This window comes from Gymnoscopelus microlampas (assembly GCF_963454915.1).
Source record: "Gymnoscopelus microlampas genome assembly, chromosome: 12".
Classification (NCBI taxonomy): domain Eukaryota; kingdom Metazoa; phylum Chordata; class Actinopteri; order Myctophiformes; family Myctophidae; genus Gymnoscopelus; species Gymnoscopelus microlampas.
The window spans coordinates 31,272,906-31,343,833 of record NC_139949.1 but is presented as its reverse complement, the minus strand read 5'-3'; the positions used below and the strand labels follow the sequence as shown (position 1 = coordinate 31,343,833).

At 41.5% G+C, this 70,928-nt stretch overlaps 6 protein-coding genes across 10 annotated transcripts in view; 3 read left to right on the top strand and 3 right to left on the bottom strand.

Annotated features, from left to right (window-relative positions):
• ppme1 (protein phosphatase methylesterase 1) overlaps positions 1-4,027 on the bottom strand; it is an 11,287-nt gene extending 7,260 nt beyond the window's left edge. Inside the window, exons 1-4 of the mRNA XM_084073153.1 lie at positions 3,649-4,027; positions 1,947-2,040; positions 732-824; positions 546-603 (exon numbers count right to left, since the gene is read on the bottom strand). Of these exons, the coding sequence (XP_083929279.1) occupies positions 546-603; positions 732-824; positions 1,947-2,040; positions 3,649-3,734 (331 nt within the window). The 5' untranslated portion in view covers positions 3,735-4,027. The remainder of the gene's footprint in view (positions 1-545; positions 604-731; positions 825-1,946; positions 2,041-3,648) is intronic.
• Positions 4,028-13,503: 9,476 nt separating this feature from the next.
• LOC311056498 (dicarboxylate carrier UCP2-like) lies at positions 13,504-17,073 on the top strand. Of its 3 annotated transcripts, none has more exons than XM_084073158.1 (8): positions 13,504-13,632; positions 13,996-14,111; positions 14,302-14,501; positions 14,727-14,928; positions 15,016-15,210; positions 15,336-15,437; positions 15,541-15,742; positions 15,991-17,073. In XM_084073158.1, the coding sequence occupies exons 3-8, from the start codon at positions 14,376-14,378 to the stop codon at positions 16,103-16,105; spliced, it is 942 nt and encodes a 313-aa protein (XP_083929284.1). In that variant the 5' UTR covers positions 13,504-13,632; positions 13,996-14,111; positions 14,302-14,375; the 3' UTR covers positions 16,106-17,073. The 3 variants fall into 3 exon arrangements, with proteins under 3 accessions (XP_083929284.1, XP_083929283.1, XP_083929285.1); XM_084073157.1 differs by having other exon boundaries at positions 13,509-13,632; positions 13,964-14,111; XM_084073159.1 differs by having other exon boundaries at positions 13,517-13,632; positions 14,001-14,111.
• Positions 17,074-21,158: 4,085 nt separating this feature from the next.
• On the top strand, positions 21,159-26,278 carry ucp2 (uncoupling protein 2). 2 transcript variants are annotated; one of them, XM_084073160.1, is made up of 8 exons: positions 21,159-21,320; positions 21,505-21,648; positions 22,606-22,815; positions 23,232-23,448; positions 24,320-24,517; positions 24,618-24,719; positions 25,081-25,261; positions 25,517-26,277. In XM_084073160.1, the coding sequence occupies exons 3-8, from the start codon at positions 22,690-22,692 to the stop codon at positions 25,629-25,631; spliced, it is 939 nt and encodes a 312-aa protein (XP_083929286.1). In that variant the 5' UTR covers positions 21,159-21,320; positions 21,505-21,648; positions 22,606-22,689; the 3' UTR covers positions 25,632-26,277. The 2 variants fall into 2 exon arrangements, with proteins under 2 accessions (XP_083929286.1, XP_083929287.1); XM_084073161.1 differs by lacking the exon at positions 24,618-24,719 and having other exon boundaries at positions 25,517-26,278.
• A 21-nt stretch (positions 26,279-26,299) lies between these two features.
• dnajb13 (DnaJ heat shock protein family (Hsp40) member B13) lies at positions 26,300-30,028 on the bottom strand. Its single transcript, XM_084073154.1, has 8 exons — positions 29,957-30,028; positions 29,743-29,846; positions 28,876-29,037; positions 28,622-28,782; positions 28,223-28,336; positions 27,357-27,470; positions 26,667-26,743; positions 26,300-26,457 (listed from the first exon to the last, which is right to left on the bottom strand). Exons 1-8 carry the CDS (start codon positions 30,022-30,024, stop codon positions 26,304-26,306), a joined length of 954 nt encoding a protein of 317 aa, XP_083929280.1. The 5' UTR covers positions 30,025-30,028; the 3' UTR covers positions 26,300-26,303.
• Positions 30,029-30,759: 731 nt separating this feature from the next.
• Positions 30,760-41,059, bottom strand: LOC311056507 (ras-related protein Rab-6A). Of its 2 annotated transcripts, none has more exons than XM_084073169.1 (8): positions 40,706-41,059; positions 38,759-38,817; positions 38,601-38,654; positions 37,434-37,539; positions 36,208-36,319; positions 34,910-35,003; positions 32,675-32,741; positions 30,760-32,317 (listed from the first exon to the last, which is right to left on the bottom strand). In XM_084073169.1, exons 1-8 carry the CDS (start codon positions 40,773-40,775, stop codon positions 32,253-32,255), a joined length of 627 nt encoding a protein of 208 aa, XP_083929295.1. In that variant the 5' UTR covers positions 40,776-41,059; the 3' UTR covers positions 30,760-32,252. The 2 variants fall into 2 exon arrangements, with proteins under 2 accessions (XP_083929295.1, XP_083929296.1); XM_084073170.1 differs by lacking the exon at positions 34,910-35,003 and adding an exon at positions 34,381-34,474.
• A 9,366-nt stretch (positions 41,060-50,425) lies between these two features.
• On the top strand, positions 50,426-66,554 carry LOC311056501 (gap junction delta-2 protein-like; the record flags this gene model as incomplete). The annotated part of the gene is made up of 2 exons (XM_084073163.1): positions 50,426-50,496; positions 65,532-66,554. The coding sequence occupies 2 exons, from the start codon at positions 50,426-50,428 to the stop codon at positions 66,373-66,375; spliced, it is 915 nt and encodes a 304-aa protein (XP_083929289.1). The 3' UTR covers positions 66,376-66,554.
• Positions 66,555-70,928: the final 4,374 nt, after the last annotated feature.

Sequence of the window (70,928 nt, the reverse complement as noted above, 5' to 3'; positions counted from 1 at the left end):
GTTAGGACGACACATTCTTCATGGGAGGGGGGGGGGGGGGGGGTTAGCTGATGAAGAGGCAAAATACTGCATGACGAATAGGGGATGACGACGGAATGCGGACCATGTAGACTCAACATTGAAAACAAGGCAATCTTGGCATTAAAACCATGGAAAACAAGGCAGACATGCAGCAAAGGTGCACTCAGTGTAAGCCGAACAAGTGCTCGTGCAGAGCAGAGCGATGGCCGTACTGCCAGCTCAGTGCCATCCGAGTGGGATACCGATAGGGTGGGAATCAATTATAATCATTCCGTCATCGACATTGTCAACATACAGTATGCAACAGGGCATGCTCAACCTCAGCATGGGACACCAAAGGTACATGACCATGCAGCGAAATATAGCGAGTAAGGCATGAGCATGCGTTGGTTAGGAATATCCTTTTGTGCTCAAACTCTTGCAAAAGGAAAGAGTAAATTCCTAGATATTATTCTACTTTGTTGACATAACCTTACATATGCTGGATTTCTAAACTTTCAGGCAGGCAACCTTCTACCACTTACCATGAGATCGCAGATCCATAGCCACCACCCTGCAATTAATCCTGCTGAATATCACAGACTGCAAATAAACAAAGAAATTGAAATGGTTAACGCTGATCAAGCCAGACAAAACAGCTTTGAAATGTAATGCAGCACTGCAGATTTGGAGGTACCGTATGTCTTTTATTTTACAGTAACGTGGCTCACAGTGAACACAGCCCAGGAGAGAGCAGAGTGACCTCCTCCGTGGAGCAGGAGCAGTACAGGACCATGAGAACCGCTGGAGTAAATTCTGAACAGGTGCACGGAAGTCAAGGAAATAGATGAAAGTCTTATGAAGAAAAGGAAATACATTACGTTAATTCCTACACGATAATTAATTAAGAGCATAATATGCTCTCAGTGCCACAAAACGAGTTATCCCGAGTTTTTTCTGAATGCCCTCAGTGCCAAGAACGAAAAATCCCGAGTAAAAAAAAAAAAAAAAAAAAAAAATGTTTTGGAAAAGAATGTTCAGAACCCAAGATATCGTGATCCGAAGATTTGCTGCTCCATTCACTTCTTGTTTAACTTATTACTGAAAAAGGCTGTATCTCGGCTCCTGAGCACTTTCTTTTTACTTTAAAAAAACACTGAGAGAGTTAAGAGCAAATTATCATTAAGAGTTTCTGGTTCACATTCATATACCTGTACCTAACAGTAGGGGCTTCCTTGCAGAACAATAGTGTTCCACTATTGACCAATGAGCAGCTCCATAACAGCATTTGGAGCTGACATGTTTAACCACTTTCAACCTGGCATCCCGATTTTGAGCATGTCAAAGTGAGAATTTAAGAAAAAGAAATCCAAAATGTTCACATTTTGGCACAATGTGCCGCATAATGACACATTGTGAGTTTGTTGTTAAGGACTTCTTGGTGGAGTGGGTATTGCTACTGTACTCTTGACTTTCACTATGCCAGACTTCCAACCACCTGGTCTGGAGAACCAAACCAGAAACCAGACAGGCTCCTCTAAACTTAAGGTCAATGGTTCTCAAAGTGGAGTCCGGGGACCCCCAGGGGTCCTTGGAGGGGTTCCAGGGGGTCCCCAGCTAAATGTATCAACCACTTTATCCATATGTTCTACCGTGGCTATTTAAAAATAGCAGATATAAAAGCTTGTACATCTGCTATTTTTGAAAATATTTGAAAACATATCGAATATATGTTTGGACATTTTTGAATAATTATTTTACATAAATCTTCTCTTCTGGGGGTCCCTGGCACTAATCATTATTTTTCAGATGCGGGGGTCCACATCAAATATAATATCAATTTGGGGGTCCTTGACATGAAAAGGTTTGAGTACCAGTGCTTTAGGTTACTCCACCCCACACCTCTAAAATTGGTAAGAGTGGACATGAATAAGCATGAAGGATATATCTTTTCCATTGTCATTTTCCACTTCGACGTCTTCCATTGTTTCAAAATACTGACTCCAGGACAGCGGAGTGAAATCTTTTTTCCGTCCAGGTCTATAAGAAATAGGGAACAACAAGAGAGGTTTTAATCATCATACCCTGAAGAGGGCCCGTTTTTAACAACTTCTATTATGAACTAGCCATATCAATAAAGGATTTTTAACTTTTTTCACCAGACGAGTGCCTTGTTTTTTTCCATTTGTTGCAAGTTTTCAGAATCAGTCCCCCACCAAAGAGCACCTTCGCTACACTTTTTTGAACTTCCGAGCACCCAGACCCTTTCTTTTTTCTGAAGAGGTTTTAACGTGTATTAAACTGCATGTCAGCTGCATGTTAAATCCTTGCAGGTTTTATGGCTATAGAGTTTCACTGCAGTAACACAATGTAAACAAATGAATATAGCAGTATACAAACAAACTATAAAAAATTGCAATGGAGAAATGTTTTTATTGTCGAGGTGACCACCTTCTGACTCTCTAGGATAACTAACACTATAGACAACATTATTATTAAATCATGTTTCCTGTATATTCAACGTACAGTGTACTTTGTAGAAAGCATTATATTTTCCGTCTACAAATCACAACTCTGTCAGTGTTTTAGGAGTAGTATTTACAGGTAGATGCAACGTTGCATCATACTTGGTCACATCCTCTTATATAGGAGGATGCTTTTCTGTGAAGCGGTTTGAGCATGATGAAACAGTCTCCTGCTTTTGGGTCCTTACTCTGAGTCACTCACAGTCACGACACACAGGTTAGAATGCTCTATCATCAATGGAAAAAACTGCCCACGCACCTTTCAAGGTGGAGCGACAGAATCGAGTGATATAAAGCGTCATAGCTTGACTGCTTGAGCTTCCCCGTTTGAAACCTCACCTCACTCTCCACGATCGCAGTGAGGTTCCAAACGGGGATACATAGCTAGCATTTATTTTTAACCCACAACAGTGACACAACACACTTGTATTTCAATATATACTACACTCCTATAGCACCATATGCTCGCTGGGGAACATGAATTTAGCTGTACATGTACTGTTTTTTTGTAACTTAGACCTGTGGGCTGGTCGCTTTCTAGAGCATTGGTTCTCAAAGTGGGGTCCGCCGGCGGTCCGGGGACCCCCGGTCCTTGAGAGGGTTCCAGGGGGCCCCAGCATAAGTTAATGCACCATCACAATCATTTTAACCACTTTATCCAATTATATATGTTGGCTATTTAAAAATAGCCAACATTACAAGCTCACAGCGCGCCACTTCCGCGCTGTCAAGCTTGTAGGCTACATCTGCTATTTTTTAAACAAATTGAAAAATCTTCAGATGGGGGTCCGTGGCCAAATATATATATATCAATATGGGGGTCCTTGGCACGAAAAAGTTTGAAAACTACTATTCTAGAGACCTCACAATGAAACGGCAGTCACTGTGTCACACTGTGTGGAGTGGACAACCAGCAGGTTCAAAATAAGCAGCCGACAGCCAGCGCTTACCAAAGTCTGCTAAGCTAACATATTATAGTAAAATCAGCTAAGCAGACTGTCTGCTACCTCTCTGTGGCCTCGGAGAGCCAGTGCAGATGGCTCTGCTCAGCGGGAATCTAACGATAGGTAAATATAGCTAACAAAGTTGATAGCATGCTAACACAACATAGTGGCTAACTCACCCCATTCTGATCTTGGACCCCGACTGCAAACCGCCTCCCATTGGAGGTCTGGAGGATAATAAATTCAAATGTAACTGTTTCTCCATGTCGTCGACAGTGTGTGGAGTTTGTTGTTCTGTCAAGAACAATGCGATAGGAGCGCCCCTCTTTTTTGCAGCATATAATTCCTCTTCAAACCCACACCGAGGCACCACTCTCTCCAGATAAAGCACTTGGAAAATCTCGGCTATTTCAGGCTATTCGAGTGCTTTGACGTTTTTCAACCAGAACCAGTCCACCTCAGCTCAACCCTGATCATTCTTCTTCTTTCAGTTATTCTGCCGTGGATTCTTCTTCTTCTTGGTCGGAAATATGACAGATTATGTACATGCAGGGTTATTGGTGCCCTCCGCAGGACAAATAGAAGTATATCAGCAGAGGCGGTCAGTGTGGTCAACGCGGTATTGTTGTCTCCGCCAGACTGAAAGGCATGGCCGAGACTGTTTTGCACCCTGTCGGTCCGTCCGTCCGCGTGTGTGTGTGTGTGTGTGTGTGTGTGTGTGTGGGGGGGGGGGTGTTCTGTGTCCATCTGTGAACAGCTAATCTCCAGCACCGTTGGCTTGATTGCAGCGAAACAGCTGCACACACCCTGCCCTGGATGCCAAAGGAGAACTTCTGCCCCATATTTTTCACATGGGCCTCACCAGGAGGCCGATATTTAATATTACCCCTTCAGATTTTATCCAAATATCATGCAAATCGGTACACAGCTCGTCATGTAATCAAGATGGATCTAGCCTCGTTCCCAGCCTCACTCATCTGAGACGGACTCTGATTGATTTTTCATATTCCATCGTGATTGATTCGATTGACATCTGTTTGCAGGAGTGGCCCGTTTTGAACAAAATGCCTGAAATCATGAACACAGCATCCGATTGCGCTGAAACTTTGCACGCACATTCGCACTAAGTTGAGGAACAAATGCCACCCTTTTAACATTGCTTTATTACAGTGCCATCAGGAGGCTGACTTTTGAAAAACTTTTTTAAATATCCTACAAATGTATTCCAAACATCACGCAAATCGCTACACATTATCTCAATAGTCATTTTGCACATTGTAACTTGAAGTATTGATTATTTGCAGCTTATTGGTATTGTTAGGTGAGGATTAAAAACCTAACATGTATTCAAGTTGCTGCTGTCTTCCAGTGTAATTGGGCTGGACCAAGTCAGGATGTCAGAGGGGGGGTTGTAATGTGTATTTAGAATGGCTAAGGATATTGTTGTAGTGTTATGTTGTATGAGAATCATTAGTGTTGTTGTTCATGAAGTTTTAATAGATTTTATGAGAGTTAATGTTATATGAGTTTATGTATTTGTATTCATTAAGCTACCCCTTGACATGGTGGAGTCCATACTAATTGCCTCCAGCTGAGTATAAAAAGCTGCCAGTTACAACCAGATTGAGTAGGTGGTATGAGGAGAGCTAGGCACCACCATGTCACCTGTGTTGGAATGCCTGTGTTTTTAGCCGCGAGCTGAAAGCGCTGCGGCTCTACAGACAGCCTCAGACATCGTCACTCGCGACACGACATGTTTTCGACATGTTTTCGGGACACCTATTTGTCTATTGGCTGTCCTGGCTGTCCTTCACTACTTTACAGCCAATGGGGAGACACTACTTTAAAGCCCATGGACGGCCCATGGACGGCCAATGGACGGCCGTCATTCACAGCACCCGCCTCCCCTCGCAGCACCCCCCCCCCCTCCGTCTCCATCTGTCCCTCTCCCAAGTCCCTCTCTCTCTCTCTCTCTCTCTCTCACACACACACACACACACACACACACGCGCGCGCACGCTCTCTTCTCTCTCTCTCTCTCTCTCTCTCTCTCTCTCTCTCTCTCTCTCTCTCTCTCTCTCTCACACACACACACACCAGCTCCAGCGAAAAGTTTGTGGTTGCTTTGTTGATGTGTTAGCAACATGCTATGCTAACCGTAATAGTGAGAGGACAGAGTGAGAGGCTGAGAGTCATAAAGTCATTAAGTCATAAAAAGTCGGCCAGCGGAGAATCTTCTAATCATCTGTGACTTACAACAGCCGCAGGGCTTCAGTGTTGATTTAACTCTGAGGAGCAGTGGAAGTACTCAAATGTTTTACTTGAGTAAAAGTATTAATACTGCAATGTAGAAGTACTCTGGTACAAGTAAAAGTCCGCAATTCAAAATTTACATGAGTAAAAGTACAAAAGTGTTGGTATGCAAATGTATTTAAAGTACCAAAAGTAAAAGTACACAAATGTTTGAAAATAGCAGATCTACAAGCTCACAACGTGTCGCGATGCGACACTTTGTGAGCTTGTAGATCAGCTATTTTCAAATAGCCTTGGTATAAAATAGGGCTAAAGTGGTTAATGTATGTTTTATAATGTAATAATTTATATCTGCAAAGTAACTAGTAACTCAAGTTTTCAAATAATTGTAGTGGAGCAAAAGTACAATATTTGCCTCTGAGATGTAGTGGAGTAGAAGTACAAGTACTGAAAACTGGAAATACCACAGTAAAGTGAAAAATACCTCAAAATTGTACTTAAATACAGTACTTGAGTACATGTAGTTACTTTACACCACTGATGACATGCCTGTCTAAGACAAGTCCCAGAGTATTCCTAAAACTGTATATATCTGTAGGCTATTTTTATTTAGTTATTATTGTCCATTTTATTTTCTTGCTTAATATTTCTTTTCTTCATTATATCAATTATATGTAGAACCATCTGTGGTACAAGTTCCAACAACATTTCGCTGCTTGTATCTTTATGAGTCAGTAACAAATAAAGCTTCTTGAATTCTGCACAATCCTAATGTTGTAATTCACTGCAGAAGGACTTGTTTTGTACCACAATAGGTAGCCTAGTCCTATACCGGTTACTTATTTTTATTTTAATGTTAAGACATTTATGCTTGAATGACAGTGATTAGGCCATAACATGTTACAGCACTATACAAAAACAAGACATGACAAAGTCATAATATAGCCGCAAAATGTCATTTTGAGGTATGCCATTTTTTGGCAGAGTTCTTCTACATTGCAGTATTGATACTTTAACTTGAGTAGTTGGGGGGGGACACACACAATACAGCTGCTAATAATATGAATGTCAAATCATATTCAAAAGGACATATATTTTTTTTTTAAAGTTTTTTTTTTTTTTATGTTTTTTCAAAAAGTTCTTTTTTTTCATCTTTTTTTTAAATTTCAATTTCTCAACGGCAGATTGGGGCAAAAAAAGCCTGCCGCTCGCGGCTAAATTATGACTTTAGTCATTTCTTGTTGTATCTTTGTATGTCTCAACGCTTTGTAACGTAACATATGAGCTTGTAGATCTGCTCTTTTCATTAGCGTAACTCAAGCACAGATTTGACTGAGCAACTTTCACTTGTTGTAGTTGAGTAATATTTGACCAGAAGTATCTATACTATGAAATGTGTTAATTCTCGCCAAAGGCTGGATTGGTCAGCAGCACTAAATGTCTTGTGCACACTGCCTGGAGGCTAAGGAAGTACCGGATCACACATTGTTTCCACATTTAGAGTTTTTGAAATATTAACTTTATATTTTATCATGGAAGTCAGTGAAAAAACAGATGTCGTCTGCCAGAAGGCGCCAGCGCATCCTGCGGTTGCCTGCTAGAATGGCTAGCAGAGGGTGACGAGAACACGTTTACCCACAATCTGACAACCCTGGGGTTTTACATCAGCCACAAGCGTCGCCGGCAGCAAACTGCTAAGAGTGTAGGGCGCAACCCCAGTAGCTATATGGTTATCCATCACTTTTTCCTCCCAATGTGCCTGATGCCTGCTGGCAATGTCCCCACGGGCTGCTGAGCCACTGCTCCCTGCCGTCAAGCATGACTGGCAGTATCTCTGTTGAATACCTCTGTTGAAGGTAACCGTCAGGAACGCTCAGCACAAGCGGGCCGCTTTGTGAGAACAGTTTGTGCGACTGCTCAACCACAATTACGATTCTGTCTCTATTGGGACGTAACTCGAACAGCGCTGAGTCGGCTGAAGAGGACTTTGCAACGTTCGGTGCCTCTCGTGGCTCAAGTCCGCTTCAGACCGTTGTTTTAACTGTTTTTGTCAAACTAGTTCCTAACATAATATACGGGGCTGTAGTATGTTCTCACCAACGTAATATAAGGGGCTGTCGTCTATTCTCACCAAGCAAGTTCTCGGGCCCGACTGTTCTCACCAAGTGGGCCGAGTGTTCCGCTTTGCTGGTACCGACTGTTCTCAAGGGTCTGACTAGGTAGCTGTACCGAGTGTTCTAGTTACAGTCTGACCGGGTCCGACCGTTCCGAGGTCACCAGATTTGTGGGTACGACCATTCAGAGGTCGCCGGATTTGGTGCACAGTTCCACATCGATTGGGACAACGGTGCTGGAGATTAGCTGTTCACAAGCAGACAAACGGATGGACAGGGTGCAAAACACCTTCGGCCTAGCAGACAATATAAATATAAATAAACTAGACCATACCCGGTCGGCGCAGCGCATCCGTGGGGGGATATGCGCACATGATCTGGCAACCCGGGAGGCAGTTCGTCCCATAGCTGGGCAGCCCCGTAACCATGGCGACAGTGTTTGACACAAAAACGCTAATAAGAAGCTGAGATTTGATGAAATTGAAAAACAGGCTTCACAGTTAAGTTCAGATGGTAATGGTCAATGGCTGTGTGCAAAATCAGAGCAATTGGTCCAGCCAGTGAGGAGAACCGGGTGTCTTCACCACTACAAACGCACAGAGGTTACTAGAATTATAGTAGGATATCATAAAATAAATGAAAAAAGTAATTGAAAAAACACGCCCCCCTCACAGTCACCGGAATCAAGGACGGATGTTTTCGATTAATCTATAATTAGAGTTGGAAATGGGTTTGCGTAGGAAGGGGGTGTGTCTAATAAAATGAAAATCAATAAATAAAAAAATATAATAAAAATCTAAATACTGAATCAAGCAACTTATAAACTGTCTGGGGTGCTCACAAAAGCCAGAGTAGACGTTAAAATGACCCCAAACATATTTGAAAGTGAAATATTACTTTAAGTTTTAAGAAAAGAAGCAAGACAGAAAGAGAACCAGGGAAGGGAAACTGAATGCCCAATGAATATCCCAATACATATTGTATTGTGGAAATTAACAAATAGGATAATCAAATTACATTAATGTTAATTTTCTTTTGTTATACCAACATTCAACTACAGATTTGGATTGTCTTTTTTACTTAAGAGGTCATATACAGTATGCAATTTATTGACATAACTGGCAGGAAAGGCTGGTGATGGAAGCTACTGTAATGATTCTGCTAATATTATCCAAAGTTACATTTCAGAAATTAAGAAATTTAACAGACCATTTTGAATGTTACTTGCATTGTCATATAAGGAAGAAAGAAATGAATGTTGAACTGAAATAGAAACGGCTAAATGTGTCCTACAGTATGCTTGTTACTGTGAAATGGAATACATTCAAGTTCCATTCCACTGATTGAACAAAAGAGGGCAGTAGTTCACATGTAACCAAAGTATGTTTACTGAGTTTGAAGAACACAATTTCCATATGACACTTAACACGCAAATTAATGTTAATAAAGAAGAGAACAGTACAACAACATATCTCAATACAGGTATGACCATTTGGAAAATACTATTATGCGAAAAAGCCATCATTTATTATAATTATAATTATATTATTATTAATATGCATTATTCTATTATGTATTCTATTATATATAGTAACATTTGTTTTTAAAATAGCTATGTAAAGACTATTATTACTAATAATAATATTATTATTACCACACACACACACACACACACACACACACACACACACACACACACACACCTTACTACTGTTGCTATTCTTTATAATTCTTTGTCTTTGTTTATTATTGCTGCTATTCTTCATTATTTATTTGTCATTGTATTTGCACATAACATGCAACAAATACAAATCTTGAGTCTTGGAACATGCTTGACCTCTACACTCTAGACACTAGAAGGTGCTGTTGAGAAATGACTTGATGACTGAAAATACTGATAGCCAAAATGTGCATTGTTTATCCCTCTGGTACCAAGGACTATTTGACGAAGTATAAATCAGGCTTAAAGGACAACTTAGTGTATTTACAACAAGGGTTATTTTATTAGTTTGTAATGATAATAATGAAAAGATGAGTGTTAATTTTTTTTTTTTTTTAAATGTATACTGTAACAGGCAGATTCACGTTTTGGCCTATAATTAGGCCAAAACGTGAATCTGCCTGTCACAGCGCCACCATGAGGCTGATTTGAAAAATGTAGGTAGGGTGGCATTTCTTCCTTGGCCTACTGGGGATGTGCGTACAAAGTTTCACGGAAATCAGAGGCTGCGTTCATGACTATTTACCAATAGATCGCATGCCCCGGCCCCGTTTAAAAATCACTAAATCATTAAAAAACGATAGAAAGCAATACATGATTTTTTTAACCCTCATATTTAAATTACTATCATTACAAACTAATAAAATAACCCTTTGTTGTAAAAAAAACAAAGATGTCCTTTAAGTTTACATGTGCAGAAGAGGACTGTTGAGCTGTGAGGAGGTGAAGGGGTCAAATTAAATTACTCATGGTTATCCTATCTGCATAAATACTTCAGGACCTGTACAAAAATAACAGTGCAAAATGTGCTCACACATGAAAGATAATGTCCTGTGCTTTTTTTGGGCAGGTTTAGTGGCCATGTTTTCATCTGCACACACACACACACACACACACACACACACACACACACACACACACACACACACACACACACACACACACACACACACACACACACACACACACACACACACACACACACACACACACACACACACACACACACACACACACACACACACACAGCATCAGCATTGGTGGGGCGGACTGGCCATTTGGCAAACATATTATATATATATATATATTTTGTTGCGCCTGTTTTAGGATTTCCGGGTTGCGCGGCCCAATTTTTAGTTACTGTAATGTTTGGGCTGGGATGATTTTCAGTAAAAGGTGGTGGTATTAAGGAAGTGCGTTTGTATGTGCCTTGACCATAGAGGTATAATATAACTAGAGGGCGGATTGCCCCGCCCCCAGCTATCATTTCAATGAATGTGCTCAGTGGCGTTTTGAAGCACCCGGAAGACTGCCGGAAGTAGAATTATTGAGTCGATTTTGACCACACGTAGAGTTATGAGCATGCGCAGTAGTGTCATTTTTGCGTTCTACGGCAGCCCGTGTGTCAAGGATTGAACGCGAGATATTTATGAAATTCACTGGAGATGCCTATGTATATGTAAATGCATATGTATTTATGTATAATATGTTTACATATTTATATCTATATATATAAATATATATCAGTATGTTTTGCTCGCGCATGTATTTCTCCCCGCCTGCAGTTCCAGCTTTGGCCACTGGGGTGGCGGCTTCAAGATTTCTCAGCGGCTCTGGGGGCTTGGCCTTGACGGAGTGGGGCAGTAGAGTATCTGCTATCTGCATGCCGGTTGTGATGGGCCGGTCTGGGCCAAAATGGCAGGACTGAATTTTGGTCCCAGTCCGGCCCTAGTGAGTACATTAAACATGTAATTAATACAGTTCTTAACATATAGATATAAATGAGTAGATACATCATAAGAGCCTTACTTCTGTGTTACCACCTGCTTTGCTGGGGGACCCTCAGACGCATATTGCTATGGATACCATTCAATTCATTGCATTACATAGGAGGCCCCCCATGGACTGATTACTTCCTCTGCAGTGTTTGACACAGAAGCATGTCATTACTATAAATGGAAATACATGTTTACGTTCTATACTTTTTTATTTCTATGACTCTGACTATTGATAGTCTTTGTGTTCTTTGTGTTGGTGTGTTCAGCTCACAAACTGTCACAATGTGACATGTTTTTCACTGAATGTTCACATTTTCGCTGAATGCTCGCCTGTTCTGTCATGCTCAAGCCCCCAAATTAGGGACGCCATGGTTAAAGTTGTTAAGTCATCAGCTGAGCTGATGTGATTAATAGTGTAAATGAAAGCGATGATGGGGGACTGGGATAACTACTGTAGGCCGCTTGAGACACTGTCACACACCAATATTCAATTTCATCTTCAGGGCCAGAGGGTGACTTAAGGGCTGTTGGGTTCGGCCAAATGACCAAGTTGTTTACCAGTGGCGGCTAGTATGTTCTCAAAGGTTACTGGACATTATGTTCCCAGGGTAACTAGTTTTAGCTGGAGGTGAAAGGGGGTGTGAAGAGGACCCTCTCCTGTAACAACACGTCACATTGTGACGGATGGTTTTAGCCATTTCTGTATCTCATTTTAAGACATCTTCTTCACCTAGTATAATATACTATGGGCATTCAGATTGTATGTTGCAGAACTGGCCAATGACTCAGGAGGAGCACAATTTGGAAACTGTGCACAAAGTTGAGATTTGCGAAGAATTGACACACTTCAGAGATTAAAGCAACTCCCTGACACACAACAGCAGGTGGTTTTTAGGAGACACTGTTTTGCTGTTTTACTTTTTTAGTCAACGGCTGGTTATGGGTCTGACAGGGCCATGACCTACAGCTACCATGGAAAATCACACGTAGAGAGGAATGCCTGCTAAGGACGTCAGCACACAGCCACCAGCACTCCCAGCCTTCGCTGGCATCTGGACCTTACTTAATACTTACCCCTCTCTACACCCAACCTCTACACTGTCGCTCCTTTTGTTAGAACACGGTTCCTTAGCCAAACACTAATGGCTTGATTCTGACGTAATCAATCGATTGCATACAGATGCCATGCAGGTCCATTCCCCCACCCCAATGCATTGTAGAGCTGTGCCAAGCAATCTGGGAACCCATCTGCAAAAAAGCTCTGAATCTGTCTTGAAAGATTAGGGCTAAGAAGCGAGGCGTTTCCCCATGTGTGGGTGTGCAGAATGTAGATAATTAACCAGACTAATTGTGACGATCTGCAATGTAGGAATTTTCATGATGGTTCAGGTCAGTAGGCACATGATTCTTTACTTATCCAATGCATCAAGAGAATAATAAACAAGTGCAATTAACAGACTGAATTATGTTTCTCATGGCTTCATAATTGAAATCAAAAAAATCATCATCAAATCAATAAAACTAAATATATCCTCATTATTGTATGTTATACTCTGGATATTTAGCAGACTTTAAGGTTGTGTGTATATTATTTTCCAATTGGCACTGAGAAAAGGCTGCAATACAAACAACACTCACTATACCATTATGTAACCTGAAAGCATAAGCATGCTTGGAATCCAGACAGGCCTCTCTGGCTGATTGGCTATATACAACAACCAATGGGAACATGAGACAATTCAGCATGTGATGTTGAGGCAAACAGTTTCTAGGAAAGTATAGTAGTAAATAAAATATCTAATGTGAGCCTATGTGAAATTGGAAGAAAACTAATAAAGACCATTGCACAGTTCCTTAGTACGTCAATATTTAACATTTTAATTTCAATACAAACATTATAGACAATATGTTTAATAAAATACATTTTCTATTCTTCTTGTCTATACTACTTTCAAATTTCACAAAGGTGAAAAGTGAAAACGGTTGAAAATGTAATGTCCATTCAAAGGCTGCTGTTGTGACCCTGTTTGTGTTGAGTGTAGATCAACAACTGCTCAAGTAGCCGGCTGTGTCCTGTAACATGATATAATAAACATAGCGGGAGCACTCTGTGTGACCAGCTTCTCATGCTTATATATGGCATGGATCTGAGGTATCTGCAGGATAAATTGAGGAGCTCCTTCAGTGTTACAACTGTGGCCATACAACAAGGACTAAGGACAACTGGCAAGGATTTATTAAGGATATATTTGCTTTATTATACTGGATAATAATGTTACATGGAATTACTTCAATAAGGTAAAAAAAAATGCTATTTCAATCAAGTCACATTAATTTATTTATGGAATTATATTTTATGCACCTGATTTCATTTTAATAGAGAGTCTGCCATTGTATACACATTATTCATTGTTATTTATTGTGTCAGTTATAAAGAAGGAAGTTTGCTTATTTTTGTCACAGTTTAGTTGTAACTTAGTGCTGTAATAATGTATGGGGGTACTATATAGGGATATCAATACTGTATATGTTATCTTATTGTAATACATGAACCTTGCTTAATTACAAGTACGACACAGTCCTTCTTGAATTATCACAATTCAGCGATGAATTTGGTTCATTTCAACAGGGAGTAATGTATGCTGGTTTGTTTTGTTGAAGATCAGTTTATGGCCAAGACATCTCAAGAGAATATCAGACTTACTAAGAGAAAGAGAAAATCAACAAGTTTACCACAGCAAACAACTTGAATAATTCTTCTTTGGCTTCACTCACAGGTATGTACAACAATTAAATTATTTTAAGACATTCAAAAAATAATAATAATAACAATAAACTAACTATGGGTCGCACAGTTATCAACAGAGAACATTGAGCTGTTGTGCTCTCTTTGTCATGATTCCATGGAATGATTCCTGTATTTGTGAGCTGATTAGTTTGTAAGGGACATCTCATCTCTCTCCATAGATGGGCAAAGAGGGCAAAAATACACCACTAGTTAACCCAAATCCTGTGAACATCACATCGATCCCAACACAGCAATGGTTGGCATACAAGCCACAGACGTGGCACCTTCTACTGCCATCAAGTTCTTTGGTGCAGGCACTGCAGGCTGCTTTGCTGATCTTGTCACCTTTCCCCTGGATACTGCTAAAGTCAGACTACAGGTTCGATGCACTATGAATTTATTTTTAGTCTATTAGGTTTAGTTTTCCACATAAGCAATTAAGGAAAGCATTGAATGATGGACAGTACATTTGATATAATAAATTGAGCAGTGAAACAATATCTCATTCATAGTCTATTAAAAAATAAAACCATATTATTCTCCAGACAACATTCTAATAGTTTGTTTCTCAGCATCATATGTACTGTATCATTCTATTTCTCAGATCCAAGGTGAATCTCAAACAAGGAGCAATGCTATAAAGTATCGGGGAGTTTTTGGTACCATCACGACAATAGTGCGAACAGAAGGAGCCAGAAGCCTTTACAATGGCCTGGTGGCAGGACTCCACAGGCAGATGACCTTTGCCTCTGTCCGAATCGGTCTCTACGACTCCATGAAGCTGTTCTACTCTCGAGGCTCAGAGAGTGAGTTTCCATACACACCTGACTAGCATGTGTTGACCCACGATTCACTGTGACTCATTCATCTTAAATCATTATACTCTTCTTCAGATGCTGGGATCGTTGTCCGGCTCATGGCAGGTAGTACCACAGGAGCCTTGGCTGTGTGTTTTGCGCAGCCCACAGATGTGGTGAAAGTACGTTTCCAAGCCCAGGGTCTGATTGACGGTGAAAAAAGATACAGTGGCACCATGGATGCTTACCGGACGATTGCTCGTGTTGAGGGAGTGCGGGGCCTTTGGAGAGGTACTGGTCAACTTAAATCAAGATGTCTATATTCCATGATTTGCCGATATGCCATACGTACTGACGTCATAGTTTCATTGTCTTCCTGAATGCCTGATCCTATCACCTCTCTGTTTCTGCTCTAGGTTGCTTGCCAAACATAACACGTAACGCCATTGTGAATTGTGCAGAGCTGGTAACCTATGACATCTTCAAGGAGCTCATCCTGAAGTATAACCTCATGACCGGTGAGACAGATCAGAAAAACAAGCAATGATCATTCCAGTACCCAACAAATGTAGTATAAAGTAATGCGAGGTTGTTGTTATTAAATGTGTCATTTACCCACAGATAACATGCCGTGTCACTTCACGGCTGCCTTCATAGCGGGGTTCTGTACAACAATTGTGGCTTCCCCGGTGGATGTAGTCAAAACACGTTACATGAACTCAGGCTCAGGCTCAGGCTCAGGCTCAGGACAGCAGTACAAAAGTGCCATACATTGTACTGTCACAATGCTGACAAAGGAGGGACCCACAGCTTTCTATAAGGGGTAAATACATCATCATCACTGTTGTACACATAAAGTACACGCTAAATCCTGAGTGTTCATTTAATTACTAAAGTGTACAAATGGAACCAAATGGATCCTTTGGTTCCATTTGTACTCTCTCAGAGTTACATACCGCTAAGGGTCAATTGTTTACACTAGTTTAAATAAACACATGATTTTCTGTATAGTATTGCATATTAGAATTGAAATGACACTTCTTCACTTGTCTTGTATTTTGTCTGCTTCAGGTTCATACCGTCGTTCCTGCGACTGGGGTCTTGGAACATTGTGATGTTTGTGTCATATGAACAGATTAAGCGAGCGATGACCAGAGCACAGCAGTCCTGGGAGTCTCCATTCTGACCTTATTCTTCAGTGTAATTATACATTTCTCAGACAGAGCTGTGCAGGCATGGATGCCAACTCTAAAGGCTACTCCGTCGTGCGACTGTGTTGTTCGACAAACATGACATGTTAAGCCCAAGTTTCACCACAGCACAGTCGTTATGGTGCCACCGGAGCTTCATGAATGCAAATCCTCTTACAGGCTTTCAGATGTGAATGTGTTGAATACAGGTGTGATTTCAGTCCTTTCAGAGTCAGCCTGTACACGTCACTCTGCTCCTCACTTGCAGTAGTTGAGAATATAATGCAATTAACATATAGAATGACTGCTGCACAGCTACGCCTGTTTGGCAAGGGGGGCTGGTATCAGGCAACACTATTTCAACTGTTGTGCATATGTTCAATGCAAAGTCACAGAGGCAGAGTTCATGTGAAAATCTACTATAAAGAGTTCATCTATCATATGCTACTCTCTTCATCGTGGACCGTTTAGCATTGATTTGTGAACACGAGTCTAAAGCCTATACTAAAAGGGCTGATTTTAAACTGACGCTAGCGACACAGTGGAGCGATGGACTAAATTAGAGAAGACTCTTGGATCTGCTCCACTGATAGTGAAGGTGGACAATGTGTCAAGCTGTCCATGAAGTCTGTAAGATGACGTTGTATTGTGAAAAAGTAGCATGACTTTTTTCTGAATATGTCAAAGGTTAGAACCACATTTGCTGTGTTTATGTTGCCAAATATTGATTAAGTGATTGAATATTTTAACTTTTAACTGACAGAATTGCACTGTAAGGAGTGGGGTGTATATTGATGTAATGACCATATGTTGCCTGTAAAATGTTTACATTTTTTATGGTGTAATGTAAATAAGTAGGTTTATATTCATCAATGTCACTGTTTACAGAGCTGTTTGCTCATCATTGTGAAAGTATGGCTTGTTGCTGGCAATAAGACATGTACTTACTTTATGGAAAATGTATAACCCAATAAAGCTTTAACATAAATGTGTCTATGGTCTGGGATTCATTTGTATCTCATCTTAACCTACAGTACCTCATAGAATAGTTGATTGTGGTATTATTGAATATTATGATGAATAGTAATAGCTTGTGTAACTGAAGCAGTAAATAAGATTGCTTGATGAAATATTGGAAAGCTCTTTTCAGAAACACAGGAATATTGGGAATGAATACTGTTGCGGCCAAAATTCTATACACTTAAGAAAGGCTTTTTGAGAATAATGTAAGAGAAACCAAAAAGTATCTTTTGAGAAGTTTAATTTCTTTCTTGTGCGCACAAGGATACTGAGGTGTGTGTGTGTGTGTGTGTGTGTGTGTGTGTGTGTGTGTGTGTGTGTGTGTGTGTGTGTGTGTGTGTGTGTGTGTGTGTGTGTGTGTGTGTGTGTGTGTGTGTGTGTGTGTGTGTGTGTGTGTGTGTGTGTGTGTGTGTGTGTGTGTGTGTGTGTGTGAGAGAGAGTGTGAGTGTGAGTGTGAACATGTATTTCTATGATATTCCATTTAATTGGTAAAACACTTGAAGGTTTGTATTTGGGACTGAGTTTGACCTTTGGTCAAACTAATGTATGCTAAGCCAGAGGGAGATTTCACCCAACTTTGTGTGGGCTCAGCAGCTGTAATGCAATCAGTTCAGAGTTCCTGGCCATTGTAGAGTCCAGGTAAGAGGTGAGAGGCACACCAGTCATTTTGATAAACCTTTTTGTTCCTTGGTATCAGAGGCATTGACAACCTCTGTCTTGTCTTGATTATCAGAAGAAGACTTTTGTATTCATTTAAACTAATCAGAGTAATCATTACTCCTTCCTGGGCATAGGTCACAGGCAGCAAATGTGTAGTGATGGGAGCCAGGTCAAGATGGCTAAACACTAAAATACATGGGTAAATTAAGTATTGAACGCATCAACTCTTTTCCAAGTAAGTATATTTCCAATGATGCTATTCATATGACATTTTTACCAGACATTGGTATTAACTCTAGAAATCCACACATGTAAAAAAAATACAAAAGTAAAGTCCATAAATAATTGTATGTGGTATGAAGTGGAATAGCACAGGGAAAAAGTATTGAACACACCACGAAAAAGCTGTATATATCTGCAAGGAAAGGCAAGGAACCATCTGAAATCCGTTGGTAATTAGTATTTCTACCTCCTATCTGTGCAAACCAACATCAGCTGGGTTAGTGCAAATGATGGGCTATAAAAAGGTGTTTGGTTTTGCCAAGCAGTCAAACAAGAAACATCTCATGATGGGTAAAAGCAAAGAGCTCTCTCAAGACATTCGCAACCTGATTGTTGCTCAGCATCAGAATTGAACTGGTTACAGACTTATTTCAAAGCATCTGAATATTCCTATAAGCACCGTTGGGGCCATCATCCGCAAGTGGAAGAAGCATCACTACACCATCAATAGGCCACGCACAGGAGCTCCTCGCAAGATTTCTGACCAGGGAGTCAGAAGGATGGTCAGAACAGTACTCAAAGAGCCAAGGACCACTCGGAAAGCACTCCAGAAAGACTTGGCGGCAGCAGGTACAAGTGTTACAGAGACAACTATAGGCAATGCACTCTACCGCCAAGGCCTCTATGGACGCTCAGCCCGCAAGACTCCATTCCTCATGTCGAAGCTCGTTTAAAGTTTGCCAAACAGCATTTGGACAAGCCTGTGGAATACTGGGAGAATGTTGTCTGGTCAGACGAGACCAAAATTGAACTTTTTGGCATACTACACACCATGTTTGGAGGAGAAATGGTACTGCACATCACCCAAATCACACTATACCAACAGTGAAGTTTGGAGGTGGAAACATCATGGCATGGGGTTGTTTCTCATCTTGTGGTACTGGCAGACTTCATATAATTGAAGGAGCAATGAATGGAGCCATGTATCGGGATATTCTGGAGATGAATCTGCTGCCATCCACCAGGATGATGAGGATGAGACGTGGCTGGACCTTCCAGCAGGACAACGATCCAAAGCACACAGCAAAGTTGACTCTCAAATGGTTTCAGAGAAAGAAAATCAAGGTGTTAGAATGGCCCAGTCAATCACCTGACTTAAATCCGATTGAACATTTGTGGAAAGAACTAAAGAAAAGGGTTCACCAGAGGGCACCAAAGAATCTTCGAGATTTAAAGACTATCTGTGCGGAGGAATGGGCCAAAATCACACCTGAGCAGTGTGGGCGATTAGTTAATACATACAAGAAGCGTCTGGAAGCTGTCATTACAAACAAAGGCTTCTCCACTAAGTATTGAATGCATTTCAGTTAGCGTGTTCAATACTTTTTTCCTGTGTTATTGCACTTATTTACACATAATTATTATTTATGGACTTAAATGTCATGATTTCTTTTCATGTGTGGATTACTTGAGTTAATACCAATGTCTGGTAGAAATGTCCTATGAATTGCATCTTTGGAAATAAATGTACTGAGAAAAAAGTTGATGCGTTCAATACTTATTTCTCCCATTGTATATACATACACTCAGGGAATAGTATTGCAGTGTGTAGGTGACAATTAAACTAGAAAATACCTGACAATAAATACATATATATTTATATATATATATATATATATATACATATACTGTAGTTTTTTGTTTGGGGGGGGGGGTATTGTGAACTAAAGATTTGCAGATAAAATGACATGCAGTATTGTCAATATATGAAGCCATATGAAGCCTGTACCACTGCACAAAGAAGACCAATATACTGTAGCGATGATGACCTTCTCAAGATTTTCTCATGTCTCAGGATAAGATAAGTGTTCAGTCCATATGGACAATAGATGGATGTTGTCTTTCTCCAGAACACTCTCCACAGTAAGTATGTTCACCGTTTAAATAAAAATGAATCCATAACTGCATCCTACAACAACAACAACAACAACAACAACAATCTGCAAAGGTTAAAGATGATTAGCTGCTCATATGGGACCCATCAATTACACCGACAAGCACTTTAATATACATAGAAATGTAATAACTGGCCTCATCTTTGTCAGATAATAATACATCTATTGACAACTGACAAGATGGACAGACTAAACCCATTGACTCAATAAACTATACCTATGACAGCTGTTACATAAGTAACATAATAGGCACCAAAGTTGAATGGGAACAACAGGCTATGGACAACAACAGTGGTGAGATGCTGTTTCTGAACATATGGATCTACTTTTAGGAGGTGGAGTGGGGCGTATTTTGGGGGGTGGGAACTTGGTTTCTCATCATGACTCAGCATTGTACAAACACAACAAGTACATTCTGTAATAGGCTGTCCTCCAGATCTAGCACTATAGATCTAGCATATATATACTATAGCTATAAAGATATTGTTTTAAAAAACTTGTTCCAACTCAAGTGGATGACACAGTCCACACCACAACTGAAGACAGGGGTAAACAATATACAGTAGTTATAGTTGTAGTGATAGTTATAGTAGTGTTTGGTGAAGATGGCACTTAAGACAGATAAATGACTTATTATGTGTTTTAGGAAGTGGGATTGTTCAGAATGAGTACATTTGTTTTTATTTGAATTGCATTGTCTTTCTCTATGTAGCTAATCGTATTTCCTTCAGTGGGTTTGGTTCATGAAAAATCTTATATAACGGCATATTAATTTAGCTCAAGTACTGAGAATGTCCAGAATGTTGTCAGGGCCTTTACTAGATTGTATTCTAATCATCTGCGAACTATGAATAGATGACTTGTGAGGGCCATAAAAAGTGCTGGGAGGTTTATTTTCGCCAGAGCAGGATTGAAGGTAACATGAGGTAGACATAAGTTAGAAACTTTTTAGTAACTTGATATTTTGTCCAATAGAGCCACCCATTTCTATTGGATTGAATGAATGAATGAATGAATGAATGAATGAATGAATGAATGAATGAATGAATGAATGAATGAATGGGTCTTGTATTATGTTTCAGTGCTATACATTCTATTGTTGTGCTATAAAGACTTGGGGTGTTGCTGTCAGACACATGCATAGTGTATCATATCATAGGTGTCTCATAGGTTATCCTTATCCTTAGTCTGCAATGCAAATGAGGCCTCAAAAGCAATGCAGGAGGCCTTGACCATACCACAAAGCCACACAGCTGCCTTGCTGTGATGTAATACCATGGTAATGGAGGTATAAAAGGCAGCAGCTTTCTCTTCTCCCTCAGACCAGACCAGCGTTCTACCGGCATCAGCTCAGGTTTATACACAATTGTTTTAAAGACATTGCCTCTTGATAACTAATTTTAGCCAATTGAATAACCTCCACAATTCATTCATAAATTCCATAAGATTGAAAAAAAAACTTTTGAGAGTTATGTCGGCATTGTTGCTATTAATTATGTTCAGCCAAGATTTTAAACATATTTCTCTGTGTTTTTCAGAAGTTGGAGTATGTTTTTTAGGCATATACTTTTTGAACGGTTTTCTATGGACATACAAGAAAACCAATTAATAGCTGATGGTAAATTCAGCCAGAGGGACACCTTTAGAGAAACTTGATCTCACACTGATGAAGGTCATTGAAGGTAAGAAATGTTTTTTAACAGGCGAAAATGTCTTAATGTTAATTAAAGGTATAATTAAGTGATATTTTGTTTAAAACAAAAGTTTTCTAGTCTTTTGTTAAATAGTAAAGCTTTATTTCCTCATAGTAATCACTGGTATGGAGGGTCTCCGTCTCTCCAGCTTTTTAGTAAACAGAAACTACTTTTTTTTACGCATTTTCAGGTGGGATGCCAATTTCATCCAATCAGGAGAGAGAACCCATTTATAAGCTCCAATATGTTATAGTGTTCCAATCCTGCATACTGTGCAAGTTTTCTCTCCTGATTGGATAAAATTGGTATCCTGACCTGAAAATTAATTTTCTGTGTGTGTGTGCGTATAATATATATATATATATATATATATATATATATATATATATATATATATATATATATATATATATATATATATATATATATATATATATATATATATATATATATATATATTTATTTATTTATTTATTTATTTATAATTTTATTTTTATTTTTTTTCGCTGCTCATTTGAGTAACTGTAGGATACCCGACTTTACACATGTGGCTAGACATACCTCAGGCTATTCAGCCTAGGCAACTATTTCACCTACCCGCTTTGCATAAAGATCATTTTATTAGGTCGTCAACTCCTCAAACACAGAGCAGTAGGCATATTGTACTGCAGCTAACGAAAAGGAGCTGCTGAAAAAAATAGGTTTGTCCCAAGCAAACTTATTAGTTTTGCAGTGAGGCCTAGACGTATAGCAGTGGAAGCTCTGCTGTGACTGTCCCAGGCTGGACAGTCAGATGTGGAGGAGAAAGAAGGCTTTGACTGGTTTGAAACCAAAGTAGGACAGTAAGGTAGCCTGCTAAATGGCGACTTTGTCCAGAACAATTGGGAGACGAGGACCCGCCCAGGTGTTATGTGACGGTCTCAATCCTTCTTATTTTGTTTTCAGATTTCATTGCCAGCTGATCATCATCACCACCACACACCGAACAACAGCCGTCACATTTGAAGACATCTTGTTTAGTTTGTAAAAATGGTTGGATTCAGAGCTGCAGATGTTCCTCCAACGGCAGCTGTGAAGTTTGTGGGAGCTGGAACAGCAGGCTGCATCGCTGACCTGTTGACCTTTCCTCTGGACACTGCCAAAGTGCGGCTGCAGGTAGGCTACTGAAGTTGGGCTTATATGCAATAGAACTTTGAGTTGATGGGTGCTCTAGACAGTTCTGTAGGTATATACATAATACCTACCTAAAGGTGCATTTTACTCAGGAAAAAAAGAGCATCTCTGCATTTTGAGATTAAGCAAAAATATAAAAGCATACTATATTTCATCAACATAAGTGCTTCAAAGAAAGAGGTGATTGGTGAATATAAGCAACATTTTGATAACGTTTTCTCTACATGTCTGCCTCAAACCTACAAAAGGCTGATAATCATGCACTAGAACCTAGTTTTAGGATTATGGAGATGTCAAATCCTGCACATAGCCTCTCCTATGAAATGTAAATCTATACTCTTAACCCCCATGCTTCTGTTGTAGTGTTTTAATGTTTTATGACCATTTACCCTGCACAGATTCAGGGGGAGAGTGGAAGCTCCTCGGCACCAGGAAAGGGTCCAGTGATGAAGTATCGGGGTGTGTTTGGCACGATCACCACAATGGTCCGTACAGAGGGACCCAGGAGCCTTTACAATGGCCTGGTGGCTGGACTCCAGAGACAGATGACCTTTGCCTCTGTCCGCATTGGTCTTTATGACTCTGTAAAACAGTTCTATAACAAAGGTTCCAACAGTGAGTACATATGTCATTTCATCTTTGTTGCTCCAGTTAAAGTCCAATTCATACTTTGTTGTCAGTGTCGCTCACAGAAAATAGTAGTTTTTCAGTTGTTTGTCGTGAGCAATGCCATCATGTGATGAAGAATAAACTAGAAAAAGTGCTCCTCGGAGCACAGGTCCGGCAGGTCTGGTAGCTCCGGCAGGTTGTTGTGAGCAAGCAATGTTCGGAATTCAGTCATTATAGAGATTTGTGGAATCTGCCCCGTTCATGGTTTGAGGACTTCTGTAGAAAATCAGACAGATCCGTCTTGTTTTGCAAAATTCAGCCTCCCGGTGCCGCTATAATGGGCCAATGTGAAAAGGGTGGAATTTGTACTCGGCCTTTCACACCAATCGGACACTGTGTTCATGATTTGAGGCATTTTGCTTAAAGCGAACCAGTCCTGCAACCTTTAGATACATATCTTAGCTAATCAGGATGGAATATGAAAAATCTGACAGATCTGTGTTGATCACATGACCATAGAGATAATGATTGTGTACTGATTTGCATGATATTTGGACAAAATCTGTAGGAGTAAGCAAAAATCCAGTCCAGGGCATCCAGGGAGTGTTTGTGCTCAGTTTCACGTTGATCGGGCCAACGGTGGCGGAGATTAGCTGTTCACAGACGGACGGATGGACGGACAGGGGGCAAAACATAGTCTCGGCCACGGCTTCTGCCTGGCGGAGACAATTAGACTTAAGCCATTTCAAAAATAGCAAACATAACTAATGCGTTGTGAGCCTGTTGGCTATAGTAGCTCTCCTATTTTCCCTGCTTTTGAAAATGTGTGCTATTTTTTAATGTTTTTGATTATTCTTTATCTACATTTTTGCTTCAGATGTAGGCATTGGAAGTCGGCTGCTGGCAGGGTGCACCACCGGGGCCATGGCAGTGGCTTTTGCTCAACCCACAGATGTAGTGAAAGTTCGCTTCCAGGCACAGGCCAGGTCTTCTGGGCTTGGCAGACGCTATAATGGCACTATTGATGCCTACAAGACCATTGCTAAGGAAGAAGGCATCCGTGGCTTGTGGAGAGGTAGCTTGATTAATTGCACTACTCACTGTATTTATAAGCATTTGGTGTACTGCATGCATTGTACTCAAGTTATTATTAAGATTTTTTCTGTGCTTTGCAGGTACTGGTCCAAACATTGCACGTAATGCAATTGTTAATTGCACTGAATTGGTGACATATGACTTAATTAAGGATACACTTATCAATTCCACAGCTCTGACAGGTGAGACAAAGAACTTCAGTTCAATACAATACAAATATGGTAGCCTACTTTTTTTCTGTCATTATGCAGTTCAAAGACCAATCTTTTATGATGTAATAATGATTAATGATATATAGTTAGGAATGAAATGGACCCTTACGGGTCTGTAACTTAGAGAGTGTATAAGGGTCTATTTGGTTCCATTTGTGCACTCTCAGAGTTAAATTAACACTCTCTACAACGCAGATTTGGGTCCCAGAGATACAAATCATGGGCGTCTGTGGCTTAATGCATAATATCAAACTGGGGGTCCTTGAAATTAAAAAAGGTTGAGAAACAAACTCTAGACATTTTATAACTTTTGGCATTTACTCCTCTACAGATGATCTGCCCTGTCATTTAGTATCAGCTTTTGGTGCGGGCCTGTGCACCACTGTGATCGCTTCTCCAGTTGATGTGGTCAAGACACGATTCATGAACTCTGCTCCTGGCCAGTACAGCGGTGTCCTCAACTGTGCTATATCCATGGCCACAAGAGAGGGACCTTTTGCCTTTTATAAGGGGTAAGCAGTGACCTGATATAAACTGTTAGATGTACACAAAATAAATACATGGGAGAGCTTTTAACATCTTTTAGCCTGGTGTCTCTATTTTGGGCATGTCATTATATAGGTGGAAATTTTAAACAATTTTCCCATTTTTTTCAAAAATAGCATGTATGTTCAAGCTCACGGCGTGTCGCAGATTTTCTTTCTTTCTTTTAATTCTTCAAGTTGAATGGCTCAATCTAACATCATGCCCTGGCCCCATTCATTCAGGTTCATGCCATCCTTCCTGCGCCTGGGCTCCTGGAACGTGGTAATGTTTGTCACATATGAGCAGCTGAAGCGGGCCATGATGATGGCGCAACACAAATGCACAACTACACCATAACAGCTGCTGCTAACTGGCTGAATGATGATTCCCTACCATACTGGAGATGTGTTGTTGTTGTGTTGTTTACAGTTTCACCTTCACTCTTGACTAAGCTCTGCAATAAACTGTGGCAACAAGTAGAGAAATGTAACTTTATTTTAAATCTTAAGAGTCATGTCCAGATGGCAACACACATCTATGAAGTGAAGTTGTGCTTAATTTATACTGTATTATGTGTCACATAATTGTCAATTCCAAACTGGCCCCTGTCAAAGTCTTAACATACCCCCCCCCCCCCCCCTCCTCCTCAAACTGTCTGTTGTACATATTCTTTTTAGTAGTTTAGTTTTTCATACCAGTAACCTGTAAGCTGATTGTATGACGTTCTGCATAGTCGTGTATATTTGTCTGTTTTCTTAAATGTCATCATGATTTGAGTGCGTGGGGATCTCATTTTAAATAAGCCATTGTGCTTTGATCCAGTTTAGAGGACCGTGTATTGTGAATTGTACTTCCATGTACTGTTTCCATGTCTTGTACTGTTTCCAATCAATCAATCAAACATGATAAAAATTGCATATTTACTACAAACTGCAAGCTTGTAGATCTGCTATTCTTTATATGATGCACCATATGAATCAAGCTTAGTCATAAACTACTGTATCATGGAGTACAGTAGTGGTTGCTTGTTTAGGAAGTCAGAGCCTGTTTGATCACACGTTTCCTTTCAGCAGAGAGCTTCTGGGGGAATTGGGTGTCAAAGACAATGATTAGGTTGCCTCTTCTGGATGGGTCCTGGGACAACGGCATTCCTTCTCCAGTCACCACTTTATTGTACTGGGGGCTGGGTAAGATGTGATAGACAAGAACACATTCATTCCAGGTATTAACAGAATGCATCATTTAAATGTATGTTAATTCAATTACCTTGTGATTATGCAGCTCAAACTAGAAGCTCAAACAGTACGTGTTAGTATTGTTCTGGGATAATTGCAAATAATATAACTATTTGATCTGCAATATCAGCAGTATCCACAATAGCAGAGCACTTACTGCACAATGTCATTGATAGGAATGTTGAGAAGCCTGCCATCTAGTGTCTCCACCTCCACAGAGAAGCCAGTCAGAGCCTGCAGGAAAGGGAATAAACATGTATGATAAAGCATATCGTCGCTGTCGGTGGAAACCTTGTATGTCCAAAACCGTAACTTTTCAGGAAATGGAGAAACAAACCTGTGTTCCAATGGATCCAAAGTAGTTATTATTCTAAAACCCACATATACACTTAACCATTTCTCTATCAATTTCAAAAGTTTTCCAAAATAGTGAAAATAGCAGACCTACAAGCTCAGAATGCATTGCAACGCTTTGTGAGCTTGTAGATCAGCTATTTTCACTGTTCTGCCCGACAGGGACGATAAACTGGATATATGATATACAAGGAGTCACAGAGGATAAACAGTAATAATGTAAAGGAAATAAACAGTGAACTTGAGTATTGTTTGAAAGAAAAACATAAGATTTGAGTAAGAACGACTTGTAGAATTTGTGAAAATCCAGTAGCAAATGTAATAGATTTTACAGCATTTACAAGGAATTTCACTTGATGCATTGCTCTCAGAAATATGGAAGTAAAACAAAAAGTAAACAGCGGATAAAATATAAGGGGAAGATATAAGAAAAAGATGTACACTAGTATCATTGCAGATGTAGAAATGGTTTGACCTTTCAAAGCCGACTCACCATTTCTAGAGCGATCTGTGCCGTATACACCAGGTCATTCTTTTGTCTTACAAACCAAGTATGACTCTTCTGTCGCACTATGAAGATGATGTCAGCAGGAATACTGTTTGGCCCCTGAAGGCAAAAGGTGACCAACGTAAGCCTTTGGAAATAATTGACCTATGTTATATGGGCCTATAATGGGCCTGTGTAAAAAAAGAAGGTATCACAGAGTGATTAAACTATGAAAATATCAACAAATACTATGTGTCATATCTAAAATAATAATTATAAACACATAATTGATTTCATTCAATACCTTTGTCCTGTTAGACAGGGTGAATGACCTCTAGCCGCAACCACATTATAGTATACTGTTTACCAAACTTCTTGTTCATTATGCACATAGCAACAGAATATGGAATATTGGATGTATAGTCTACATTTAACATTCAATGTGTATAGTTTTCTGAAGAGAGGAAGTTTGCATTCAGTAACCACCAAAAAAATACAGCATACCTGTTACAAATAATTTGGTATTTTCTTATCAAAACCACCAATTTTGTGAACACTTAAGTTAAACAGTTTGCAAAAGCTTCCAGAGGCATATTTGGGGAATAAACTGAAGATGAAGTATACATATTAGTGTTGATGGTTAAAGATGAAACATGGATCACACTGGTCAAAACAATAAGGGGGGAAACATCCCATTATCCACTTAAGCTCTATATACTTTGTGGTACACTGAATCGGAAAAATAGCTGACCTACAACCTCATTTGTCTTTGAAAGATTTAGTCTATGACATACCCAAAAATAGGTAGGCCATGTTGAAAGTGGCTGCATTTCCCCCCAATACAAATTCAATATATTGGATAGTTCTCTTACCTGGTCACCCTCCTTGGGGAAAGTTATCCTTGTGCCTTCATTCCATCCAGGCTTTACAACAATGGTCAATATCTTATCTCTGATGCTGGAGGTGTATCCATCTTCATTCATTACCTGGGTCAAAAAATAGGATATTATTTTATTATCGTTCCCCAAGTTGATTGTGCTTGAACAGTATCTTTAAGTGCACATGAGCTCTAGTTTGCATCATGGATCATCCAATCTACACATTTAACTAAGAGAGTCTCCATTTGTACACTATTGGAGTTACAAATGGATAAATTAACACTGTGACTACTTTAGTGTGTATTAATTCAATGTTAAAGATCAACCCAATACTGTTGCAAGATGTACCTGTATGTATTTGAGCCAGATATAATAGTTGTACATTATCCTTACCCTACGAGATATCTTAATCTTTTTTGTGCACCCATGGAAGAGGTCATCCAGGGACAAGTGAAGATCTCGCTCTATGGGAGGATCCTGTGTCTTCACCCCTCTGCCTTGCTGCAGGCCATTCAATCTGACCGCCATCTCATCCACATCTTTTGAATGGAAGTCTTACAAGAATATTACAATACTTTTATTACTCTCAAACATCATACAAAACATTTCAACAGCAAAATTGTACAATTGTGTTTAACGTTTTTTACCTGCAAATGGATTGTCACCTCCAAAAAACTGTTGGAAGGTTTTCACTGGGTTCCCATGATACACATATCCAGATGTCCAAGCACCTGTTGCTCCAAACTCTGGTGGGATGCCAACTTTTAGTCCCTCCTCTCCAAACTTGTCATAAATAGCTTTTTTGCTAGCTGAAATAAAAAAAAAGAGTATTTAATCCTGCGATAGGTTGAGTGGGCACCTAAACATTGTGGGCACCTCAATGTTAAATTGGCTATTTCTTCCAAAATGTAAAAAATAAAAAAATAAATGTATGCTGTGGAAAATGGTCGGAAATAATGTAAAGTATACATGATTTGAACATGCACAGGATCATTATCAGACCTAAATTTACCCTTCAACCTCTTATGCCCATAATGACCGGCTATCTACAGGTTTTGTAGATTGTATTTGTAAAAAATCACACCTGTGTGAAGGTAGCGGCGCCTTTGATACATTTTGTCATCAATAAGTGTTTATAATGTGTTTATAGCCACGCGTCACGTGAAGCTTGACCAATCACTTTGTTGACGTGTCTGACCAATCAGAACGTTGACGCACGTATTTGTCCCCACATTTATAAAATAAATATAAATAAAACAAAGAAATGTATTTTGAAAAGAAAAAGGTGCCCAGAGTTCTCAGATGCCCACTCTTCCGGTTACCCTGCTTCCTACCAAGACATATGGGGTAATGTTGTTAATGTGTCATACAACAAAAGGACATATAATAGACATTTGCCATCAGATTAAAGTAACTTCTTTTGTTATCCATCATTGTTTTGTCTCAATGTCTATGTTCCTATCCTGTGATTACAAATTACCCTTAAAAGATCCTTCTCAGTTTAATCTGCTTACGGTTGCTCAGGACATCATAGGCTTCAGCAAGTTGATTGAATCTCTCAAGGGCTCCAGGTGACTTGTTCTTGCTTGGATGATACTTCAGCGCCAAACGTCGATATCTAGCCAGATTGAGTGAAAAATGGTTAGAAATGATCATCATAAACAATTAAGTGGTTATCTCAACAGTTTACACCATACACAATGACACCTTAAGGACAACTAAACTTACGATTGTTTGATGATTGCATCAGTCGCAGTTCTGTTTATTTCCAATGTTACATAGTAATCCACACCCATTATGAAATTATGCTTATTCTTGACAAAGGGTAGCTATACACATAATGTCCTATCTAGAAGCAGTTTGTTTTTGTTTGGTTTGGTTGCCGTGGAGTCACCAAAGAGAGCACATTGTCAGAGTGTCAACAGCAGTGGTCTATGGGCATTGTAGTGCGGAAGTAAGCTACTACTGCAAGAGCCGGCTATGATGTAATAGCTATACATAGCTATACATAATAGTCTATTTAGAAGCAGTTTGTTTTCGTTTGGTTTGGTTGCCATGTAGTCACCAAAGAGAACACATGACTGAAATGGTCTATGGACATCATTTTGTACCGCGGAAGTAGGCTACTACTGCACAAGCGACTGACAATATGGTATTACACTTATAATTACAGGCTAATAACCTACATCACCAGTTGTAGATTATTTAAAAAAAAAAAACAATAACATACAGTATATTGTAAGAAATGTGTTTCTTCAGCAAGTTGCATGTACTGCATAATGAGGTTTTTATATGGGAATGGATTCCCTGTCATGTTCAACTCAACACTCCTACTGTCGGTTACTTTAACACTGGGCCATACCTGCAAGCCTCCTTCCTCTAGCTAGGATGAGCTCTATGGAAGCAGTGTAGAAGCCGCCATAATAAATAAAAACTAAGATCTCACTTAAACTGACAAAAAATCAAATCACAATTGCAGGTACTAAACTGGAGCTTACTCATGTCAATAAGATAATGATGAGACTTGACAGTGACATGTATATTTTCTTTTTTATTTCCACTTAAAACCAATTCAGACAAAAATGTTAAAGACTATGATGCAAAACAGCTGGAGTTTCTTCCAGAGGTACATACACACTCAAATTGCACTGTACTGACAGTCAGCTCAAATTGCATCTGATAAGTAGTAAACAGAATAGGATGATCCATGGTGTCCTAATTACTGTATATTAAGGTGGTCCAGATGAAAGAATATCTTATTAGCAATTTAGGACTCATTCAACAAGGGAAGATATTAACAGCCTTAAAAAAGAAACCTCATCCAGTAGAAATAAATATTACATGTCATTGTGGATTAAATACACGTAGAATAATAATCACTAACAAAACAGATCAAAGCCAAACAAAAAGTAAATCATTGTTCATATACTTTCATACCAAACAGAACATATCAAACTAGGTAAACCCACAGCCGAGGAAGCCCTCTACAGTTACATTTTAAAAAGGCATGTCACCACATCTAATGCTGATGCTGGGTTTTATCATGATTATGACTCTTAATATAATATGAAAAATCTCCTGCTTAAACACTAAAATTGCGAGCAATCCCCCCCCCCCCCCCCCTATAATAGTTGTTCTCTTTAGAAAAGTAAAGATCTATCCCAAGAAAAATAAAATAAAATAGAAAATGGCAGCAAAGGTAAGGAGTTTAATTCATCCCGAAGGACAGGTGTGAGAAGAAAGGACGGTAATGTGGCTAGTGGTGAACAGTAATTGGTGGTGCTGGTTCTGTGCATGTTTGTGTGGTGTTAGTTTGCAGAGTCATCAGATCATGCAAGTATGCCGTAGGAGCGGAATTGTGGCTCCACCTCATGAGACAGGCAGCTCAGGTTCAAACTCAGTTTAAAACAGGCCCTCAGCTGCCAGCTGTCACTTTAAACTTTTCCACACAACCTTGCAGCCATTTCGACATTCTATAGACCGTGATAAAAAAGACGCATTTGTTGAAAATGAAAATATTTTGTATTGGGTACATGTCATATCAATATTGTGCATATTAAACTTGAAGCCATATTTCACTATTGCAGATAGGTTTTTATCCTGCATACTCCAATTTGAATTCACACACAATCCTCCATCAATTTGGCTGCTTAGAACATCAGCAGAATTCTCACATACCTGCTTTCATTTAGAAAACCAGCCAGATGATATTATTCCTATTATTGATCATATTGAATTTGGAAAAATAAGGCTGAGGGCAAGCAGTGAGCATCTTTTCCAAGCACAGCTAAGGTCAGAGGCTGTTCATCAGTCACATCAAAGTATGCAAGTTATCCTAATATATGACAGAGAAAGAATGTTTCCACAATGCTGACAATGACATTATGTAGTGTATTTTCAGGCTGTGGCTTTCAAGGTGCTGGTAAAAGGGAGGAGGGTATAGAAAGGTACAGTACAGAGATAGAGTGGGTCTGAGAATATGCAGGTAGGAGAAACAAAGAAAGGTAATAATTAGAGGTGGGAATTAACAGGAACAGCCTCCTTCACTGACAGGTTGTTCTGGTGGCTTCTCGAGTTTTATGTCGATCACTGAAGGTAGCAGGTGTTAAGGAAAGAAAGTGACGTAGATTGTTTTGCTCCTTTTATCCAAAGCGCTTTAAAATGTGCATTACATTCACACACACATTCACACCAATGGTGGAGGAAACCATGCCAAGCAACAACCTGCTCATCAGGAGCGGTTAGGGGTTCAGTGTCTGGACACTTCGACATTAACCAAGGGGGAGCCGGGGATCGAACCTAGCGGCCACTCTACCACCTGAGCCACTGTCCCCCACAGTGTGTATAGTCATATAATATAGGCATAAAAGGTCATATCTTTCACTAGACAGGCTTATTTAGCATTTCACCAAGTCATTAAGTCACATGCTTGTACTGAAAGGATACTGTCTTCTCTGCTCTTATCCTGTGTGCTGTCCATGCCAGGGAGGGCAGCTGCCACGCGCCGGAAAAGCTGAGCAAGAGAGAAACAAATCTCATCTGTAAAACAACTAAAGAATATATCTTTTTAAACATATTTTCTAGAAGACTGATAGAGATAGGAAACTGAGGGCAGAGAGGAAAAGTAGACAGGCAAGACATGACAGGAGTCGGATTCGAACTGCCAGAGCCTCCAGGCACAACCGTATGTTGTTAAACAACTTTCTGTCTTCATTTGCTCCAAATTTAGTCATTGCCAATTCACCCCGATGAGTACTGCGATTCCTGTCAATGCTAACCTCAACGGTTGGCCTGGGGATGGTGTACACCAGTGGTTCTCAAATGTTTTCACCTTCCAGCCACTTCTTTACACCCGACAATGAGGAGTTTCACAGGGAGAGCATAACACACGTCGAGGTGCATGCTATCCTCCCTAGTTTCCCTCCCCACCGAACAGGCATCCCAACCAGTGGGAGTTGCTAGCACAGTGACAAGGACACAATCCTCTGCCAGCTTCCCACCCACGAACACTGCCAATTGTGTTTGTGCCCAGCCAAGCCAGAGGCACCGCTGCTGGCTATAGCACCAGGGCCTCAGTGGTGGTGGGCGAGTATTTAATATATTCTTATATTTGGCATAATCTGACATAAACTACACCTGCCATTGATTTCAGCTCAGCAGAATGTGTATGGGTGCTGTAAGCCAATATTTCCACTGTTATGTAACCATTTCATTTTTCCCAAAGCAGACCATTCCATTTACTGTATGAAAGGGTTCCTTTTTTTCTCTTCATTTTGAATCACTTATCCCATTTAGACCTGAGGCCGATTCTAAAAATGCCTTCTAAATCCTGACCTAAGTTTTCTGAAAAACAAATGTATGTTGCTATATACTGTACATAGCAACAAGAACCCCAAAAGGGGTTCCCGTCCTGAAAGCTATAGTTACAAATAGGGGTTCCCGCCCAAAACGGGTTAAGCAATATCATGTGGTATATTGTACCACAGCTACAGGTATTGCGGCGTGCCTTATAATGTCTGTAGCCATGTTATACAATAGAGAACAGTATATCACAGCCTCGAGTGTATCATTGCTTTTATAACACGACTGCCAGTAATTAGCAACAAGATTTAAACACGATTTGAGAACAAAAATGGAACCAAAACATCTGTCAAGAGCAGTGTAGGAGTGGTTTATCGTGAATACAACAGAAAATTTCAATGAGTACCAGTTTGAACGTGTGATTACAAATGATACATACATATATACATTCATGTGAATTTTAAGGGACAAATGATTGTGTGAAGATGCTTTGCATGCCCACACCCATTTAAAATCGTTAAAAGCAATACTTGAGACAATTTCACAGCATGCTGGTTGCACGGCAACAGAATTAGTGGTACTATGCCAATTGGATGAGATGATCAAATGAAACCTGGCGAGGATTACAGGTATTCAAATTCTCACCCACCACTGGGGATTTAAGATCAAAGGGCTGACCAGTACAAATCACCACTTGGGACAGATGGGAGAGAATTTGAAAACAAATCTATAAACGCCCAATCAGATTGGGAAAAAAGCTGACATTCAAAGCAAAATCTATGTGAACACGCGTGCATGTGAAAAACAGAAGCCATCAGATGAGAGCATGAGCACTGCAAACACGCATCTACCTGTTTGACATTGTAGCCTGTCTTTGCACTCGTTTCAATAAACAGAACATTCATCTCTTTCGCTCTCTGTTCTCCCTCCTCTGTGGTTATCTGTCTGTGATGAGCCACGAGTCACCACACACAGCGGACATACGGACATAGGAACATACCCGCACATTCCACCACAGACCACACACACCGACAAGGACACAAGGAAAGACAACAGAAAGAAAAAACAGAACGTAAATATTTTGAAGTGGATGAACAAGCCGTGCCCTTTCCACCTACTACTGCCAGTCTGCCACCTCTAGTCTAAGGGTTACCAGACAGACATGCCTTGTTCATTTCAGAGCGGCAAGGTCAACTCCATGTAGGAGTTTTTTTTTGTCAGTGTCTGTTGTGAACAGGATTATGCTCCAATGACCTTCTCCAGGCCCAAAGATTAATTGAGATAAATGAGTCTTCCCACAACGGGTGACCTTTTGGAGGTGGAGCGCAGGCGGCAGCATCCGCAGCGAGGCCAAAGAGCACGACTCACACACAGCCTTACCTGCTTCACATTGTAGCCCGCTTTAGCGCTAGTCTCAATAAACATTACATTTAGTTCTTTGGCCTTCCGCTCACCCTCCTCAATAGATACTTGCCTGTGGTAGATAAGGAGGTTACAACAAAAAGCATAGCAAATGAGAACACATAAATTACTATATGAAACGGATGGATGTCATGGGATGTCATACTACAGTATTAATCATGGATTATCATTTTAAAACAATGTGTGACAACGGTATCCATTTCAATACCATAATAAAATGTAATCGTGTAATATAATGCAAACTGACATACTGTACAAACAACATGGTTTTCCATTGACTATGGTTCCAAGACTCAGTGTGATCTTAGCTAATGTGTTTCATCCTCATTATGTTCTTAACAGTACATAATGCATAATGCATGAGGTTAATCAGTGTTTGTCTGGGAAGTGCAAAAAGTATCAACATTATAGCAACATTAGTGAGACTCTATGGAGAATGGACTTCAAAGGAAGGGTAGATAATGTTTTGGGACAGAAATGCAGTATAATTGGATGAACCAGTACAACACAGTTCTTCTTGAAGCAGTATTATCCTTTAATTTGTTAAAAAAAAAAGATATATAAAGAAAAAGAGCTCGTCTGCATGAAGAAAACATGCACCGTACATTGACATTACAGTTTCCTCTATGAAATCAATGCTAAAAATGATTTTTGGAAGTAGAAATGTCAGCCCCTTCAATGAGAATTATTTGTATTAGTTCAACAACATTTATTGAAAGGCCGTTCATTAATTTAGCACTATCACATACATTTTGTGAATGGAATTAAGACTGAAGACACATTCATGCGCAAACAACCGAGTTTGTGTCAGTGGGAAATAATATCCTTCCTGTAAGATTTGCATTACATCCATCCAGCTGTCTACAAGGTCCCAACCCCATTCTTTATTTTATTTTATTTTATTAATTGGTAACTATTGGTACTATATACCCCAGTAATTTTTGGGGACTCTCTGACAAATAAAAGAACAAGTACCGGTAATACCACCCAAAACTAATGCTAACACATCAAAACTGGCAAATGGCTTGAGCTTAAACTCAGTCACTCCAAACAATACAACAAAGAGAGGTGGGAGAAAAAGCATCTATTTATCCGTTACTTCTTTCGGTCAGTTAGTTTTCAAGCTGACTCAGGCGGATTTGAGTGACACCAAGTCACTCAAACCCTCCTGACCAACAATCAATGTCCTCATTAGTATTCTCCTTTAGACAGAGCCCTTCATGACTTGTACCAAGCCAGAAGTTAGAACAGATTACCTTTTGTCTGCAAGATCTGTCTTGTTTCCCACCAACATGATGATGACATCACTTCCTCTCTCTGTTCTGACATCATCAATCCATTTTGTGGTTTGCTGGAAGGAGTTGACATCTGATACAGGAAAGGAGAAAAGAAGGGGGGGACAGGAAACTCACAATCAATATCTGGGAGATAACGAGTTATAAAGACAGAAGAGACTAAGACACAATAAATCAATAATAGGCTAATAAGTCAATAATAAATCCAGAACATGTTTGATGTTATTCCATAGTTAGGCATTCGTAATGGCAACAGTTTAAGCGTGTTCTACTTTTTTACAAATAGCCCATGGTTGGTTCTGTATTAGGGTAGACAAGTAAGAATAATAGGTAGGAAACTGGTCAGTGGGTGGGTAGCCCAGAGGTTAGACAAGCAGACTAGTAATCCGAAGGTTCGAGTGCTTGGCCAGATGGCACAAAAACCTGGCCAAATGACAGCTGGCAATCAGAGTGAAGATCAGATGCCACCTCCTGCCATTGTGCCTGCAAGCACAAATAGTAGTATTTTTCTATTTCTATTCTAATGTATGAAGAACAATTTGAATTTGTATACATTAAATATTCCCATCTACAATATCAGCCTTCTGACAAATTCATCCATGTTTAAGTTATTTGTTGTCGACTTCCCATGGGTCAAGATATCCAAATTCCTTAATTTCCTTTTTATGATTTATGGTGCGACGACAGGTGTTTTCTTTATGATTATAGCAACATATCACAATATTCTTCTGGCAAATATTAAAAGCTCTCCTGTGTATGCTCTGAACTAACAGAACAGAACAGAACTGAACTGTTAAAAAGAAAAACTGTTTATATTTTAGTGAATCACAAACGGCAAGGATCAGTCTCCGTCTCTCCCAGTACTCTCTCTCACTTGCTGGAGAGAGAGAGACTGATAAGGTAAAGACAATTCAACTGTGGCAGCGGGCAGGTGTGTGCACAGATGAGCACGACTTGCGAGTTTCGTGGCATTGCATTCATCATTTTTTATTCAACATATCTAGCTTTTTGAATTAACTTGTGAGGGCTTTTAATTTACATGACTCAATAATAATAACACATTTTAATCTTCCCAAGACGGTCAAAGCAAACATGCAAATCCTGTAACTATTGCTGGAATACTTATAAAAGCACAATTTATAACATTGCTTGAGTGTGTGCGCGTGAACATGGGAAAGGGTACCTACTTGTGATGTCGTATACTACGACGGCAGCGGCTGAGTCACGAATGTAACTAGGTATGAGGCTGCGGAATCGCTCCTGGCCGGCAGTGTCCCACAGCTGCAACCTGATCTGTGGGGTGGAGCGGGTCAGGTGGAAGGGTGGGGTAGGAGGATAAATAAAAGAAGAGGAAAAGAAAAACACAGGAAGGATGAAAACAAAATGACAAACGAGGTCAGAAAAAAAAACAAAAAACAAAACAAAATCATGTTTAAAAAAAGGAAAGAAAGCTGAATGTAGCCATAAGAATGGGAAAAGGAGATGCAAGATGGACAGTTCAAGAGAGACAGAAGGATATACAGACAGGGGAAAACGGAAGTGTACAGAGAGCGAGTTGCGTGCAGATACTGAGTGACCAGCAGAGAGGGAGCCGTCTAGATTTGTGGAAAATAATCAACCTTCACTGAGGTTCACTCATCATCAACCCTCCTTTTTCATCAAGTAATGCTGTGTTCACACTAGCAGTGACAAAAGCCACAAAACAACCAAGCGTAGTCAGCTACACTGCCCCTGAGTCGCCATTGAACTGAAGACGACGTCATAGACGTCATCAAGCATCTGTCCGTATGTGAAAGCGACAAGTGAGCAAATTATAAAGGCTTGGGTTAAAATGAACAGGGAACTAACTGGCTGACGGCAAAAAAAAAAAAATTTCCCCCCATTACAAGCAGGAATTATGTGGAGAGAGAAGGGCATTGGAAATTGTGAAATAAAAATATGTGATTGACTGACACGTCATTGGAGTGCTGAAAAAAGTTGAAGCCAGCTCAACCTTTTTGTAGGTTTTGTAGCTCGTCACACAGCGGCAGTCGGGCATCAGTTTGCATCTTCATGTTGCTGGCTTCCATTGAAAATGGCTTGTAGCCTGTCGCTGCTAGCATTTTCTTTTTTTTTTTGCCTTTATTTGAGACACACAAAACAGGGAGAGTGACATGCAGCAAAGGCCGTCGGGCTCAGGGATCGAACCCACCGCAAATCGCTGCATTAGGGCCTGTATGTGGTATGCCCCTTAACCACTAGGCCATCGGCGCCCCTGTTGCTGCTAGTGTGAACGGTGCAGAATAACATACTTTATATGCTGGCACTTTATATGTTGGCATTTGTTATGTGTAAGACAGTATACAAAAACTTACTGTTCTGTCTTCAAGGTACATGGTTTTCGACAAGAAATCTATTCCTATTGTTGCCTGAAAATGAACATCAGGTGATGAGAAAAGTATACATACAAAATATACGTATGAATATCAATGGGATACATGTCAGTTAATAACTCTAGAGTTGTTCATCTCACCTGGTAAGTATTGTCAAAGCTGTCATACATGAACCTGGTTATCAGAGAAGTCTTCCCCACTGCAGAGAAAAAACACACACAAAACAAATGCAAACACTGTGACCATCACACTTTCATATCAGTTTATTTGTTATATTCTTAAACGGCTATTTGCTGGAGTGAAGTTAATAGATGATGAAATTCTACTTGTTCTACAAGCAGCAATCATAATCTAGGTGCACAAATGCCACCACAGCCTGACGCATTGACTGAAAATAACTCAATAAAAATTACCCCGGAACAAGACAGATATAATTACTCGCCCAGGATTGTCTGTATATTTAAGTTAAGTGGGTCAACAGAACAATTATTGTCAACAGAACAATCATTGTCATCCACAACTGGCAATGTTCCCCTGTTTCCTGCCTGCTTAGATCTGGAGGGAATACTGGCATTATTTCAGAGTGGTTAATATATAGTTACTACATGTGGCACTGGTTACCATAGAGACAACAGAATTTAGAAGCCCTTTCTTGTGTGTTTATCTGACTTGCTGGTGAAGTACAGACTTGTAATACAGTTGGTAATAGTAGATGAGGTATCACAGCTCTGGAAAGCTAGCGGCAATAAGCGACATTAAGTGCCAACTGCCAACGACACAGTGTTGTGTGGTAAGAACTACAGTCCAAGGTGGGAAGTGAATGGCTAAAGCTAAAAAGTGTTAACCACTTACTGATTGATGTTTTTTTAATTGACAAAAATGCATAACCATAACCATATTTTACACATATGTCAAAAGGGTCAAACGTATTGCCATTGTGGAGTGCAAATGTGTGCGTAAACTGAGTGTCAAGTATTTGGGAGGGAGGTAAAAAAGAACCTGTTACAACTCAACTAATTGCTGGTCCAGCAGCTAGCTATTCAGCCAGCTTTTTAAGGAGGACTTTAAAGTTAACAATGGACTGAATGGAGCTAATTGACTTAAGGCTTTCAGATAAGCCCTATTTCACAAATAGTGAAAATAGCTGATGTACAAGCTCACAACACCCGTGAGTGAGCTTTCTTCATTTTCATTATGCTCAAAATAGGGATGCCAGGTTAAAAAGGGATTAAGACCGTTCAAAAAAACATGAAGCACTACTGGATGATTCAACACTGTGTAATGCCAGTGAAGGGGTGTGTTGTGATTTCATTCTCACCACACACACACACACACACACACACACACACACACACACACACACACACACACACACACACGCCCTGACTGTGACTCATCCTCAGATTTACAGAAGTGACACAGCTGGTAGTGAAAATCTGAATGCTTTCTTTGCAAACACAAAGACATTAACAAGTCATTAGGTCGAGTAGTGCCTGAGCAGGTTTTCTTACTATAGCTTACTAGACTAGAGCTCCTGTCCTAAAAATCCCTGTCATTAACTTCAAGCCTTGGGGGCAGTGCCAGAACAGTGGAGGAATTTCATGGAGCAATGGGAGGGTTCAGTATCCTTTCATCGGTTAAAACCCCTCTTTAGGTGGGCAAAACAAATACTTGATTTGTTATACTAATTGAACTAAGCTTGATCTCTCTAGTTAATATTTTTATTTGACCACGAATAGTTGACCCCCTCCCCCCTTAAAAATGGGACCTGATAAACTTTTGACAGCTAATGTTAACTACAAGTGTATGTATGTAAGTTACCAGACTTCAATTATTCAGAGTGAAAGTATATTTATAGAGTTTAGTTACACAGAGCAAAGACAAACAGGGCAGTTAGCTAAGTTAGCTTGCTGACGTTGTCAACAGTACCATTAAGTGTAATGTTACGCAGCTCTAGCTAGCTAGCTCACTGTCTGTCTGACGTTAATCACCCAACATACAACACGGAGGCTTACAATCGTTAAACCTGCTAATACACACAATGTCTTCAACTTCTGTTAAAACAACCCACATAGAATCACACTCACCGCTCTGCTCTCCAAGGAACACCAACTTAAATTTCCTCAGAGGATTCCCGAAGTCTCCGGCCGCAGACATGATGACTGAAGCTCTCTGTTGAGATCACTAGCTAGCCAGCTAACGCTAGCTAACCAGTTGGCAATGTTCAAAGTTCTTGGCTCCGTGGACGTTGGCCAATATGTCAACAATCAACGCGGGCGCCCCTTCTTTGTCACGATAACTCGTTTTATGCACCAATTCTTTCGGAATCTCAGATTCGTCTGGGATAACCAAACTACAGCGAATTTGACGTCATATACACTTTTCTGACATGTCTGGCTGAAACTTACTTAGCCAGCCCAGCTCGAGCATTTCTTCCTCACGTGAAGCTTGAAGTTGCATTCATAGACGCATCTCAAGCTTTGTGCTTCCCTCTAGAGGCGATGAAGAGTAGCACTATTTTGTTCCATGAATTTTTTTCTTCATAATTTGTAACCACTAACCACAACGGCGCACCCATACTAGTAACTTATAATGAAATGCTGAGTGGGGTGCGGCTTTCCTTTTATTTCATTTCATTACATGTACAGCAAGGTGATGCAATACAGAAGTCTAGTGTACCAGGCAGGCATCTTTGGGAACATTTGAGTGTGTCTCCATACCCACACAAGAGGGCGTATTAACACTGTGCCAAAACGGATTACTACAAAAAATAAAGACCCAAGAGGTCTGTAAAGAAAATACCCAAACCTACAGCTGTATGACCTGTGATAGTTCACAAGGAAACTTTGGCTATTATTTTACAGGCAGGTGTTTAACTGGGCACCACTGGCTAATGGAGCAAAAAATATATTATTTGATAATTGTTGGAACATGTGATGCAAGACACATTTTCATGAAAAGAGACAAGGCATTTTTCTTATCTTATATTTTGCAACAAACCCATTGTTGTTTTGTTAATGCTAGGTGGGATCGGGGGAAGAGGAAATGTCTCAAATTCATTGCTGTTGCAGGAGGTCCCTGCTGAGCATGATGATGATTTCTATGACAGACACTTTTCTATTGGAAAGGCTTGAGCTGAGCCATTTCAAATGTGGAGTGTCCAAGGAGCCTTGAGATGGTCAATAGATGGCAGCATTTATAACATCAAAAGTCAAACTGAGATATAAAAACATTCAAAGTGCCCTTTGAATGTTAAGAATGACGGACTGAACTCTGCTACTACACAAGTAACATTTAAAAGCTAAATAAAAATGTCTTGAATTTGAAAGCCATTATTGTTCTACAAACTGGAAGAAACTAGCAAATCATTTGCTGAATACACTTAACCAATATTCCGAGGTGACCAAGCACTTCTGCAAGGTGAAAGCAACAACCAAAATCTCCATAAGGTTCCTTTAAGTTTGATCAGCGTATCTCACAGTCCAAGGCTACATTTAATTTAAAGAATGACATAGCCTGTTTCTGTCCATCAATGAACTTAACTTAAGGATTAAGATAAAAAATAATGATACATTTCACCTTTAATGGCATACCCAAAATTGGAATGCCAGGTTTAAAGTGGTTAACCTTTATTGATTATTAGGTTGCTTTGTTAGAGGGAAGAATGGCTTCTGCATACTGTTGCAAGTTTGTTGAGCAAGCTTCTGAGTCATCAGAGCAATGTGCACATTCATTACAATCATAATTCATTGTATTCACTGGTAGCCTTACTACACGAGCCAACTGGTATTACTCATCATTGCTGGCAATGATAACATTAATATCAGTACATGTCAGGCGTTTTGATTGATTTTTTGAATACTTTATTAGTCAGAAATGTAAACAGCATGTGCTACAGTAAGACATTAAGGATAAAAGGATAACAAAAAAATGTCCTGGGGACTTGTTTCCATTGTGGTCCTATGTATTCAATTCATCAACATATACAAATATATCTACAAAGGAGAAAAAGGAGAAACAGCGGCAGTGAAAGTCACATCCTTTTCGATGGGAATTTACATTTACTTCCCCTTGTGGTCTCCTGTAGATGCTTTGTCAGGCCAATTTAGAAAGAACAGTGATTCACAACCTTTAATGTATTGTCGTGCTGCTGGGTGTAGAGTGGGTAATAATGGGCACGACAAGGATTCCTCAGTTTAGCAGACTTAACTGACGTTACTGCACTCAGAGGTCAGTACACACAGTTTCCACAACACACAATGGCCCTCATTTATTCGCAGTGTAGACCAAATAATGGGCGTGCGGTGAGATCACCGCAACTTTCGGCATTTATCAATATATCCTGACTTTGATTTTAGCGTACAGCCCGCTCAGATCTCACGTCAGGTCGGAGGCAGTTGTTGACTTTTGCTGCACCCGTTTGTTCCATTGTAGACCTGCATGCAGAGCAGCATTGTCTGACCGTCTGACAGGCATCTGGACACATGTATCCACTCCAAAATGTACATCTATCACACTAATAAATAATCCCTGTGTAAAAATAACATTTTATAAACTAATTTAAACAAACAGCTTTAACAGATCTGCTGCAAAAAAATAGCAGATCTACAAGCTCACGCGTCGATGCATTGTGAGCTTGTAGATTGTAACCCTTGTAAGCTTGTAACCCTCCCAACACACACCAGCCTTCATCCATTAATGTTTATGCATTCATTCATCAGTCACTCCATAAACGTTCAGATTAGTTTATCAGTTTAGTGATTAGTGAATGCCTCTCCAATCCAGGCTATCTCTCATTAGTGGCGTGTGTGTGTGTGTGTGTGTGTGTGTGTGTGTGTGTGTGTGTGTGTGTGTGTGTGTGTGTGTGTGTGTGTGTGTGTGTGTGTGTGTGTGTGTGTGTGTGTGCGCGTGTGTGTGACGTGTGTTCTTCATGTCATAAAATCGGGGCGTTTCGAGAATATTAAGGGCGTGTTATTTAAATGACGCTCGGTTTCAGCCGTCAGATTTATCAAAGCTCCGACCAAATGCACGCTAGGATTGGCTGTATAGGATTGCTTGATAATTGTCACTTGGACGTTGGCCTATGAGCGAATTTAAGGCAAAAAATACGGCGTTTTTTACACTCCATTGATAAATGAGGGCCAATGACTTGTCGGATGGCTGGATCATAACAATTATGGTCATTGAAGGAGTAGTTCACCCAAAAAATTACTTATTTTCTATCAATTACTCACCCCATGAAGCCAAGAACAAAAAGGAGATTTTTTTGAGACAATAATTTGATGACTAGCAGGGTCTCTAGTAGGAGACACAAAGAGTCTCCATTGAGTCTCCTACTGCAGACTCCGCTGGTCATCAAATTATTGCCTTAGGAATGCGTCAAAATGTAAAAAATCACCATGAATTCAAGGCTTCACGGGCGGGTAATTGATAGAAAATAAGTCCTTTTTGGGTGAACTACTCCTTTAAGGCACTCTAGCTCAGGCATAGAACGGGGAGAGTCGTCTGTCCATGCAGTGAGCTTGAGTACCTGATAACAACTAACTTAAGGAAGTGCCCACCTCTCTTTATAACTACCCAAACGGAACGTCCCACAGCCAATGAGAGTGTGAATAGAACATGCACATCCAACCAAACTATGGGGTAACTCAAATATCTAGGTAACATAGTCGCATGCTACACACATCAGATAGTCACAGAACAAGGTGCACAGGGCTGTACTGCCCATCACAACAGTATGGTGTCAGGGCATTCCACAATTTAGTGGCAGAGTAGTAGAATGAGGATTCCCCATGTTTGTTCTAAATTTGGGCGGTACCAGATCATGTTGCTCCCTCTAGTATTGTGGCTGTGGGTGTCATTCACTTTGGAGAAGTAGTTATACAGGTATATGAGGGTATTGAGGGCACTCTCTCTGTTCTTTGATCACTTTTGATGCCACTTTTTCACCTGTCAGTTTGTTGTCAAGAATACAGGCCAAATAGGTAACCTCTTCTTTGCTTGACCTTTCTCTGGCCTTGAAATCATTTGCATTACTAAGGGTATGTTTGGACCCAAAAAGAATGGATTCTATTTTACCAAAGTGTAATGACGGTTTGTTATCGGAAAGCCAAGAGTGGATTTTGCTGAGTTCAGAACTAAGGGCTTCCTCAACTTGGATTTTGTCCTCGCCCGAGGCCAGGAGTGCTGAGTCATCAGCGAACAAGAACAAATTGCAGTTACAGGCTGCTTTCATGTCGTTAATGTATAGAAGGAACAGTAACGGCCCTAGTATGCTTCCTTGGGGAAGTTGATCGGATCTGATCATGACCATTGACGAAAGCTATTCTTATATTTTACTCTCATTTGTTCAGATTAAATATGATGACTATTCATCAGAATCATACTTTTTTATTATTGGCCTGTCCTTTGTTACAAGGATAAATGTTAAATGGTGCATTTATATATGGGCCTTTATCCAAAGCCCTTCACAATGTGCATTACATTCGCCATTCACACACCGGCCGTTGAGGCAACCATGCAGGGCACCAACCTGCTCATCAAGAGCAGTTAGGGGTCCAGTGTCTTGCGTAAGGACACTTCAACACTAACCCAGGGGGAGCTGGGGATCGAACCGGGATCATTCTGATTCCCAAGCGTCCCCTCTACCTCCCGAGCCACTGCTGCCCAGATAGCCAGGATTGCTTTATATAACAGTTTTATAATGTTAAATTAAAATCATTACATATTTGTTTTACAACTTAAATAAACCTGCATTTAAAATTCCTGTTCTGTTATTTCAAGAAAATATAGCTGGATATTTCCAATCATGTCATATCCTTTGGGACTTAACCATTCTGATTTCACCAAGGTCATTATGATACATAATTGTGGCATCTGAGTCAACGTACAGTATGTGGCGATTTAATGCCTTCATGACTGTGTGAATACAGTATGTGTGCGTTTATGCACGCCTGAGCTGGCTGTTCTAGGTCAACGATGATGACACACCTGCCCCTCTCTCTCTCTCTCTCTCTCTCTCTGTCTCTCTCTCTCTCATGTGCCATCCAGCACAGAACTCTCTTCTCAAAGCGTGAGCAGAGTGCCAACCCCGGACCAACTCGGCTGATGCCAGCATTTCAGAGGCTGTGTTTTATTGCCCAGGCAGGCCAGGTCACACCAGGCCCGTCCACACTTCACAGCCTCCCCTCCCCCCATCCCCTCTCCTCTATGCCACTCCTACGCCATGTGTCCTTGGTACAGAAGAGACCCCCAGGTTCCCAGCTGAAGATGCTGAATTAACACAATTCCATCATTCTCTCTCTCTCTCTCTCTCTCTCTCACTCACCCCCTCCCTCTCTCTCTCACACACACATACACACAAATGCAAAAGGTATTCACGTGTGCACGTGCACATAGCGAATGAGATAGATCAATCACTAATTCACCGTGGAAGTTGCTGTGTAAGGACTGTGAACTTGCTCTCCGCTCCACTAATTGCCAGTGCCTCTGCACATTTGTAAAGAAATACAATAAGATTGGATCTTGTGAGGGAGGTTCCTGAGGCTACCGCTATACAGCGTGACAAGACACATATCGTCGCTGCTGGGCAGAAACCTCACATCTCCATATTTCACCATCTCCGTACTTCATCATACAAGAATGTCGCACACAATTCGTGATAATAGCAGATCTACAAGCTCACAACACAGATCGGCTATTTTCGCTATTTCATTTTTATTATTATTATTTTCAAATTCTTTAAATGGTAATAATATTTTTTGGACATACAAGGTTTCCACCTGACAGCGACGATATGCAAAAACTGGTCAATTCTCCTTAGAAGATTATCGTCGTTGAAACATCACAGAAACAGATTGCCAGAGCAGATACGAAATTTACTGTACAGGGAATAGAACTCGTCACCTCAGGCAACCGTTGCACTTTGTATTTCTTGTCCAATGTCTGGCTGCTGTGTTATTTATTTAAAAAAACATAACTTCATCTTCTAGATGGAGCGACCATGGTCTGAACAATTGTATATTTAACCTCTCCCATCCCCATTACCTCTCAGAAACTCCTTTTTTATCGTCTATACATTCTCCTTGCTCTCTCCTCTCTAGTCTTTTCACAGGCCAAGTCACATTCATATACACCTGGGTTTCCTTTCTGTGTGCACATGACTGTGTGTGGAAAAATGCATAATGCATAATAATGATGTAGTGTGTGTGTGTGTGTGTGTGTGTGTGTGTGTGTGTGTGTGTGTGTGTGTGTGTGTGTGTGTGTGTGTGTGTGTGTGTGTACATTTTTTATTTTGATTGTATTGCTGTATTGTTGTATTGTGCTTTTTGCTTTGGCAATGTAAACGTATGTTTTCTCATGCCAATAAAGCCCTTTGAATTGAATTGAAAATTGAATTGAAAAATTGAATTGAAATTGAATTGAAATTGAATTGAAATTGAATTGAAATTGAATTGTGTGTGTGTGTGTGTGTGTGTGTGTGTGTGTGTGTGTGTGTGTGTGTGTGTGTGTGTGTGTGTGTGTGTGTGTGTGTGTGTGTGTGTGTGTGTGTGTGTGTGTGTATGTGTGTGTGCGTGCGCGTGCGCCTGCGTGTGTGTCTGTGTGTGTGTGTGTGTGTGTGTGTGTGTGTGTGTGTGTGCTCGCACGTGTGCGTGTGCGTGTGTGTGTGTGTGTGTGTGTGCGTGTGTGTGTGTGTGTGTGTGTGTAGGAGGGAGCTCCTGCAGCGCATGCTATGCCATTTACACACCACCTTAATATTAATATAATGAATGCAGCTTTCAATGTCACAGCAAAGTACTGCACAGTGCTCATCCCTCCTGACAGGGAGAGAGAGCAAGGGAGGATGGGGGTAGGGGGTACAATGATGAGGGGGGGGGGGGGGGGGGGGGCAGAATAGAAGAGAAGAGGAGGGGAGAAAATACAGTAAGGGCAAGAGGGGGGTTAGGTCAGAGAGACAACTGGGTGTGCTGTCACACTGAATACAGAGAGATGGAGATAGGTGGGTTGGGGTATGACAGATGGTGTGTGTGTGTGTGTGTGTGTGTGTGTGTGTGTGTGTGTGTGTGTGTGTGTGTGTGTGTGTGTGTGTGTGTGTGTGTGTGTGTGTGTGTGTGTGTGTGTGTGTGTGTGTGTGTGTGTGTGTGTAGGGGGGCTGGGGGGGCACAGCTGCAATTTCCCAGTAAACCACTCCTTAGAGCCATGGGCTGAATGATGTCACAGAGTGAGGAGAGAGAGAGAGAGAGAGAGAGAGAGAGAGAGAGAGAGAGAGAGAGAGAGAGAGAGAGAGAGAGAGAGAGAGCGATCAAGACCATTTGAACTGGGTGGTGATCAACAAGAGAACAGAAAGCACTGCCTCAAGACTGAGACAAAGGATTGCAGAGATGGGGGGCTGCAGGAGGCATTGTATCATCACCAATCGCTCCTTTCTACAGGCTGTCAGAGGAGCAACAGACACACCACTACGGAGGGAGGCTTTCTTTTTGCAAGCATAGGTGAAGCAGCAATCAGGGTAGCAATCCAAGCACATTTACACCAGAGACAGAAAGAGGGAGGAGGGAGGGAGAGAGACTAGAGAGAGAGAGAGAGAGAGAGAGAGACTAGAGAGAGAGAGAGAGAGAGCAGGTCTGAGGGGGGGAGTGTTGCATGCTTACAGAGTGTGACAGAGATCGAGCGATTGCATGAGCGAGCGCGTGCGAGAGGGTGAGGAAGGGAGAGGAAGAGGGTGAGAAAGAAAAGAGGGGGAGAGAGAGATAACACAAAGCAGAGAGAGAGAGCGAGAGCGAGAGAGAGAGAGAGAGAGAGAGAGAGAGAGAGAGAGAGAGAGAGAGAGAGAGAGAGAGAGAGATAGCACTGAACACAGAGAGACCCAAACTACACAGTCAACAGGATCAAGCTCTGCACAGCCGCACACAAACAAGAGCAACAAGCAAGACAGAAGGAGGAAAACAAAAAGGAAAAGTAGAGAGACAGAGAGAGAGACAGAGAGAGACAGACAGAGAGAGAGACAGAGGGACAGACAGAGAGACAGACAGACAGACAGACAGAGAGTCAGAGAGACAGAGAGACAGAGAGACAGAGAGACAGAGAGACAGAGAGAGACAGAGAGATAAAGAGAGAGGGAGAGATGATGGAACCCAGAAATAGGTTCAACAGGACAGCATCTAAATAGGTTCAACAGGACAGCATCTAAATAGGTTCAACAGGACAGCATCTAAATAGGTTCAACAGGACAGCATCTCATCCTGACTCTCTGCGGCAGACATGACTCCGGGCATTGGACTGTGCTGAAATTAGCCGGAGGAGAAGGGAAGGGAGGGGGGGGGGGCGACAATACAGGACAGCAGGTTTGCACACTGCCTCCGTTCACCCTCACTGGATGCAGCAAAGGCAGCTGATTTATTACTAAGGCACTGGGTGGTGGTACATTCATGTGTGTGCGCGCACGTGCGTGCTTGGCTACATGGATGTGTGTGCCTAGGCAGGCTTTCTTGTGTGTGTGTGCATTGTATGGTTCCTCGTAGCGCTCGGAGCTACCTAGCAATGACATTTAGCAGGCAAGGCAGTGTGCGGCACGAGTGTCGTGCAGTGGCGCGTATCTGCCGGCCCCTGTAGGAAATGGGAGAGCGGGAATTAACGCAGCGGCAGTCAGTCGTTGAGGGCGAGCGTGTGTGGAAGTGTGCGCGTGCGTGCGCCACCGCGGAATAAGGCAAAAGAGCGGAGGAGGACAGGAGGACGGGAGGCTGAGGCGTGATGTGTGCACTGGGGTCAGAGTAGCCAGGGTGCGGTAAAGGTACGAGACGCTCTACAACAATGCAAGGACAAGCGTCAAGCGTCACTAATGGCAGGGGGTGCATCTAAGGTACAAGGAACGCCCTGGGGGTAGGGCGGAGGACAGAGAGAGGGACACATAGAGGGAGGAGAAGATAGAGGGGGAGGGGGTGAAGGGACAGAGAGAGAAATGAGCAAAGAGGAGAATAGGAGATCATGGCTGTCATAGGGTGAGCTATAGCATATGCTATAGAGTAGAACAGAGTGGTGCGGCAGGAGGAGAGAAGCATCACTGCACAGGGGAGGGGATAAAACAGAGAGAGAGAGAGAGAGAGAGAGAGAGAGAGAGGAGAGAGAGAGAGAGAGAGAGAGAGAGAGAGAGAGAGAGAGAGAGAGCGAGAGAGAGAGAGAGAGAGAGAGAGAGAGAGAGAGAGAGAGAGAGGGGAGAGAGAGAGAGAGAGAGAGAGAGAGAGAGAGAGAGAGAGAGAGAGAGAGAGAGGCGCGAGAGAGAGAGAGAGAGAGAGAGAGAGAGAGAGAGAGAGAGCGAGAGAGAGAGAGAGAGAGAGAGAGGGGAGAGAGAGAGAGAGAGAGAGAGAGAGAGAGAGAGAGAGAGAGAGAGAGAGAGAGAGAGAGAGAGAGAGAGAGAGAGAGAGAGAGAGAGAGAGAGAGAGAGAGAGAGAGAGAGAGAGAGAGAGAGAGAGAGAGAGAGAGGAGAGAATAGATAAAGGGGAGCGAGGTGTTCAGCTCAGCACCTCATTTTGCCAAGAAGAGAGGCACAGCAGGACAGGACTGTACACACTCACACACTCACACACTCACGGACAAGCAGTCAGGTCAAAGAATAGAGGTCAAAAGAAGCTGGTGCGGGACAGGATCGGTTGCACCCCTATAACCAAACACCCTGCACCCCACACACTGACCAACCGCCTCTAAGAAGAACGAGAACGCTGATCTAGGGTAAGCAGGAGAGTAGGGGTACCAGCTCCCGGAGAAACCCCATTTTCTTCTTCTAACTATTTCGACGAGACCCTCTGTGAACCATGGGTGAATGGACCATCCTAGAGAGGCTGCTGGAGGCTGCGGTCCAGCAGCATTCAACCATGATTGGGAGGTAAGACTGATACCCTCCTCCACTGATGTGCAGACTGAACCAGCACCCCACCTCCCAGTTTTGATTTGTGCTTTCGATGTGTTTCACAAGCTGAGTGTTTGCGTTGTTTATGTGTACGCTAACGATGTACTGCACGTTCAGCGAGTTGACGATATCCCATTGGATACTCCAACTCGTCCCTGTGGTCCCCTGTGCACTGCTGTTCTCCCTAGTGAGCCCTCCCTTCACTCCCCCTCTATCCCTTATCCTTCACCCTCTACACTTCGCCTGCCGTCCTTCTTACCCCTGTCACCCCCACACCCATCATTAGTTCAGGGGTAAACTACAGTGATTGCACATAATCGATCGGTGTACTGAGCATTATTGTTAATTCAGCGAGACTTGCGACCCGTGCTGAAGCTACCCAATAGCCCAGCCATTGATAGATGCAGAGGTTTGACGATGCTGGCCACAGACCAATAGGACAGAAGGACAGAAGGGGGGAGTGAGAGCAGAACATAGGTGTGGGGGATGAAGAGATCATGAGAAAACAGGTGTGGAAGGAGAAATTGAAGGTGGGAAGAAAAGTGTCTCTGACATGGTGACTGAAGAATATAGGTGGCAAAGGCATATACATGAACAGATGAGCATGCAGTCTGATTAGCAGTGGGGACAGGAATTGTGGAAAAGGCTGGAATATCTGGTGTGTGAAAAACATGCTCCATCATCTGTGTGATTAGTCCGAATCAAAGGTGCAATTTTCCAGCTATTAGACACACATCTATGTGTGGGACTGGCTAAGCTCTATCCGCAATTCTGATTTATATTAGTCGTACGATGGTGTATGATGGTGTCCTGCGCCAAAAATTGCAGATGAGTTGTGAGCTTGTAGATCTGCTATTTTCGGCACCGGACACCGTCGTACGACTAAGTATAAATTGTGGTTCAGCAAGTAAAACACATCCTTATGTGATTCACAATTTGAAGGTCACATTCCAGAAAAGCATGGCAGGATAAATGTGGCTTAACGAGATCAGCATAAGACACAAACCCACAGCACTGCTGTGTTCATTATCACAGACCACAGGTAGTCCACAAGGACAAGGTCTAACCTTTGCTCTCTTCCAAGCACTGTTTGATTGCTGTGTGTGTGCGTGCGTGAGTGTGTGTGTGTGTGTGTGTGTGTGTGTGTGTGTGTGTGTGTGTGTGTGTGTGTGTGTGTGTGTGTGTGTGTGTGTGCGCGTGCGTGCATGTGTGTGCGCGCACACATGCAATTCTATGAGAAACCATTGTGGATAAAAGAATGAAAGGCTATCGATCAAGTTTACATTCATTTGGTTTGGGGATTAAGTACATTACACAAAGTTACAATTTAAAACATGGGTGAATTCACTTAGGCCTCTTAACAACTGAACGGAATGCCTACAGTAATCTGTATGTTTCACAGTGTGGTAGCTGGAGTCACTGATAGCTTGTTAGCACAAAAGACAAACACAAAACATACATCTGTGAACGATTCAGTGAATGAAAGTCATAGACAATTAGAAGCACAGAGATGACGCTCAGTTTGTTAGATGCATGTTTCTCATGAAGTAATGATCAAATCTGAGCTGGATCATACACAGCTTACACCCAACATATACAGTAGTTGAAATAAATGCATTCCAAACCTGGCCTCATCCTCTTCATCTTTTAATCTCATTGTAGTTATCACTCTTGTTAAATGAATGCATATGAATTGGTAACTAAGTGATAATACAGCCCTATTCAGGAAGGATACAGGAACAGTGGTCTCCCACTATGGGGAATAGCACTGTAACTGATATGCATGTGTTTTGGTTTCCCTCAGACTGTGTTTGTCCTACATGGCTCTGTAGTTGGCCGCAAGGCATTAGCTGTACTGAATCTCAATCTATTCTGCTTGCCAACATATGTGGTCCTATTGTTATCGAAACACTATACTGTATGTGCAGGGGGCTAGATACCATGGAAGGCATTTATAGTTTACTACACTCATGTGTGCGTGTGCGTGTGCGTGTGCGTGTGCGCGCGCGTGTGTCAGTCAGAAGGTGTGTGTCAGTCAGAAGGTGTGTGTGTGTGTGTGTGTGTGTGTCAGTCAGAAGATAAAAAACAAACGCTCCACTAAAAAGGGGTGCTCAGTGAAGCGCAAATATCCGTCAGGAGGCATGCCCCTACCTCCCTCCATCATTGTGTCTGTGTGGTGCATGTGATGACATTATTTTGGCATTGTGCATGTTGTGCGTGTATGAAAAGGGCAATTGGGGAAAAGCTGTAAGGAAGCTGATCATTAATGCCGTGTGTCAGACTGGGAACACAAATGAGGTCGGGACAAAAACTATGCCTAAACCTATACTCACACTAATCTAGCAATTGGCTGGTGACTAATTGGCAGCCCCGTAAATGACAGCGGCCCCCATGTCTGTCCACACTGACATATGAAAAATTAAGTAGTTAGAGCAGAAAGCCAAAGTGCAGCAACCAGCTGATCAGTAAGTCTATGAAAGTAATGTAAACTAGACAATTCAAAGAAATTGCAAAGTATGTTTGCCCCAACACAAGTTTAGAATCACAAGTCAGTCTCTAAACACTTCACTCAATAGATATTGAGGACAATCTCCAAGCTTTCATTACTAAAACTATGTGGAAACAATTAGAAAGTAAAAACAAATAAACTGAATTGCAGAACAAATCCAAATAAGAAATCTAAAATCCAAATACCGATAGGCAAGGCAGAGATCTCTGATCGTCTGGCAACGTGAGACAAGTCAGAGATAATCAAAGTGCTAGTTCAATTAATAATGAATGTCTGCCCCTTTATGTAATCCTCATGACCGGGACATGATCGTCTCAAGTTGCCTACTGTTATGTCTGGGGACTTCTAAATTCCAGGTAGTTGCTAGAACAGCATTCTAGCAACTAGATCCTGCGTTAACAAATGTTAACAAACCTATTCTTATAAACTAATTATGTCACTGCCCCAATATGGAGGACTGCCTTAAAGATTGTGGATTGGTTCTGCAATGCAGTTGTTTTTTTCACCCAGTTTTAGAAATGAAAGCTGGGACAATGTCCTCAGTCTCTAAGGAGCGAAGTATTTAGAGATTGACTTGTGATTCTATGGAGATGAGGGGTAGCTAGTGCTAACGTTAGGAACAAGGTACAATAACACATTAATTATTATTTTCATCTAATACTCCTGAAATGTGACTATGGAAGGGTTAAATCATTCCAGTTTTGGCCACATTAGCTTGGATTTTGGTCTTACTTGACTTTTAAATGAATAAATGCCTTTGCCACAGCTTGTAACACAGAACCATTCATTTGTGCGATTGAGAGTCAGCATTTACAAAATTAGACCTGTCCTTCCCCATCAACAGCGGCCAACAGTGGTGGAGACTGTTTATTATGGAGAAGAACAAGGAAGAAGAGTTTGGAAAGCCCATTTAGATGTGCTGTTAGATGGCCACTATTTGTTCATTTAACTAACCCGAGTTTGAGGATGTAAAAATGTACCTGTAAATACTATTTTTACAATCTGAGCAAATCTAATTGTCTGCTCTAATAAAGACTCAAAAAACAAGAAAATGTGTGTACAACCTCAGCATCATTTTCCAGAATTTTGATCCGAGTCTATTTGATATGAAAAAAACAAAAAAAAACAAGGATGTGATATGAGCACACCTCATGTAAAAACAAAGTTTATAACCTGGTTAAACCTGGTTAAAAAAAAATGGTAGGCCTGTTAGAGGTGACCATTTAGTGAATGAAGTGTGTTTTCTATGCAAGATGTTCCTTTCCTTTTATGAATGATATGTTACCATTTCTTCACCCATAGCCACAATAGAAGCCAAACTAGTGTAATGGAACAGCGCTGACATGAGAGCAAGTCTCATTACTGGACAATCCCCAAATGGTCCAAGTTATTTCAAATAATCAGGAATGTATCTTTATTACCTATAAACAATGTTTACCAAAGAGAAGAAATGCTCCTCACGAGCGATTATATTATTCTTGAAGGTACAGTGTAAGGTGGATTGTAATCAAAATCATTATTTTAATTAAAATAAAGGCTTATTAAACGTTTATACGAATGTTATCTAATTACTATGGAGCATTTGTAGAGACCACAGATGTCTCTGGGTCTGTGTCTCTGTGCGATCTATGTGCATGTGTGCAAACACACACACACATCTGTGGTCTCCGATACGAAATGTTCATGCACTGTACCATGACAGGAATAAACCCTGCAATCCTGTATTAAGTCAGTGTTACAGACGTTGCAGGTAGAAAGGGAAGAAGGGAAGGAAGTGTGTTGATGCATCATTTTCTACACTGCAATGCTGTAGTGAGGTCAGTGCCAGAGACAAGTAGAGCGAGGAAAAAAAAGAAAAGAAAAGGGGGGAGATAATGGCAGACTAGAGTGATCTGGTAAAGATGAAATAATACAAATCGGGAGAGAAGGATGGAGACAGGATGAAGAACATTATGATGAGATAAAGAGAGACAGTGAGGAAATTAATACTTCATTGGCCGGAGTCCCCCAGGGGTCTGCACTAGGCCCCCTCCTTTTCCTCTACATCAATACCTTGGCCAAAAATAGCAGATCTACAAGCTCATGACACGCTGCGATACGTCGTGAGCTTGTAGATCTGCTATTTCCGCCGAATGTTTGCCCCCGACTAGGGATGCTAGGGCTCATGTAGTTAAGGGAAGTTCCTTCTGCACAGCATTGGGGCGAGCAGAGGTTATAATCACGGTAGGATCTGTGTCATAGCTAGCAGCTGGAGCTGCTAACTGACACTTCTGCAGAGGAAACAACACACTAGGTCATGCATCTATACACACGCACATAGTGTACTGTACTGCACACACACACGCTCATGCATGCAAATGCACATGCACGGACACACAGACACACACTCAGACACGCATATACACACACACACACGCCATCGATTTCCTGTAGCTGATGCGAGTAACCTTCATGATTGACAGGGAGGAACCCTTGCTGCTTTAGGTTTGCACACACTTGACAGCCAACCCAGTTGTAACAGGATACGTTACAAATTAATTTACGTTTCCTTTTAAAGCATGCAGGGGACATTTCAGGTGATGCAGCAGCACTCTACATTATATGGTATTGTGGCATGGATCCAAAACGGACTGCGTTCTCTCTTAAACAAACCCCCAGCTCAGTAATGGACCGAGACACAAACACTGTGTGAATAAATCATTCATAAACAATGTCAAATTGATCCAATCTAAGAAAGTAGCTCTGGCAAATCTTAATTAGTAGCTACTTGGAACATTATAAGTAGTTAGCACATGGTATGTAGTCTAGAAAGAAGATAAAAAAAAATGTCTATATTATCAATATTATCAAAAGTTGTTTGACTGACCTATCACTGTAAGGTTTATGTATATTATCATATACAGTACATAAAAACAGAATACAATAATAAGTCTATTGCTAAATCTTTCTCTTTCTGGTGGATCTCTAAAACAGAGCGGAATATTCATGACAAAGAGGAACCCCTCAGTCTCAAGGACAACCTTCTTATTCAAAATAATAATCCAATATGGGGGAATTGTCCTTTATACTTGAGGTATTCCCAATAATCACCATGTGTAGGATCGTGTGTGTGTGTGTGTGTGTGTGTGTGTGTGTGTGTGTGTGTGTGTGTGTGTGTGTGTATGCATGTATGTAGTAGTCTGTATGTATGTATGTACATACGGTATATACGTATGTATGTACTGTATGTGCGTACGTGCGTGCATGCAGTATGTATGTATATTTATCTATCTAGGTATATGTATGTATGCATGTAGATACAGTACATGTACTGTATGTACTGTATATGTACGTACCGTATGTATGTACAGAATGTATGTGAGTAATGTATGTATGTCTGTAATGTATGTATGTTTGTACGTACGTGTATATATGTATGCTTACAATTTACAATTCACGCGTTTAGCAGATGCTCTTACCCAGAGCAACTTACAAGTGTGAAATCACAGAGTCTTTCAGAGATATGTGCCGTCAGAATATGAACCACATATTATCAAACCACATTGATTCAGCATCTGATGACAGAATTAATAATTTACATCCCTGTCACCAGGAGCTAAGCTTTCCCTGACATTATACCTTTTTGTGGTTATTAGTTTGTTTGCACAGCAATACCTGATGTTGAATGCTGTTGAATGCTATTGACTGAACTACTGGAGCAGACATTTTGCCAACAAAGCTGATTTCAGCTTTCATTTGGTACAATCATTCATTTGGGCAACAGGATTTGACTTGAACTCGAGTGAGGCCCTTTATTTATAGCAAGAATATAAAGAAATTGAGTTTCAATAACGTTACACTTTACCTGTATAAAGAAGGTTCATCAATAGTGTACAAAACAGATGAGCAGTGATGATCAGTGGGCCTAGTTGTAATGCTGATCGATGATTTCACTTCTCTCCCTCCCATGGACGAATTACCTTCCTACTCAAGGCAGAACAAGATGAGTCACTCTGTCTCCCGTTCAAAACTGAAAACACATCTCTGCATGAAGTGTCCTCCTCTACCCTCCAATCTGATTCTCTCTCCACACTAGAATATGCTCATGCCTTGATTGACGATACTTCTTAAAAGTCTTCAGATTGTCTTTGATGCTGAATGCTTCAATAGAAAATCCAATAAAAAAGTCTTCAGATTTCCACTTCATATCAATTATCCGCTATTATTTATTGTTGCACTTCTGTGCGGGCTCACACTACAGACAATCGGGGAGATTTGGAGTCGGGAACACCCTCCCGAAATTTCCTGGTTTGAGACTAATTGGAACTGATTATTTCAAAATGTATTTCAAAGATCCAATCTTAAAGCTGCACTATGTAACTTTCCTCTTCTACCCCGGATTTGAACCCTGTTTCCTTGGACATCTTTACCATTGAGCTAATAGAGCCTGCCTACTTGCTCAGGGGATAAATTGAATCTTGATTATCAGGTCAAAATTCGTCTCAATAGAAGATCAGGGAGACAAAATACAACCACCCCAATTGTATACCAATTGTATAAGTTATATTGTTATATATACTCTACCATACAGATTGGACAAAATTAAATTTTAAAATCTCCTGATCTGCCGACAGATGATAATTATCAACCATGTTTGATATTTATCCACAATAGGACACAATTATAATAGTAGGTTGGCTCTTAATAGTTATTTGACATTACATTCTAAAGCCATGGATTCCATTCAAATCAATTTGTGCTCATTGGATCGATTAATCAATTAATCAATAAAAAATGTTGTGACACCCCAACTCATTCATTATGTTCTCTCAATGAGTTGGGTTCCCAGTATACATTTACATATGCGTTATACTGTAGTACTACTTTTGCCACTGCAACTGTAGCTAAACAAACCTTCAAAAATATGTCACTCTCTGATCACATAAAAGGTGCCTTTGATGCACAATACAGTACAGTATGTAGATTGTGTTAGTGAGAATGTGTCAGTATGTGTGTTTTATTTTGCACCTACTGTTATGCTTAGGGGCATTGTTGTCCCTAGAGACTCATAGCAGCAGCTGCTGAATGGAGTGTGTGTGTGTGTGTGTGTGTGTGTGTGTGTGTGTGTGTGTGTGTGTGTGTGTGCGTGCGTGCGTGCGTGCGTGCGTGCGTGCGAGCGTGCGTGCGTGCGTGCGTGCGTGCGTGCGAGCGTGCGTGCGTGCGTGCGTGCGTGCGTGCGTGCGTGCGTGCGTGCGTGCGTGCGTGCGTGCGTGCGTGCGTGCGTGCGTGCGTGCGTGCGTGCGCGCGCGTGTGTGTGTGTGTGTGTGTCCGCGCGTGCATGTCCAGCCAATGCACCAGCGTAAGAGGAACTACCATTGCATTTACACAGTCTTACAGGTCAAACAGATGCCGACCAATCAATTAGTTAGACATAATTAGCTGAATAATAACCTCACATTAAAGCTACCACTCTGCATTTTAACTCATAGTCATGTTATCATTTCACTGTCAAAATGTTAAGAGTTAAGTCAAAATGTTAAGTTTAAATGCCATTGGAGCTGACCCTACATCAGTGGTTCCAACCTTTTCCGGGTAAGGTCCCACTAGAAAATATTGAAAGTGCGAGAGGCCCACACATCTGACCACTTAACACGTTAAGTGGTCATATGGGTGGGCCATGTGCATTTTCAGAGCATGTTTATTTGAATGATCAATCAATCGATTGTATTCTGGCTTGGATCAATGGAACTAATGTAGTATATTTTAAGTTCCTATTTATCGGTATCACAATGAAAACATATGTTTTTTTAATATTAATGTTAGATTATCATTAAAATCTTAGTGTTTTCCAATTATTTGGGCGCCCACTTGCAATATCCTCATGTCCCACCAGTGGGCCTCGGACCACAGGTTGTGAATCACTGCCCTACATTATAAAAACACCACGACTGTCCTCATGCATGTTATAGCACCCCATTTGGGTCAGTCATGTCAGTCATTCAATCATGAATGACCTGAGCCTTGATGAGAGCAGGAACATTATAAAAGCTCACAACAGATGGAATAACAGGCTCTACTGTGCTTTCATATCTTGTGTTACTGTCAACTTTCTGCCAGCCTACGCACCACCCATGTATATTTAAAATGGTTGCCTGTTGCTCAACATTGAAACAACCCAGCCCGATGAAATTCCCCAAAACAATACTCATTAAGGGTTTCACGGTCACTAATATTTTATGAGTTTTACTTCCATGCCAATCAATTCATGCGTCAGCGCAGTGTTAACATACAGTACTTCAAATGGTCGAGCCAATTTTGAAATGCTTTGTTAGACAGTTCAGGTACGTAGTCGACCTTACACACAAATCGATTTAAGAGCTGCCATGGCCATCGAGTGAAACCCACGTATTTAGAAAAACGCATGCGACATTAGCTACCTAATGAGCCACATAACTAATTTGGCAAAAGATGAGGAAGAGAGTACGCTGACTAGGCCAAGAGCTTTCAGGCTAGCTCCATGTGAGCTGTATGCTCACATGTCACACAGTGATGTATTAAGCCTTCCTCCTTTATTAGCTCACTTGCTCTCTCTTCATCCTTCCACTACATCATATATGTCAAGACAAGGCCTGTAGGTTTGATGTGGCCTATATTATAACTCTATGGATGTGGCCCGCAACAAATTTATTTGTTGACGCCTTGTTGCGCTCATGGTTAGCGGGAACACAGGTCCAAGTTGCCACATACAGCAGAACACACTTTTTGTATACTGTATGCTAAACATGAACAATTATCTACTGGTGTTACATTTTTGGCTTTGTTTGGTTATGTTAGTTTTAACATGTATGACCTATACAGAAACATGGTCAAGAAGTTAATAACTATATCACTTGGATTGGTTGAACAGCTTAGGGCAGCAGAATGTCCCCTTAGCTCACTGTTTTTCAACGTCGGGTCCGTCCGGGGACGGGGAACCACCAACCGTCCAAATGGACCCTTACGGGCCTGTAACTCTGAGAACTGTAACTTCTTTAACAAAACAAAATTCTGTTAAAAAGCATGCGCGTGTGTTAGAAGAAAACCCACAATCGATATATTTTACATAGCTTGGTAAAAATGCTTGAAGGAATTCATGCAAGATCCCATTTAACTGAGTTAACTGGGGAAAAAATAAATAAACAACAGTATAGTATTTGACAGTGTAGATTGGGGTCCCAGAGATTATTATAATATATATTCTTTTAATCAAATGGGGGTCCGTGGCCTAATGCAGATCACACTGGGGGCCTTGAAATGAAAAGGGTTGAAAATGACTGCCCTAGCTTTTCTAGGACACACTCATGGCAGTGGAGAGATAAAAATGACACATTTTAGACATGGGCATCTACTGGCCACTCATGAAGTAAGGAATGGGATGCTACATGATCCCCTGCTGATTTATTTTAGCAGTCCAAGTTGGTGACCTGATTTGTTGTCGGGCAGAAACCTTGTATCTCCGCAATTCATATTTGTATGTTTTGTATTTCATAAATGAATGCCCTGTTTTATATTTTGTTGTATGACAGTGTAAAGGTAAAGACAATTTCCGATCTACAGTACAAGCTCACAACGTGTCGCATTGTAGATCTGCTATTTTTGAAACACTTTGTCTATAGTGACTATAGCCAGGTGATGCCAGGTTGAAAGTGGTTAAGTCTGTCTGTGGTTTAAAAGAATATGTAACCAATTGAAAGTATTAACAAGAGCTTTTGACTAAAAGCTCTTGTTAATACTCCCCCCCCCCCCCCATTTCCAGAAAAGTATTTTAGCACATACAAGGTTCCGGCCAACAGCAACGATATTATCCCTTCGGGTTTGATATCTGATTCAAAATGATTCTTGCGTCATTTCCTGTGGTCACTGAATATTCTACCATACAGTGGAAGCCCTCAGGGCTCTTCCGCCTCAACCTGCAGTAATGTATGAGCCCCTCTGCAGCATTTAAACACTGATGTTTGCAGATGACCTCTCACTGCTTTCTGCTAATGCAGCAATTTTGTTCATTGCTGATTATCCTGTAACCACAGCAGCAGAACACGCACACGCACACACACACACACACACACACACACACACACACACACACACACACACACACACACACACACACACACACACACACACACACACACACACACGTGTGTAAACATGCATGCCCAACACCCTATATTGCAGCATGTTGGAACTTGTAAGTGAGAAATCCAAAGCAAGTAGCCTCTGCAGCAGAACTCTGCATACAGTGCAGCAGCCCACACTGTATGCGTCCTCATAGTAGGCAACAGCACTGTGAAACCTGCAGTGCTTTAAAGGGAAACATCACAGATTTCGAACCTAAATCCCATTTGTTCTGATGTGATGTTGGGAAGTTTCCCTATAACAGACGAGAGGAAAACTTAATGGGCTCTGTCCTTGATCTACAAAAACTTTGTTACTACAGTACAGTGGTTACCTCACTAGCAGTTTATGACAATAAATAATGTCATTTAATATTCTGCTCTTTTTATCATAAAAACTATATATATATTATAGCATTTGTTTTAAAACATTTGGGGCTTTTATGCCTTCATTATCGATAGGACAGTAGGCTGACAGGAAATAGGGAGAGAGATGGGGAGTGACACGCAGCAAAGGCTGTGTGGATCGGGGACTCGAACCCACGACGCGCTGTCAGGTTACATTGTAGCCTAGATTCCCTGACCGCTGCGCCAGCGGTCCAGGCCCAAAACTATGTTGATTTTAACCACTTAAACCCTATATTCTTTGTTGACCAGGGTTCCCCAGCGTACTTGGTCCTCTCCTTTTTTCCTTCTACACCAAATCTCTTCGTCGTGAACAGCCGCTCTACAAGCTCGTTTGACTATTTTCGCCCAATGTTGGCCCATTATGACAGGTCCAGAATAGAGATGCTAGGGTTCATGTGGTTAAAGTATATATGAAGTTATACCTTATACCGGAAGTATTGGCCGTCACTCATCACTGTAAGACCAGTCTGTGAGACTGATACAGTACATAAAGGTGCCTGTTTTTCAGAACATTCACCACCAATGTCTGGTGAATGTTCTGATTGTTCTGATAATCATTGACACAAGCGGGGGAGACAAACATGTGCACACAGAATTAGGGGGTACTGGAACCTGCATTGTATTGTAGATCAATTCTTTGCATCTCAGCTCATCAAACATACAGTATGAAATGATATATATGTGTAGTGTAGAATAGCTGCTTTCTTGGTAGCAACATAATGCGGGCCAGAATCAACAAATTGTGTCTGTGTGCGTGAGTGTATGCGTGTGTGCGTGCATGCCACAGGGTATTTTAATCACTTAGTTAGGTGTTTTAACCACTCATGCCCTTTTTTTAGTCTTCGACATACGCTTTCAGTGATAGGTACAATTCGCATGCAAGCATGCAACTTATGAAACACCAAAGGTGAGGCTACATATATTTTTTTTCTTTTACAAATACACCGAAAGGCAGTGTAGCGTACACAGCTCACAGCTGCTCCAAGCACAGATGCTCAGAGGCGAGTGCCATCCCACACCAGGGATGCACATGCCTCTCTTTCCCTCTCTGCACTCTCTCGCCTTACAGTATGTGTGCCGTTCCCCCCTCCCTCCCTCCCTCCCTCTCGCAAAAAATCACACACTCGCAGGTGGTGCAGGAACAGTCCTGCAGCAGCATGCTGCTCTATTTTAAGTCAGCTCCACGGTAACACGTTCTGCCCTGTCTGACACTTTTGCCCTTGTAAGAATTTATACCATCACTCACGTCATGGCTATGGTTGCTGTGGTAACTGGTCCTGAGGAGTAGGTGTTAGCAGTGGGGCTCATTTAAGACACACCAGACTCTAGAGACACACACACACACACACACACACACACACACACACACACACACACACACACACACACACACACACACACACACACACACACACACACACACACTTATAGAGAGACCTTTTGTTTAAATGAATTGTAAAAATAATCGTCAGAAATTGAATTCTGTGGATCTCGGGATCCTTACGTGGATCTCGGGATCCACATGGGAAACAGCGTGGCGCCGATGGAGCATCGCAAGACTGCCGCAGTTCAGGCAGTCATGTTGTTCCCCATGGTCAGTCACCCTCCAATCTCATTCGTTAACGACAACGTATGCCCTCAATCCTAATGGTGGATTCTAGGTAGTCTTTTTAAGAAGAACAGCGTTCACTCTTCATACTATACACTCAGCATAGGTTACAGCTATAGAGTATTATAAACAAACTATAGTGGTAACCGGAAATCCCCGCCCATTCACTACTATGGAGTTGCTCGACCAGCGCATACTCCCTTTTCCCGCCTTCTTCCGTGTTTGGGGACGATGACGTCGCAGAGATCCTCTGTGTTGTTTCGGCGTCATAGAGTTATGTCTTGCATGCGCAGCAGAGTCACCTCCGTGCGCAACCCTGTGTGCAAAAGCTTGTGTGCAAGCTGGTGAGTCGAGCTCATTGGTCGAAAATGTATCTGTATCTGTAGATCTGTAGTTTGGGAGAAACTGTACCAAATGGGGGGTCCGTGGCCTAATGCATATCAAAATGGGGGGACTTATTAAATATTATCACAAATATTGAGAATGTCATAGAGCGCCGGCCCAAACAGTGACATCCGTACCAGCCTCTCCAGCCAAGTCAGTGAGGCCAGGCCAGTCTGCTGTGCTGGTTCCCCTGGGGGCATTCTATCTATGTCCCTCCAGTTGCCTCAGGTGGCCTAGTAGTGTGATAACAAGCCACTCAATGTAACTCCACACGGTCAGTGAGTGGGTTGTAAAAAAAAAAAAAATTGGCTCCTCCATGCTCTACCCCCCCTCTCTCTCCCTTTCCCTCCCCGCAATGAAGCATAAAAAGCAGAGGGAGTCCCACAGTGTTCAAGGCTTTCCTGAGTCATCAGAAAAAGCTGACAGTCCAGCCCCAAAACTCAGGGCCCTCCTCTGCAGTGCTGCTGCTGCTGGATCGACCCCAGATGATGGAATAATTGTACAGTATAGCAAGCCTCCGAGCAGTCTACACCGTATACGTAAGCAGCAGCTCTAGTCTCTTTAAGTCCACCAAGCCATTCTGTGCACTCCTATGCAGCACTGCAGCGTCAGGAGAGATCTGCAGTTCTGCTCGAATAATCTCACCACTTTCCTCTGTAATTCCTGCAAAGGGCTACCAGGGGATTTTGGGAATGCTATCAGCCGGCTCAGTGCGCCCCCTCTATGACTTGTGGAAAAGAGATACCTCCACTTTTGCCAATCTTGATGCCAAGTGGCTACAGTATCCCCTGTTTTCAAATGGACCCTTATGGGTCAGTAACTCCAATAACACAGAGGATTTCAGTGTAGATTCAGATCCCAGAGATAGAAACGGTATCAAATGGCGGTCTGTGGCCTAATGCACCCTTGGGAATGCTATCAGCCAGCCTCCCATTAGGTACTCAGTGCACACCCTCTGTCTGTATGAGTCATGGGAAAGAGACACCTCCTTTTTGCCAATCTTGATGCCAATGGGTACAGTTTCCCCAGTTTTTTGGCACAGTTGTCAGAGCACTGGTGCACCGTATCCCCCCCCCCCCCTCCCACACACACACACACACGAACACACACACACACACACACACACACACACACACACACACACACACACACACACACACACACACACACACTGCAGCTCCCTTGGCAACTGTGACACTGTGCCCTCTAACCACTGACCCATATAATAGTGCATTGCCACAAACCCTGCTTAAGTGCCAAAGAGCAAGCCGAAGGGAGAGAAAGATATGGAGTGAAATAAAAGGTGCATTCAGTGGTACTATAGGTGTTCAAGACTCGAGAAAACAACAGCTATCTCGGATGAGTACAAAATTATAATTAAATGATAATTGGTTTTATCGTGTATACACAGTCATGCATAAAAGCAACACACATACACACGCACACGCACACACACACACACACACACACACACACACACACACACACACACACACACACACGACACGACACGTGTGAATCCCTTTTAAGCTCAGCAGTGATAAATCACCTCTATCTCATGACACAAGTTGTTAATTCATGTGAGCATGCTACGTTGAGCACAGCAACTCCACCCTTCTTTAGCACTGCAGTAACTGATTGACAACACGCACACACGCACACGCACACACGCGCACGCACGCACGCACGCACGCACGCACGCACGCACGCACGCACGCACGCACGCACACACACACACACACACACACACACACACACACACACACACATGGAGTACATGTGGGCGATAAATACGGCCTTCTTGAACTGCTTTTGTTTCTATTGATTTGAAGTGGTTGCGCTGAGAACAGCACTCAGTCACACGGTACACTTATCTACCCATCCACATATCACTGACATGTTGTCTTTCTCTACTGTGTCACCCCCTCCCCCTCCCCATCCCCCCTCCCCCCTTTCCATCTGTCTGCAGGATCCTGCTGACAGTGGTGGTGATTTTCCGCATCCTGATCGTGGGCATTGTGGGTGAGAAGGTGTACGAGGACGAGCAGATCATGTTCATCTGTAACACCATGCAGCCGGGCTGCAACCAGGCGTGCTATGACAAGGCCTTCCCTATATCACATATACGATACTGGGTGTTCCAGATAATTCTAGTGTGTACACCCAGTCTTTGCTTCATAACGTATTCTGTGCATCAGTCTGCGAAGCAGCGTGATCGCAGCTACTCCTTCCTGCACCCTTACATGGATCAAAGTCAAGGTCACCACGCTCCAAACGCTCGCAAGCTCCGGAACATCAACGGCATCCTGGTTCAGAACCCGGATAGCGGCAAGGAGGACCACGACTGCATGGAGGTCAAGGAGATCCCGAACGCACCCCGCGGACTCACGCAACAAAAGAGTGCTAAAACGCGGCGACAGGAAGGCATCTCACGCTTCTACGTCATCCAGGTGGTTTTCCGCAACGTGCTGGAAATTGGCTTCCTGGCCGGGCAGTACTTCCTGTATGGCTTCAACGTGCCGGGGATGTTTGAGTGCGACCGCTACCCCTGTGTAAAGGAGGTGGAGTGCTACGTGTCTCGGCCCACAGAGAAGACTGTGTTCCTGGTCTTCATGTTTGCTGTGAGCGGCATATGTGTGCTGCTCAACCTTGCAGAGCTCAACCACCTCGGCTGGAGGAAGATAAAAACAGCCGTCCAAGGGGTGCAGGCACGCAGGAAGTCTATCTGTGAACCACGCAAGAAGGACGTGTCACACCTGTCCCAGGCTCCTAACCTGGGCAGGACCCAGTCTAGTGAGTCAGCCTACGTCTGACAGAGGCTCCTCTGCCTTGGGGCTCCTGGACCTCTTGACCTTTGGAGAAGAGTTTTTTCCCTGGCCCAGAGCCCCCATTCATAAGGGCACAAACTTTAACTGCAAACACTGCAACATTATTCAGTTCTCAGAGTCTCTTGACTCTTCGAGAAAGAAAAAGAACCCTTGTCAAGGGCAACCATGTTACTGTAACAAAGCATAACTTAAAATGGTCATGGGGAGTTCTACCCTGCCTAGGTGACACTAGGTGCCTTCAAGGAGTTCACAATAGATAAGAGATCTGTTGTGAAGTGATTATGGATATTGAAAAACTGTCAGGATAGGAGGAAGAAGTAACTTAAGTCTTTTTATCATTTGCCTTTGCTGGAGGTCAAAAATAATCCCTTCATTTTCCAAGTATGTGTGCATATGCAAGTGCTTAAGCGTGTGCATGCATGCGTATGTGTGGATGGGAAAATAAGACGTGTCTGACTTGAGTCAGAAAACAGAATGCTGATTTGAGCTGCTGAGGGAATGAAAATTTTCTTTCTGACTGTTCATAATCTGGGGGTAAGTTCATTCAGAGGACATCTAAGGGATATGCGCCTTTTTATCAACCTATATGAAACTTGAATACTGTAGGTAAAACGTAAAGAGAACTCTAAAACTATTTATTGTCATAAAACGGAATTATGATTATGAACTGATTTACTGTCCCTGTGCCAGACTTGACATATACATATTCGCATCTCACTGTGTTCTTTGAAGCATTAGGCGGTGGTCAGACTGAGGACGAAATGCTCTGAAGCATCTGCAAGCAAGCGGTGCTAAGACTAAAACCTATGCTATGACAGAACACTTCATACATTGAATTTGATTTGGGTTCAACTGTGTGTCATGCACCACAGCACTCCCAAAGCTTAAGTGGCATGCCATTTACACTTAGAAGCCATTGAACACACTAAAGCAGTGTGCTAGAGTTTTTACTTTGGCTTGTCAGTGTGATCGCCATCCAAAGGAATGAATGGAACAATGAAAATATTTTACTTTTTCCATTTATACGAGAAACAGAAGTATTATTCTCAAAGATATTCTCAAGTGTAACCACAAGTGTTTTTCTTCACAACCAAATTTGGTGCCATATTTCCAAGTTACTGTAAATAGATAATGTAGTAATTACATTTAGCCTTTTCCCTATGAGGTATAGGTGAGTTTTACCTGGGGTAGGAGTGGGGGATTTGGTGATGGAAATTACTCATAGATTGCCAGCTTTAACAATATATATTATTAATGTGCTCTTTGTTAAGCCTTTGTCCTCTAATGGAGACTGTATGTTCCAAAAAGTGTTTTCCCCTATGGACTTTGAAAAAGGCATGTTACTGAAGAATTAATAGAATGGATAGATTATGTCATGACATGTAACTTAAAAAGAGACTGTTTTATTTATTTGCATCCTGCTCCTGTGAAATGTAATACTCAGCATGCATTAAGATGAAAAATGATATATGAGATATGAACATAGCACCCTGTTGTGGGAATATGGGGAATGAATACCTGAAAGGCTCCGAAATTGAAGCAATAATAATAACTATGTTAAAAAAAATATGTGAATAAATTATTATGCAAATGGTGGGATCATTTCTGCTGTACCAAACATGAAGGTAAACCGCCTCGCCCCAGCTGGATTTCCCCAAGGAAGCAATAATAATAATTAAACAAATGCACCAGGGGGTGCAAACCCTCTGCAACAAAAAACAAAAACAGTATGTCTCTCAATTGTGGCCTCAACATTTGACTTTTTGACCCAAAAAGTAATCTTTTCGGGGCAGTCTATTGATCATTCCCACCCAACTGTATGAAAATCCCAAACAGTCAGACTTTGACCTTGATCTTTGACCTTTTTGATCCAAAAGTTAATAGAAATATTAATAATTTGGGGAAAATTAAAACAATTAAACATCCATAATCAGTTTCTTGGCATAGCCCCCCAGTCCATTATGTGACACACACAAATAACAAAACACAACCAGAATACTTAGGCCTCGTACACACAGTTAAAACACTCGACGCATGATTTACGCATACTTCATGGGGGGGGGTGAAGCCGTTTCAATTCATTCCCTATGGAAGTCACGTGCTTTTGATGCGCTGACTTGTCGCAGGGAAGGAGGGGTGAAGCCATGAAGCCATACGACAAGTCAGCGCATCAAAACCATGTGACTTCCATAGGGAATGAATTGAAACGGCTTCACCCCCCCCCCGAGGCATGCGTAAAGCATGCGTCGCGTGTTTTAACTGTGTGTACGAGGCCTTACATCTCTCAAGACGCAAGCCCAAGCCCAAGCACAAATCAAAAGGTGCTTCTGCCTTTCATATCATAAAGTTTGACGGAGGCTTATGGCCCCACCATGAAGAAGGTGCTTACCTGGGAAGGTATGGGCATAAAGGATGGGCAACAGGCCAAAGGTTTCATGGTCTTACCGGCAGAGACAAGGCTGAGAAGGGATGCTAGATGTTAATCTGTCACTGTCTGTTGGAGACACCCCCAGGGCAGCCAGCTGTACAGAAATGAAAACAAGTAGCTTTCCATATGTCTGTGTCCTCACTTGACAGGGGTGGGAGGGCATTGAGTCCACTAGATATTCTCATATTCAAACTTATGTCATGAAATGCTTCCAGTACGCAACCATGTGTGAGTCCATCACCCCAAAAAAACGGTACATGAATAGTCTAGAATCCAGGGCTTTTAGCTACACGGATTCAAAACCTGGATACAGGTTAATTATTTAACATTGTGTGTAGTGATACAGTACATCTCTGGGAGGCTAGGATGTGTTGGTATATTCTGAATATTTCACAAGCTCAGCCATATAATATGACAATGTGAAGCTGCTGACCATACAGAATCCATGACTAATGCAGTGATCCATGACTAATGCGGTGCTGCGGCGATGAAAAGCATTTCTTTTCGGCGGGCGAAACTGTTGTGCGATGGAGCATAAATTAAGCGTTTGCAAACAACCCCGGCACGTTGAAGCCATACAGGAAGTACTCCCCGGCCAGGAGGCCAATTTTCAGCACGTTGCGGAGAACTTGCGGATCATTTTAATGCGGTGTTGTTGATCACATCATCTGATCAACCAGTATGCCGCCCTGTGTCTTCTTGTCAGTCTCCATAAATATCATTTGATCACTAGAGAGCAGGCGTTTGCTTAAACCATTTAGACCTGGAAAGCCTATACGTTGTTATACAGTTCAATCCGGGAATGCCTCTCTGTCATTTTAGTTGTTACTACATATTGTAACTGTCGGGCAGAAACCTTGTATCTCCAAGTCTCAAATTGGTATGTTTTCTCGTGAATTAAAGCCCTACTTCATCACACAAGAGTGTCGCACAAAAGTAGTGAAAATAGCAGATCTACAAGCACACAACGCCTCGCGTAGATCGGCTATTTTCACTATTTTAAATCGTTTTTTAAAATTATAATAAATAAGGCTTTCCAAAACGGTTTTGGACATATGAGGTTTCCACCCAACAACAACAATATATAGCAACATGATTCAATAATAATAATTTGAATAAAAAATGTAAGTTTTTCCAAAAACAGAGGTTAGGATTTAGACAGCATTTTTAGAATCGGCCTCAGGTCTAAATGGGTTGAAGGGCAACTTCGGGGAACTATTTGACGTGATTCCTAGCGTTCCATTGTGAGGAGGACATGTGAAAATCAGACACAACACTTCCCCGTGCATGTTGTGTGCAGAGAGCTGTAAAATCAACGGCAGCCTAGGTTCAATGCGTTGAAGCGTGTCATTTTGCATAGGCTGGACCACATACTGTACCACACTGGGAGGTGTTAAGTTACGTCTAATTTTTCTCCTTCACAATAGAACAATGGGGTTTACTTTACATAAATATTTATGAAATCAAACACCAAACATTTTGATGTTCATTATCTTTGAATGATCTAATGATAATGCTATGGTTTCTCTGCCTTGGGTTGTGTTTTCTGTACAGTAGGAGATGAAAACAGCAATGATCACAGACCCAAAAGAGCCACAAGAAAGGTTACTGGGGAGGAGAGTGGTGTGGGGGTGGTGAACCTTTTAGTGGTATTAAACCTTCAGTCAGAAGACGCAGCGTGTGGCTTTAGTCCTGGGGGGACACTGAAAGCAAAGGGGGGAATAGAGGGGGTGGGCTGAGGGATGCTTGTGTAATAAAGTTGATGCCTGATAGGATGTAGAGTAATGAATTTAGGGTTATTCATTCACTTAAAGGCCATGCTCTGTACTTATTGACATGTGGATAGCAGTGATTGAGTCAGGCATGAGTGTGATATACATTCTTAACAACAAACACACTCTTGCATGCGCATAGATAGCATGTTACTGTATGTAGACAGATGCCAGGTTTATTTGTAGACCTGGGATCCAATAGTTAAAGTATAGTTTCAATGTACAGATTATTTTTTGTTGATATTATACTGTTAAGACTGATGATAGGTTCTTGGTTTACCTATGATCCTACTATTTCCATGCATTTGATGTATTACCTTGTGTTTACCTTCGCTCTG

Excerpts from the sequence above, each read along its gene's own strand:
- LOC311056507 (XM_084073169.1), bottom strand. The coding sequence starts at position 40,775 with ATGTCTGCGGCCGGAGACTTCGGGAATCCTCTGAGGAAATTTAAGTTG. Across the intron at positions 37,540-38,600 it reads TGTACCTTGAAGACAGAACA|ATCAGGTTGCAGCTGTGGGA; the intron begins GTAAGTTTTTGT and ends TCCACCCCACAG. Across the intron at positions 32,742-34,909 it reads CGGGCTACAATGTGAAGCAG|CTTTTCCGGCGCGTGGCAGC; the intron begins GTAAGGCTGTGT and ends TCTCTTGCTCAG.
- LOC311056498 (XM_084073158.1), top strand. The coding sequence starts at position 14,376 with ATGGTTGGCATACAAGCCACAGACGTGGCACCTTCTACTGCCATCAAG. Across the intron at positions 14,929-15,015 it reads CTACTCTCGAGGCTCAGAGA|ATGCTGGGATCGTTGTCCGG; the intron begins GTGAGTTTCCAT and ends ACTCTTCTTCAG. Across the intron at positions 15,743-15,990 it reads CCCACAGCTTTCTATAAGGG|GTTCATACCGTCGTTCCTGC; the intron begins GTAAATACATCA and ends TGTCTGCTTCAG.
- dnajb13 (XM_084073154.1), bottom strand. The coding sequence starts at position 30,024 with ATGGGTGTGGATTACTATGTAACATTGGAAATAAACAGAACTGCGACT. Across the intron at positions 28,783-28,875 it reads AGGTGACAATCCATTTGCAG|ACTTCCATTCAAAAGATGTG; the intron begins GTAAAAAACGTT and ends TATTCTTGTAAG. Across the intron at positions 28,337-28,621 it reads AGATTAAGATATCTCGTAGG|GTAATGAATGAAGATGGATA; the intron begins GTAAGGATAATG and ends TTTTTGACCCAG.
- ucp2 (XM_084073160.1), top strand. The coding sequence starts at position 22,690 with ATGGTTGGATTCAGAGCTGCAGATGTTCCTCCAACGGCAGCTGTGAAG. Across the intron at positions 24,518-24,617 it reads CATCCGTGGCTTGTGGAGAG|GTACTGGTCCAAACATTGCA; the intron begins GTAGCTTGATTA and ends TGTGCTTTGCAG. Across the intron at positions 25,262-25,516 it reads CCTTTTGCCTTTTATAAGGG|GTTCATGCCATCCTTCCTGC; the intron begins GTAAGCAGTGAC and ends CCATTCATTCAG.